This window comes from Heterodontus francisci, chromosome 29 (genome assembly GCF_036365525.1).
Source record: "Heterodontus francisci isolate sHetFra1 chromosome 29, sHetFra1.hap1, whole genome shotgun sequence".
NCBI lineage: Eukaryota > Metazoa > Chordata > Chondrichthyes > Heterodontiformes > Heterodontidae > Heterodontus > Heterodontus francisci.
This window is the reverse complement of record NC_090399.1, coordinates 5,210,984-5,282,616: the sequence shown is the minus strand read 5'-3', so window position 1 is coordinate 5,282,616 and position 71,633 is coordinate 5,210,984. Positions and strand designations below refer to the sequence as shown.

At 47.8% G+C, this 71,633-nt stretch overlaps 1 protein-coding gene and 1 pseudogene across 1 annotated transcript in view; one reads left to right on the top strand and one right to left on the bottom strand.

Annotated features, from left to right (window-relative positions):
• Positions 1 to 12,796: 12,796 nt before the first annotated feature.
• On the bottom strand, positions 12,797 to 45,081 carry LOC137346086 (nuclear factor 7, brain-like; annotated as a pseudogene).
• Positions 45,082 to 68,643: 23,562 nt separating this feature from the next.
• Positions 68,644 to 71,633, top strand: part of LOC137345658 (zinc-binding protein A33-like) — a 366,777-nt gene continuing 363,787 nt past the window's right edge. The window contains 4 exon segments of the mRNA XM_068008903.1: positions 68,644 to 68,752; positions 69,504 to 69,775; positions 69,778 to 70,005; positions 70,098 to 70,193. Of these exon segments, the coding sequence (XP_067865004.1) occupies positions 68,644 to 68,752; positions 69,504 to 69,775; positions 69,778 to 70,005; positions 70,098 to 70,193 (705 nt within the window).

The following is a 71,633-nucleotide window of genomic DNA, read 5'->3' as shown; positions in this document are numbered from 1 at the left end:
CTTTACACACGCTGCACTTGTCCTTCTAGGTGGTAGAGGTCGTGGGGTTGGAAGGTGCTGTCAAAGGAGTCTTGGTGAGTTTTTGCAATGCATCTTGTAGATGGTACACATTTGACAAATAAAGCACCAATAGGTTAAACCCAAATAACAAAACACACTTGCTGTGGTCAGGTGGGGAGTTGAACAGTGGGAACCACCCACACCTCCCCATGTGGCCAGAACAAATTGGGGGTTCATTCGGGATCTGAATTGCCAGACAAGCAAGAGATTTGGAAATCGGGAGGAATATTGTTTGTTTTGCCACAATTTTAGAGGCCAAACATGATTTCTTGGACACTGATTTTTCTCTACATTGCCAGAAACAAAAAGACATGAGCACATTTAATACTAAGGGGTTTGTAGAGCAGGGAGAGATATCCCATGATAAGTTAACCAAATTCAGTACTGAGGATTTTAAAAGCTCAGCTACAGAGATAGGAATCATTTATGAACAAAAAGAAAAGAACCCTGAACTGGTGAAAAGACTCACTAACCATTTTAAACTTACTGCTGAAGCAGAAGAGACAGCATAGAATCAGAGTCTGAAAAGATAATTCCAGCTAGAATCAAGTTGCAGATGAAAACGGAAGAAATACAGTTACAATTGAAAAGGAAGGAGATGTAGTTACAGTTGAAAAGGAAGGTGATGTAGTTACACTTGAAAAGGGGGAAGATGTAGTTACAGCAGGAAAAAGGGAGAGTTTCAAAAGGAAATAATTGAAAGAATTGCAAAGAGAGGCAAGCAACAAAGTTTGAGTTAGCAAGATGACAAACCCATAATGAAAATGCCACCAGCCACTCAAATCTTATCCCCAATTCAGAGCAAAATGTTGATGTGCTAGGACACTCAAGACTAATACCAAAATTTAATGAGGAGAGGTTCAGTCATATTTTATCTCATTTGAGAAAATAGATACCAGGTTAAAATGGCTGAAGGAATTTTGGACTCCCCTTTTACAAGGTGGGTAGAGCTCGTGAAGCTTTTTCCCTGTTATCAGAACAAAGTTCCTCTGAATATGAACAAACTAAAACTGCAGTTCTAAATGTATATGAGCTGGTACCAAAAGCATACAGAGACTCCGACAAACCTGGAAAAGAGCCACACACACTTACATTGAATTCAAAGAATTATACATATGACTTTTGATCACTGGATAGGGTCGCTCAAGCTGGAACCGTCATATGAGTAGTATAAGAACCCACATTGAAGAACAAAGAGTCACAAGAGAAAGGGAAGCAGCAAAAACGGCCGATGATTATGAATTAATACACAAATCCCTAACTCAGAATAAATTTGGGTTTTGTAACTCTTACAAACTAGGGAGAGATAGCAGGGATGCAGATGAAGCAGAAATGGGCTCGATAAAAAGGAGAGAGGGGAAGGAAAACCAGACCACTCTCCAACTTTTGAAAGAAGGAAGCCAGTTGATAAATCTTTAGGGAAATGCCCAGCGTGTTTCCAGTGTGGTAAATCTGGGCATATCCAGGCCAATTGTTCGTATACAAAAAAAAACAGTAGGAGGTGCTGCAGTCAAGCTTATGTCCATGTCTTTGAAAGTGGTCAGCCTGTGTACTGAAATAATTCAAGTGCATTCCACATATCCATTAATATTGGCGACCACGCTCTGGAAGTGGTTCAAGAGTTTACCTACCTAGGCTCAACTATCACCAGTAACCTGTCTCTCAATGCAGAAATCAACAAGCGCATGGGACAGGCTTCCACTGCTATGTCCAGACTGGCCTAGAGAGTGTGGGAAAATGGCGCACTGACACGGAACACAAAAGTCCGAGTGTATCAAGCCTGTGTCCTCAGTACCTTGCTCTACAACTGCATTGGCTGGACAACGTATATCAGCCAAGAGCGACATCTCAATTCATTCCATCTTCGCTGCCTTCTTGGCATCAGTTGGCAGGACCATATCTCCAACACAGAAGTCCACGAGGCGGCCAACATCCCCAGCTTATACACACTACTGAGCCAGTGGCACTTGAAATGGCTTGGCCATGTGAGCCGCATGGAAGATGGCAGGATCCCCAAGGACACATTGTACTGCGAGCTCACCACTGGTATCAGCCCCACCGGCCATCCATGTCTCCGCTTTAAAGAATCGTGCAAATGTGACATGAAGTCCTGTAACATTGATCACAAGTCGTGGGAGTCAGTTGCCAGCGATCGCCAGAGCTGGCGGGCAGCCATAAAGACAGGGCTAAAGTGTGGCGAGTCAGAGACTTAGCAGTTGGCAGGAAAAAAGACAGAGGCGCAAGGGGAGAGCCAACTGTGTGACAATCTTATCTGTAGCACCTTTGGAAGAGTCTGTCCACCTAGAATTGGCCTTTATAGCCACTTCAGGCGCTGCTTCACAAACCACTGACCATCTCCAGACGCTTACCATTGTCTCTCGAGACAGGGAGGCCAAAGAAGATTGCACATGCCAGAACTTTTTACACCAAAAAAAAAGACTTCTTTTGTGTCCCAGGCACCAGAAAAGGAGATAACCATTCTCAGGGATACCAGTTGTTTTCAAACGCCACAGGAAGACAAATTTACAGAAAAGCCACCAGAAAGCAGAGCAAATGCCAAGGTTTTTAAAATTCATTGATGGGATGTGGGTGTTGTTGGCTTGGCCAGCATTTATTGCCCATCCCTCATTGCCCTTGAGAAGGTGGTGGTCAGCTGCCCTCTTGAACCCCTGATGGATAACCAGAATAACAAGATAACAGATAAACAGAATGATATCTGAGAGTCCTCCAGTATATTCACATCAGCCTGGACACAGAAATAAAAGTATTTGCTTCATCTGTCTGCAGTGTCTGTGTCTAAATCAGAAGGTGGTGTCAGAATTGCTGAGCACTGCTTGGTGTGTTTACTGAGATACACAGACCAGGGAGGTTCCAGGCTGGAGCAAGGTGATAATAGAATAAACAAGACATTTTCTTTGTGTTTGTGGTGTTTAATGAAGCAGTGAATTGCCTTTTGAAGAAAGTGCTGCTTCTATTGTCTAGTTTAATAACAGCGCTTGTCAGCAGAGGTGTTTCACTGATTCATCTCAAACACGGCCATGTAGCGCCACCTTCCGCCTGTGGAGCAACATTACAGGCAGGAAGGTCACCGGGTTCCTGCAGTTCACAGCTCATTCTACCCACTCAGTTCCTCTCTACAATTCAGCTTCTATTTGTTTCTTCACTCCCCCTCCTTCTTTCCCCAGCCCTACACTAGGTCCTTGCTGATTTTTCAGTTCCCAGTTCCGATACAGGATTTAGACCCGGAATGTTAACCTGTCTTCTCTCTTCACCTGTGACTGAGACCGACTTTTCTAATATTTGTCAGTTCCGATGAAGGGTCACTGACCCGAAACGTTAACTCTGCTTCTCTTTCCACAGATGCTGCCAGACCTGCTGAGTGGTTCCAGCATTTCTTGTTTTTATAACAAAGATTCCCAGCTTCTGTAGACTCTCCTCTTGATTAAGGTGCCTTATCATCTCACCTACTAGATGTTCTAAAAGATGTTTGCCAATGGCGGCAGACATTCCTGATAATATATTGTTTGAAATATTACCCAGAACTCCAGACGGGACAGACCAGTGCAGACCAGTCTCCTCTACATATTTTCTATCACCTCTGAGATTGGTGCTCTATTCCTCCTGTTATCCAGATCCCTTTACTGTTTTGACACACAGTGCTGATGGCTTCAGCCACTTACCCAGAGGTACCCACAATGAAGCCGGGTGCTCCGGTTTCCTCCCACCACCAAAAGACTTGCAGGTTGATCGGTAAATTGGCCATTATAAATTGCCCCTAGTCTTGGTAGGTGGTAGGGAAATATAGGGACAGGTGAGGATTAGAATTAGAACATTACAGCGCAGTACAGGCCCTTCGGCCCTCGATGTTGCGCCAACCTGTGAAACCATCTGACCTACACTATTCCATTTTCATCCATATGTCTATCCAATGACCACTTAAATGCCCTTAAAGTTGGCGAGTCTACTGCTGTTGCAGGCAGGGCATTCCACGCCCCTACTACTCTCTGAGTAAAGAATGTGGTAGGAATATGGGATAGTGTAGGATTAGTACAAATGGGTGGTTGATGGTCGGCACAGACTCGGTGGGCCGAAGGGCCTGTTTCAGTGCTGTATCTCTAAATAAAATAAATAAAAGTAACGGGGGAAGAGGAGAGACCAATGTTGATTTTGGGAAAAAGCATTGGGGTCTGTACTGTCTGTTAAGCAGCGCCTGTGTGGAGCACATGGAACTGATGGTAAATTATTGACCTTATTGTTCTAACAGAATGATTCATTTATTTATTTAGAGATACAGCACTGAAACAGGCCCACCGAATATGTGCCGACCAACAACCACCCATTTATACTAACCTTACAGTAATCCCATATTCCCTACCACCTACCAACACTAGGGGCAATTTACAACAGCCAATTTACTTATCAACCTGCAAGTCTTTGGCTGTGGGAAGAAACCGGAGCACCCGGTGGAAACCCACATGGTCACAGGGAGAACCTGCAAACTCCGCACAGGCAGTACCCAGAATCGAACCCGGGTCGCTGGAGCTGTGAGGCTGCGCCACTGCACCACTGTGCAGCCAAGTAAGTACAGTAATGATGCAGAACAAGTGATTGGAGAACTCAGGAACTGAACAGGATCGCTGTCAGTCTTGGTAGCAAGACTCTGCCTTGGGCAAGTCAACTTCAATCTGCTGAACTCCAGGTTTGTCGGCTTTTCTGGCGAATTACACAATGGAATTTGCTCAGCGGGAGAAATTCTGTGATGCTCAACTCTCTCTCCGGACCTCGTTACACACAATAAAATCTATTACAGAGACACATAATCCAATAAAATCAAGGGAGAGGGTGAGATGAGAGTGACTACCATTGACATCAAGGCAGCATTTGACCGAGTACAGCAAAACAGATGTCAATGGGAATCGAGGTAAGACTCCCCGCTGGTTGGAGTTGTACCGAGCGCAAAGGAAAATGATTGTGGTTGTTGGAGGTCAATCATCTCAGCTCCAGGACATCACTGCAGGAGTTTCTCAGGGTAGTGCCCGAGGCCCAACCATCTTCAGCTGCCTCATCAATGACCTTCTTTCAATCATAAGGTCAGAAGTGGGGATGTTCGCTGATGATTGCACAATGTTCAGCACCATTTGCGACTCCTCAGATACTGAAGCAGTCTGTGCAGAAATGCAGCAAGGCCTGGACAATATTCATGGGCTGATGAGTGGCAAGTAATATTCGCGCCACACAAGTGCCAGGCAATGACCATCTCCAACAAGAGAGAATCTAATCATCTCCCCTTGACATTCAATATCCAGGGAGTTACCATTGACCAGAAACTGGAGTATCCATATAACTACCGTGGCTACAAGAATAGGTCAGAGGCTGGGAATCCTGCGGCGAGTAACTCACCTCCTGACTCCACCATCTACAAGGCACAAGTCACAAGTGTGATGCAATACTCTTCACTTGCTAGGATGGGTGCAGCTCCAGTAACACTCAAGAAGTTCAACACCATCCAGGACAAAGCAGCTCGCTTGATTGTCACCTGGTCCTCAAACATTCACTCCCCCTGCCACCGACGCACAGTGGCAGCAGTGTGTACCATCTACAAGGTGCACTGCAGAAACACACCAAGGCTACTCAGACAGCACCTTCCAAACCCATTGTCTCTACCACCTAGAAGGACAAGGACAGCAGATGCATGGGAAGACCACCACCTGCAAGTTCCCCTCCAAGCCACACCCCGTACTGATTTAGAACTTTATCACCGTTCCTTCACTGTTGCTGGGTCAAAATCCTGGAACTCCCTTCTGAACAGCACTGCAGGTGTACCTACCCCACATGGACTGCAGTGGTTCAAGAAGACAGCTCGGCACCACCTTCTCAAGGGCAATTATGGATGGACAATAAATGCGGGCCTAGCCAGCGACACCCACATCCCAGGAATGAATTTTAAAAATAGCCTCACCGACTGAATCTTCAGGCTTCAGTGCTTTCTAACTAGTTTACAGGCATGAAGTAAGAGGTCCTCTAAAACTCATAAAAGACAGATTCTTAGAACAAAAGAATGAATCTTCGATACTGGACTATGTATCTGTGTTCTAGGAAAGGCTCACAAAAGCTTGTAGTGGGCTCGGGAACACCTTGAAACATCCCAGGCCAATATGAATAAATGGGCAGAGAAGAATGCAAAAAAACGCAATTTTCAACCAGGGGATGAAGTATTGGTGTTGTTACCATTACAGGGTGAACTGTTAAAAACACGGTTCAGTGGCCAATATAGAGTGATCAAAAGAATGGATAAAGGTAGATTACTTGATTGACACCCCTGATCACCAGAAGAAGAACCGGTTGTGTCACATTAATATGTTAAAGCAATATTATCGCAAGGAGGAGGATAAGCCAGTACAGAGTACAGGTATGTCAGGTAATCGGGACTGATGAGAAGGAAAAGGATAGTGAGGAAGAGGCCTGGACAATTCTCAGATTGAACCTCCAACTATCAGGTTAGCGAAGACTAGAAAGGCTTGGAAAATTGGACAACATGTTGTTGCACTTAGAAGCAAAACATCGGGAAGAACTAACTATGATTTTTCACAACATTTAGAAGAGTCTGTAGAGATAGGCCAGGATGTACAATCTTAGACACACATGATGTAGACAAGGGGGTGAAATGTTATCGGGGGTAAGGTGGAAATGTGGAGTAATCAGTTCAGTCATGAACTTATTGAATGGCGGAGCAGGCTCAAAGGGCCGAGTGGTCTATGCCTGCTCCTAATTCATATGTACGTATATTCATATGTACATATATAAGGGAATCACATCCCATAAACAACATCCTTACCACTTAATCAGGACAAACAGGCCCAAGTAAAAGCAGAAATCCAATACATACTGGAAAACAACTTGATCGAACCTAGTGAAAGCAGTTGGAGTTAACCAATATTTCTAGGACCTAAACCTGATGGGTCAACCAGATTTTGTATAGACTACAGAAAAGTCAATGCAGTAATGAAGGCAGACTCCTACCCAATTTCCTGTAAAGAAGATTGCATCGATGCATGGGCAATGCGAGGTTTCTTACCAAGATCAACTTGTTAAAGGGATAATGGTAAGTTCCTTTGACTCCTCGACCCAAAGAGATATCAGCTTTTGTACACCTCATGGTCTTTATCAGTGCTGGGAGATGCTATTTGAGCTAAGAAAATGCCCCAGACACCTTTCAAAGATTAATGAATCCTGAGCACTCCCTTCCATGCCAGGCTGTCACGGCCCACTCTGATGTTGAAATCGCCAAGGATGACAATTTTGCCCTTGCGAGGGGCATTTTGGATGAGTTCTCTGAGACCTGTTTAGAACTTACCTTTGTCAGCTGGGTTAGCCATCAGGTTTGGAGCAGAAACACTGATGAGGGTTGCATGCTGCTGGTCTTGGAGCGGCAGGTGCAGAGACATGATGGGTTCAGAGTGGTCAGCTGGCAGGCTTGACAGTTTAGTAGTGATAGTCTTCTTCAGCATGAAGCTGACACCTTAGAGGCGTTGTTCACCTTGAGGTCTACCTGACCAATACAGGGTTAACCGGTATTGTGTTCTCTTAGGTTGCCTTGTTCTGAGAAGCTGACCTCAGTCAGCCGCTATATCAATTTCTAGTCTGGCTAGCTCATAGGCTACCAGGGCTGAGCGTCGTTGGGGGCAGCTGTTGTCACCAGAGTCGAGCATTGTTCTCACTTCCAGCAGGCAAGTTTCAGAATTTTTCTTCCTTTTCTACCTTTTGAAGCGAGGTTAGGAGTTTGCGTTTCCTTCTCTGTCATAGTTTGACCGCATTAAGAGATGCCCATTGACGCGGCAAGCCAACTGGGTGGTAGGGAGAGGAGCATTTGTTTAGACCACCTTTTCTAGGCCCCTCTCCAATTCAGGAGCAAGCAGTGCTGTCCTTTAAAAAGGCTGCTTGGTCACTCAGGGTGCTACCTGGTGATAATGCCGTCTCCAGGTCATCATCAAAATGAACAATATCCTGAGCCACCTGTAGGCAGGATTGGAACTGCGGCTGCCAGTGCCATCTTACACCTGCCATTTTCATCCCTTTCCCGTTGCTACAGGACTGACTTGTTGAGTTATAGTTGGGGTGGATGGATTTTCTTCCTGCCTACGCAGTGGTGCTTTAAGGAGGAGAGTTTGTGCTGAATGACCCCACCCTTTCAGCCTGGAGATCATCTGTCATGGCCCAGTGAACTGGGATGGCGGCAGCGAGGTCTCCAAGCCATAGGTTTGGATTCAGAGTTTCCCTCTCCTAGGTGGGTTGCCGACTAAGGTTTGAAGGGAACCTCCTTCCCTTGCTATTTTATCCATAGCTGCTTTACCAACAATCATAGTCCATGCAATATGATGTGGTATGCCTTTGGTCCAGAACGTGATGGTCACTTGAGCCACTTGGACTCCTTCTGCCCTGGCAGTTACCCATCCGCCCTCCTCACCCCCGAACCCCTCCTCGTCTTTACCCCAGGCCTCGCTGCTCAACAGATTTTCGGGGAAGAAGCGACTCTCCAGCTCGCTCACCAAATCCTCGCTTCCACCCAGAGAATAATAACGAGCCAAAATTTTAAATAATAAAAAAAGCCGAAGTATCAAATCAGGTCGCGGCCGTCATCAGTCACTCCCACCGGCTGCAACTCGCCGACGCATTAATCCAGCACGGTTTCGCTCCCGCTCGGCCCAAACTCACTGCCTGAGGTCCGAGTCCCGAGTCCCAGGCCCTGGAAACCCGCCTCCCTCACTCTGACTGACAGGCGCTCCGACCAGTCTGCCTCCAGAAACCCGCCCTTAGTCTGAGTGACGGGAACTTTGACTAATCCGCATCCCCAATCCCGCATCCCTCACTCTGACTGACAGGCGCTCCGACCAGTCTGCCTCCAGAAACCCGCCCTTAGTCTGAGTGACGGGAACTTTGACTAATCCGCATCCCCAATCCCGCATCCCTCACTCTGAGTGACATGTGCTATTGACAATCTGCTTGCCCGAGTCCCGGCCCCGAAGCCCCGCCTCCCTGCCATTTGGAAACAGCCTTTCACCCCCTCAGACTGCGCAAAGCGCTTGAGTGATAATGAAGGACTTTTATCGAAGTGTAGTCATTGTTGCAAGGTAGCTAATTTGTGCACAGCAAGATCCCACAGGCAGTAATATGATAATGGACAGAATTGCAGGTCCAGTGTTGTGTAGTAGGAACAGGAGAATGTTGCTGGTTTTCCTTGTGGATTCTACATTGTATTGATGTTGAATGCAGTGCATTGGAGTTCAGACGGGTAAATAGAGTTTAGGTACAGATCAGACATGATCTAATCAAAAGATGGAGAAGCCGCGAGGGGCTGAATGGCCCACTCCTGTTCCGAGCATCCCATGACTTGTTCAGTTTGCTAAGGATGGTGCTCTAAAATTTCTCATGGTATACCAAAGTGAATACATTGATTTGAATGAGTGATTGAATTAACATGGAAAAAACGGTGTGACAATTTCAATCGCTAATTAATCTCCAAACCACAAGAATGTAAATGACCAATAGTGATGAGAAATATCAGTCATGGTGACCGATTCTGACAACTAACTTTCTCAAGTATTATTACCTGGTGGCTCACAGGATGAATGGATCCAGGAGTTAATGTTCTTCAGGTATGTAGCAGCCTTGGAGTTGATGGTACCAGTGGAGGGATTTGAATGTTTAACGTGGAAATTAACTCTGTGCTTGTGGATGATGCAGTCGAAATTGGAACTTGTTTTACCTGCTTTATTTGGTCAAACAGGTACAACGAGGACCAACATTCTGCACCCAATTGGGTCTTGTCATTTTTAGACATCCTGGAGTCCTGGTCAATATTTATCCCAGAACCAGCATCACTAAAACAGATTTGGTCCTTACCACATTGCTGTTCGTGAGATTGTACTATGCACAAATTGGTTGTTGTGTTTTCTACATTTCAACAGTTCGTCAAAGTATTTCATTTGCTGTAAAGTGCTTTAGGAAGTCCTGAGGCTGTGAAGAGTGCTAGGTATTAATACAAGTTATTTTTCCCATATTCATTTATATTCAGATTAACATAATATTTTAAAATTGTAATTGTCTTTCAGAGTTTGGCTTTAAATGTTATTCCCTGAGGAGTTCAATAGGAAATAAAGTACATCATTGTAACTAAATTTTGAAACGGTTTGATAAATTTTGAGGTGTTGTCCCCTTGTACCCTTGCTTGGTTATTAGGTTTTCTCTTTAATAAAGGTCATGATTCGACGTTGATCTGTATTGGTGGCAGTGATAAAATTTATTCAGTACAAATGAGACTTGATGTATTACAGTATGTGAGCAGTAATTTACATTGTATAATTGAGAATTATATTACACAGTTTATGCCTTATGAGGAACAGTCACAGCAACACGTGCTTCTAGCCCTGGCCTGAACGGCTAGCTCATCCTCCGAACGTCTCTTGAAGTCTCTACACTTCCGTACGAAGGAGCCCTGGTCTTATTTTGCCTCTTTCTATAATTCAAAACAACTCAATTTTGCGAGACTAATCATTGATTTACAGCTACCACCTTATTGTCCAATATAAGGATAGCACGTACACAAGACTCCCGTTTTTGCTCATTTTACTCTTTTAATTTTCCCGCTTCTCTTACTACCCCCACTTTGTTACTGTTATCCACTCCTGCAAGGCATAATTGTCTCTTAGGTTAATACAAAGATAAAACAAAACAACTTAGATTTATATAGCGCCTTGAATGTAATAAAATGTCACAGGTGCTTATCGCAGTAGCATCATAGAATAAAAAATGGCATTGTGCCACACATGAAGATATTAGGTCAATACATATATATATGTACAGATAGTCTTTGGGATTATATGGTAACCTACCTTAACAGGTACATTTTCTAATCAAGCACTTATCCGAATGAGCAACTATAGTGAATATACTGCAGAACACCCAGACACTGTACACAGAAATAAAAGTATTTGCTTCATCTGTCTGCAGCGTCTGTGTCAAAATCAGGAGGTGGTGTCAGAATTGCTGAGCACTGCTTGGTGTGTTTACTGAGACATGGAAGTTTGAAGAGAGACTGCGTTTGCTGAGAACGCAACCACTCGGTGGCGCTGCAATGGCACATGCGCAAATGCAGCCAACGTGATGCATTTTGCTTTTATCTGCCGCCTTGCCAGGACGAACCAACGCATGCACCGAAAAACATTCACCAATCCCATCGGCCACTCACTCCCCGCTTCCCCACCCCACCCTCCGCTCGTCCCATTCCCTACTGCTCTCCGACCGCTTCTCCCACTCGCCCCCCCCCCCATCCCCCCACTTCTCCATCCCCCCACTTCTCCAACCACTTCTATCCCCCCCCTCCACCTCTCACCACTCACAACTCTCCGGCCGTTTCTCCCAATCCCCCCCATCCCCCACACTTCTCCCGGCCTCCCCCCCTCCCTCTTCACCCGGCCCGAACCCCTCCCCTCCTTTCCCTCTTCTCCCGCCCCCCTCCCCTCCCCTCCCCACCCACCCCTCCCCCTCACTGCCACCCCTCCCCCTTCTCCTGCCCGCCCTCTCCACCCCTCTCCCCTCCCCTCTCCCCTCCCTCTTCTCTCGCCCCGCCCCCCTCCCCTCCCTCTTCTCTCGCCCTCCCCTCCCTCTTCTCCCGCCCTCCCCTCCCTCTTCTCCCGGCACACCCCCCCCCCCTCCCTGCCCGCTGCCCCTCCCTCCTCCCGGCACAACCTCCCTCTTCTCCCGGCCCGCCCCCCTCCCCTCCTTTCCCTCTTCTCCTGGCCCGCCCCCCTCCCCTCCTTTCCCTCTTCTCTCGCCCTCCCCTCCCCTCCCTCTTCTCCCACCCTCCCCCCCTCCTTTCCCTCTTCTCCCACCCCGCCCCCCTCCCCTCCCTCTTCTCTCACCCTCCCCTCCCTCCCTCCCACTCCTCCCCCCTCCCTCCCACTCCCGCCCCTCCCCCCACTCCCACCCCTCCCCTCCCCCCCACTCCCACCCCTCCCCTCTCCCTGCCCGCCCCCCTCCCCTCCTTTCCCTCTTCTCCCGGACTGCCCCCCTCCCCTCCCCCTTCTCTCGCCCTCCCCTCCCCCTTCTCTCGCCCTCCCCTCCCCCTTCTCTCGCCCTCCCCTCCCCCTTCTCTCGCCCTCCCCTCCCCTCCCCCTTCTCTCGCCCTCCCCCTCCCCTCCCCCTTCTCCCGCCCTCCCCTCCCCCTTCTCCCGCCCTCCCCTCCCCTCTTCTCCCGCCCTCCCCTCCCCTCCCCTCCTCTCCCGCCCTCCCCTCCCCTCCCCTCCCCTCCCCTCCTCTCCCGCCCTCCCCTCCCCTCCCTCTTCTCCCCTCCCCTCCCCTCCCCTCCCTCTTCTCCCGGCACGCCCCCCGCCCCTCCCTCTTCTCCCGGCACCCCCCTCCCTCTTCTCCCGGCCCCCGCTCCCCTCCCCTCCCTCTTCTCCCGGCCTGCCCCCCTCCCCTCCTTCCCCTCTTCTCCCGGCCCCCCAGTCCCCACCCCTCCCTCTTCTCCCGGCCCCCCACTCCCCACCCCTCCCTCTTCTCCCGGCCCCCCACTCCCCACCCCTCCCTCTTCTCCCGGCTCCCCACTCCCCACCCCTCCCTCTTCTCCCGGCTCCCCACTCTCCACCCCTCCCTTTTCTCCCGGCTCCATTCTTTTCCCGCCTGCCCCCTTCTTCTCTCCCCCTCCCCCCTTTATCTCCCGCCCGCCCCCCTTCGGCCACTTCTCTCCCCGCCCGATGACATCAACCCGTGCATGTGCCACCTCGTCCTGGCAAGGTGCCGGCTGTGCATGTGCGCAGCTTGCAGCACTCTAATAACATCCGCGGGCTGTTGCCTTGTCAGGAGTGACGTTAAAAAGAGTTCGAGTGATAGGCCTAATAATTATAGGCCGGTCAGTCTGACCTCAGTGGCCAGGAAATTGTTAGAATCTATTCTGAGGGACAGGTGCCACTTAGAAAGGCACAGATTAATCAGGGATAGTCAACATGGATTTGTTCGGGGAAGGGCATATTTTACTAAATTAATTGAGTTTTTCGAGGAAATAACAAGGAAGATTGATGAAGGTAGTGCAGTGCAATGTGGTCGACATGGACTTTAGTAAGGCATTTGACAAGGTTCCGCATGGCAGACTGGTCAGTAAAACAAAAGCCCATGGGATACAGGGGAATGCAGCAGGTTGGATTCATAATTGGCTCAGTGACAGGGAACAAAGGGTAGTAACGACGAAAATTTTTGTGAATGGAAAGCTGTTTCCACTGGTGTTCCACAGGGCTCAGTGTTGGGTCTCTTGCTTTTTGTGGCACATAAATGATTTGGACATAAATGTGGGATGCATGACTGGGAAATTTGCTGAAGACACAAAATCTCGGCCATGTAGTAGAAAGTGAAGAGGATAGCCGTGGACTCCAGAATGATATCAATGGTTTGGTTGACGGGGTAGAAAAATGGCAAATGGAATTCAATCCAGAGAACTGTGAGGTAATGCATTTGGGGAAGGCTAATAAAGTGAGGGAATCAACAAGAAACGGGAGGATATTGAGAGGGGTAGAAGAAGTGGGAGACCTTGGAGTGCATGTACACAGGTCCCTGAAGGTGGCAGGACTGGTGGTGAAGAAGGCAGATGGAATGCTTTCCTTTATTGGCCGAGGTAGAGAGTACAAAAGCAGGGATGTAATGCTGGAACTGTATAGAATGCTCATTAGGCAACAGTTGGAGTATTGTGTACAGTTCTGATCACCACATTACAGAAAGGACAGAATTGCTCAGGAGAGAGTATAGAGGAGATTTACAAGAATGTTGCCAGGGCTTGAAAGTTGTAACTATGTGGAAAGATTCGATAGGCTAGGGTTGTTTTCCTTAGAACAGAGGAGGCTGAGGGGTGCCTTAAATGAGGTGTACAAAATTATGAAGGGCCTAGAAAGAGCAGACAGGAAGGATCTGTTTCCCCTAGCAGAAAGGTTAATTAGTAGGGGGCACAGATTTAAGGTGATTGGTAGAAGATTAGAGGGGACATGAGGAAAAATGTTTTCACCCAGAGGGTGTTAGGTGTCTGGAATTCACTGCCCATATTGGTGGTGGAGGTAGAAACCTTCAATTCTTTCAAAAGGTACCTGGACATGCAGCTGAAGTACTCTAACCAGCAAGGCTATGGGCCAGGTGTTGGAAGGTGGGATTAGACTGAGCGGCTGGTTTCTTTTTTCTTCGGCTGGTATGGACAAGATGGGCTGAATGGCCTCCTTCTGTGCCGTAATTTTTCTGTGGTTCTATGGGGGCGGGGAGAGAATCAGTGACTTTTAACCGCACAAATCTCAGTGGTGCTGAGTTTTTCCCGCTGCCAATATTCACTCCCGGATTGAAGAAGGGAAAGATTCTCTCAGTGAAAGTGTGGGTGAAAGTGTGGAGATGGACATGTTGTCTGCATTGTAAATGACACCTGTCCACCCTCATAGTCCAGGTAAACCCCGATCTTCCGGGGATTCACACTCGGGGTGAGGCGGGTTCGTGTGGGGGAGGTTGAGGCAAAATAAACATTTCCAGGAATCAGCCACACAATCCAATATCCGCTCTCAGGTTTTGGGTCGTTTCCCTCTTTCCTCTGTACAGACTCTAGGGTCACTCCCAGCCACCACCGAGTCTTGTTCTCCACCTCCACCTCCCAGTAATGTCTCCCTGATGTGAATCCCTCCGATCCCAGGACACATTCCCACCAATCAAACCTCTCCGGGGTGTCAGGGAGTGGCTGCCGTTTGTCTCCGAGTCTCACACTGGTCCGTCCTCAGACAGGATGAGCCAGGGATTCGCTGTGTTCGTATCCAGAGTCAGAGAGGCTGGAGCTGGGGGAAAGTTAAAATAACACAGTCAGTGATTTACAGAGGAGGGGAGTGCGGGATTGAGGATACAGGCAAGTGGAAGGAGGCAGCGTGAGAGGGAGGGAAAAGAAAGGGAAGTGCAGGGGCAGAGAGATAGAGGGGAGGAGAGAGAGAGAGGGTGCAGGAGGGGGAGACTGAGAGTGAGGGGGAGGGGAGAGTGAGGGGGAGGGCAAAGAGAGGGATGTGTTTGGGCAGAGAGGAAGGGGAGAGTGGGTGCAGCAGGGGAATGTTGAGAGTGAGGGAGCTGGGAGGGAGGAGAGAGTGTAGGGCAGTGAGAAAGGGTGCAGGAGGTGGAGTATGAGAGTAAGGGGCAGGGGAAGAGGGAGAGGGGAAAGAGGACAGCAGCAGGTAATGAAAATGAGTGGAACGAGAGCTTGAGAGTGAGGGGGAGGGAAGAGAGAGAGGGCCAAGGAGGGGAGAGAGGCCAGGGAATGAAGAGAGGCCAGGGAGAATGCAAGAGGGTGGAAAGAGCGAGTGGGAGATGAGAGAAAGGAAGGAGGAGAAAATGAAAGAGGGAGGGGAAGAGAGTGGGAGGAGGCACAGAGGGGAAGAGAGTGGGAGGAGGTGCGGAGGGGAGAGAGCACATGGGGAGGGGGAGAAAGAGCAGAAGGGGAGAGACATAGAGTGGAAGGGGGCAGGGCAGGGTTAGGAGAGAGAGTGTGTGTGCAGGAATGGAGGGAGGAGAGAATGTAGGACGGGGAGGGGAGAGATAGCAAGTCGCTGGAGGAGGGGACAGAGAGCTGAAGGGGCCAGGGATGGGAGAGAGTGGATGGGCCATGGATGGGAGAAAGCACAGGGGATGGAGGTGAGGGAAGAGAGAATGTGAGGGGGGAAGGGGAGAGCGCGGGGGCCCGGGAAGGAAGAGAGCAATGGGGAGGGGGGAAATGCAAGGGGGAGAGGAGAGAGGGGGGAAAGAAAGACGTGCATTTATAAAGCGCCTTTCATGACCACCAAACGTCTAAAAGTGCTTTACAGCCCATGCAATTTTACTGAGTATAGTCACTGTTGTAGGAAACACAGCAGCTGGTTTGCGCCCAGCAATTTCCACAAATAGCAATGTGATAATGACAAGATCATCTGTTTTTGTGATGTCGATTGAAGGATAAATATTGGTCAGGACACGGGGGAGAACTCTCCTGCTCGTTTTTGAAATCGTCATATAGTCATAAAGTCATACAGCATAGAAACAGGCCCTTTAGCCCACCGCGTCCATGCCGATCATAATCCCTATCGATACTAATCCCACCTATCTGCATTAATTCCATATCCCTCTACGCCTTGGTCATTCAAGTACCTGTCCAGATGCCTCTTAAATGTTGCTATTGTTCCTGCCTCCACCACCTCTCAGGCAGCTCATTCCAGATACCCACTATTCTTTGTGTGAAAAATTTACCCCTTTGATCCCCTTTAAACCTCCTCCCTCTCACCTTAAATCTATGCCCTCTAGTTTTAGTAACCCCTACCATGGGAAACAAACTCTGGCTATCTACCCTAGCTATGCCTCTCTTAATTTTATATACCTCTATCGTGTCCCCTCTCAGCCTCCTTCACTTCAGGGAAAACAGTCCCAGCCTATCCAATCTCTCTTTATAACTCAAGCCCTCCAAAGCAGGCAACAGCCTTGTGAATCTTTTCTGCACCCTCTCTAGCTTAATCACATCTTTCCTGTAGTGCGGCGACCAGAACTGCACACAGTACTCCAAATGCGGCCTAACCAACGTTATGTACAACTGTGACAAGACGTCCCAACTCTTGTACTCAATGTCTCGGCCGATGAAGGCAAGCATGCCATTCGCCTTCTTCACCACCCTGCCTACCTGTGTTGCCACTTTCAGGGAACTGTGTAAGCGCACCCCAAGGTCTCTCTGCTCAACAACTCTCCCCAGGGCCCTGCCATTCACTGTATATGCCCTACCCTGGTTTAACTTCCCAAAATGCATCACTTTGCACTTGTCTGTGTTAAATTCCATTTTCCAATCCCTTGTCCAATTTCCCAGTTGATTTATATCCTGTTGTAACCTTAGACAACCTTCTTCACTGTCCACTATACCACCAACTTTGGTGTCATCTGCAAACTGACCAATCATGCCCCCTACATTCACATCCAAGTCATTAATATATATGACAAACAACAGAGGGCCCAGCACCAATCCCTGAGGCACACCACTGGTCATCAGCCTCCAATCTGAAAAACAACCCTCCACTACCACCCTCTGCCTCCTATCACCAAGCCAATTTTGTATCCAATTTGCTAGCTCACCCTGGATCGCATGTGTTCAAACCTTGTGGACCAGCCTACCATGCGGGACCTTGTTAAAGGCCTTGCTACAGTCCATGTAGACAACGTCCACCGCCCTGCCCTCGTCAATCCTCTTGGTCACCTCCTCAAAAGATTCGTGAGACATGATTTCCCACGCACAAAGCCATGCTGACTATCCCTAATCAGACCATACCTTTCTAAATGCATATAAATCCTGTCTCTCAGAATCCCTTCCAATAACTTTCCCACCACTGATGTAAGGCTCACCGGCCTGTAGTTCCCTGGCTTATCCCTGATGCCCTTCTTAAATAAAGGCACAACATTAGCTATCCTCCAGTCTTCTGGCACTTCACCCGTGGCTAACAATGAAAGAAAAATCTCTGCCAGGGCCTCAGCAATCTCCTCCCCTGCTTCCCATAGCATCCTAGGATACACCTGGTCAGGCCCTGGGGATTTATCCACCTTAATGTGCTTCAAAGCCTCCAACACCACCTCCTTTGGAATGTTGATATGCTCCAGGATATCACTGTTCCCTCCCTTGAACTCACTAGCTTCCATGACCTTCTCCACGGTAAATACAGACGAGAAGTATTCATTTTAGACCTCGCCCATTTCCCGTGGCTCCACACATAGATTACCACACTAATCCTTAAGGGGACCTACTCTCTCCCTAGCTACCCTTTTCCTCTTAATATACTTACAAAATCTTTCAGGATTCTCCTTTATCTTATCTACCAGGGAAATCTCTTGGCCCCTTTTCGCCCTCCTAATTTCCTTCTTAAGTGTACTCCTACATCCCTTATAGTACCATGGGATATTTTACATCCACCCGTGCAAGCAGATGGGGACTTGGTTTAACATCTCATCCAAAAGACGGCACTTCTGCCTGTGCAGAACTCCCACAGTACTTTTAGAACATTACAGCGCAGTACAGGCCCTTCGGCCCTCGATGTTGCGCCGATCATCTGACCTACACTATTCCATTTTCATCCATATGTCTATCCAATGACCACTTAAATGCCTTTAAAGTTGGCGAGTCTACTACTGTTGCAGGCAGGGCGTTCCACGCCCCTACTACTCTCTGCGTAAAGAAACTACCTCTGACATCTGTCCTATATCTTTCACCCCTCAACTTAAAGCTATGTCCCCTCGTGTTTGCCATCATCATCCGAGGAAAAAGACTCTCACTATCCACCCTATCTAACCCTCTGATTATCTTGTATGTCTCTATTAAGTCACCTCTCCTCCTCCTTCTCTCTAAAGAAAACAACCCCAAGTCCCTCAGCCTTTCCTCGTAAGACCTTCCTTCCATACCAGGCAACATCCTAGTAAATCTCATCTGCACCCTTTCCAAAGCTTCCACATCCTTCCTATAATGCGGTGACCAGAACTGCACGCAATACTCAAGGTACGGCCTCACCAGAGTTTTGTACAGCTGCATCATGACCTCGTGGCTCCGAAACTCGATCCCCCTACTAATAAAAGCTGACACACCATATGCCTTCTTAACAGCCCTATTAACCTGGGTAGCAACATTTCAGGGATTTATGTACCTGGACACCAAGATCTCTCTGCTCATCTACACTACCAAGAATCTTCCCATTAGCCCAGTACTCTGCATTGCTGTTACTCCTTCCACTGGAGTGTCAGCCTTGAGAGAGAGAGAGCACATTCGGTAAGAGTGATACAGCGAGTGTTATGGGGATGCGTGGGAGGGATAGTGTGAAGGGGAGGGTCAAGTTTAAGTAGGTGGATGATTGGTGAGAGTGCGGGGGAGGAGTAGGGTGTCAGTGAGATGGATTGGGGAAGGTGGGAGAGGGAGGGGCAAGAGCAAGCAGGAGGGTTAGCGGGAGAGAGAAAGAAAGATTGAAAGAGGGGAAGAGCAACATCGAAGTGTGAGATAGTGAAGGGGCAGTGGAGAAAGGGAGCAGTAGGTGGAGAGAAGGGGAGGCAGAGGGGAGAAAGACTGAGTGAGAGAGAGTGGGAGGATGAGGGGAGAGAGAGCGGCACAGAGAGACACGGTGAAGAATGAGAGAGAAAGAGAGCAGGGCAGGGGTAGCGGGAGATCGCAGGAGGGTGAGAGAGTGAGAGAGAGAGGGAGAGAAGGAGGACGAGAGAGTCAGCGAGAGCAGGAGGGGGAGAGAGCAAGAACAGGAGGAGAAGAGAGTGAGAGCAGGAAAGACAATGTCAGCGAAGGCGTGAGGGGGAGAGATAGAAAGATCAGAAGAGAGTGTGCGACAAAGCAGAAGGAGAAACAGTGAGCAGGATGGGGAGAGCGCGAGAGAGAGCAGCAGCGGAAGAGACCTAGATAGCAGCAGGGAGAAAGAGCAAGATAGTGCAGGAGGGGAAAAGAGTGTGAGAGAGCACGGGGAGAGAGCAGGAGGGAGATAACAGGAGAGAGTGAGAGAGAGCAGGAGGGGGATACAGTGGGAGGGTGAGGGGAGAGAGCAAGACGGAGAGAGTGGCAAGGAGAGAGAGTGACATGGAGAGAGTGCAGGACGGTGAAGGATGAGAGAGAAAGAGAGCAGGGCAGGGATAGCGAGAGAGAGCAGGAGGGCAAGAGAGAGTGAGAGAGAGAGAGAAGGAGGGCAAGAGAGTCAGAGAGAGCAGAAGGAGAAGAGAGCGAGAGCAGGAAGGACCAGAGTCAGAGAGGGCATGAGGGAGAGAAAGAGAAAGGGCAGAAGAAAACGTGAGACAAAGCAAAAGGGAAGACAGTGAGCAGGAGGGGGAGAGTGCAAGAGAGAGCAGGAAGGGGAAAGAGTGAGAGAGAGCACGGGGAGAGAGCAGGAGGGGAACAAAGTGAGGAAGACCAGGAGGGAGATAACAGGAGGGAGTGAGAGAGCAGGAGAGAGAGAGAGAGAGTAACAGAGACCAGAAGGGGGAGAGAGTCAGAGAAATTAGGAAGGGAAGAAAGTGAGAGAGCAGAAGGCGGACAGCAGGAGAGAGAGTGAGAAAAAGCACGAGGGGAGCAAGAGAGGGAGTGAGCAGGAGGGAGAGAGAGTGAGAAACAGCAGGAGGGGAGAGAAAGAAAGAGCAGGAGAGAATGAGAGAGAGCAGGAGTGGAGACCGGAAGTGAGCAGGAGGCGAGAGTCAGAGCGGGAGCGGAAGAGAGTGAGGGGGAGCAGGACAGGGAAAGATTCAGAGAGAGCAGGAGGGTGAGAGAGAGTGAGAGATAGCAGACTGGAGAGAGAGAGAGCAGGAAGGAGAGAGATTGAGAAAAAGAAGTAGTAAGTGAGTGAGAGAGAGCAAGAAGTGGAGAGAGCAGAAAGAGAGTGAGTGCGAGAGAGCAGGATGGGGACAGAGTCTGAGAGAGCGGGGGGAATAGAGCGGGAGGGGGGAGAGAGAGAGAGAGAGAGCAGGGGGAAGAGAGTGAGGAAGAGCAGGAGGTGGAGAGAGTCAGAGAGAACAGGATGGAGTAAGAGAGTGGGAGGGAGACAGAGTGAGGCAGAGCAGTAGGGGAGAGAGTGAGCAAGAGCAGGAGGGAGAGAGACTGAGGGAGAGCGGGGGAAGAGCAGAAGGGGGAGACAGTCAGAGAACAGGATGCAGTATGAGAGAGCGGGAAGGAGATAACAGGAAGGAGAGAGAGTGAAGCAAATCATGAGGGGGAGAGAGTGAGGCAGCGCAGGAGGGGGAGAGAGTGAGGCAGAACATGAGGGGGCGAGAGCGAGGCAGAACATGAGGGGGCGAGAGTGAGTCAGCGCAGGAGGGGGCGAGAGTGAGTCAGCGCAGGAGGGGGAGAGAGTCAGTCAGCGCAGGAGGGGGCAGGAGTGAGTCAGGGCAGGAGGGTGCAAGAGTGAGTCAGTGCAGGAGGGGATGAGAGTGAGTCAGGGCAGGAGGGTGCGAGAGTGAGTCAGGGCAGGAGGGGGCAAGAGTGAGTCAGGGCAGGAGGGGGCGAGAGTGAGTCAGGGCAGGAGGGGGCGAGAGTGAGTCAGGGCAGGAGGGGGCGAGAGTGAGTCAGGGCAGGAGGGGGCGAGAGTGAGTCAGGGCAGGAGGGGGCGAGAGTGAGTCAGGGCAGGAGGGGGCGAGAGTGAGTCAGCGCAGGAGGGGGCGAGAGTGAGTCAGCGCAGGAGGGGATGAGAGTGAGTCAGGGCAGGAGGGGGAGAGAGTGAGTCAGGGCAGGAAGGGGCAAGAGTGAGTCAGGGCAGGAGGGGGCAAGAGTGAGTCAGGGCAGGAGGGTGCGAGAGTGAGTCAGCACAGGAGGGGATGAGAGTGAGTCAGGGCAGGAGGGTGCGAGAGTGAGTCAGGGCAGGAGGGGGCGAGAGTGAGTCAGGGCTGGAGGGGGCGAGAGTGAGTCAGGGCAGGAGGGGGCAAGAGTGAGTCAGGGCAGGAGGGGCAAGAGTGAGTCAGCGGAGGAGGGGGAGAGAGTCAGTCAGCGCAGGAGGGGGCAAGAGTGAGTCAGGGCAGGAGGGTGCGCGAGTGAGTCAGGGCAGGAGGGGATGAGAGTGAGTCAGGGCAAGAAGGGGCGAGAGTGAGTCAGCGCAGGAAGGGGGCGAGAGTGAGTCAGCGCAGGAAGGGGGCGAGAGTGAGTCAGCGCCGGAAGGGGCGAGAGTGAGTCAGCGCAGGAAGGGGGTGAGAGTGAGTCAGGGCAGGAGGGGGCGAGAGTGAGTCAGGGCAGGAGGGGGCGAGAGTGAGTCAGGGCTGGAGGGGGCGAGAGTGAGTCAGGGCAGGAGGGGGCAAGAGTGAGTCAGGGCAGGAGGGGCAAGAGTGAGTCAGCGGAGGAGGGGGAGAGAGTCAGTCAGCGCAGGAGGGGGCAAGAGTGAGTCAGGGCAGGAGGGTGCGCGAGTGAGTCAGGGCAGGAGGGGATGAGAGTGAGTCAGGGCAAGAAGGGGCGAGAGTGAGTCAGCGCAGGAAGGGGGCGAGAGTGAGTCAGCGCAGGAAGGGGGCGAGAGTGAGTCAGCGCCGGAAGGGGCGAGAGTGAGTCAGCGCAGGAAGGGGGTGAGAGTGAGTCAGCGCAGGAGGGGGCGAGAGTGAGTCAGCGCAGGAGGTGATGAGAGTGAGTCAGGGCAGGAGGGGGCGAGAGTGAGTCAGCGCAGGAGGGGATGAGAGTGAGTCAGCGCAGGAAGGGGGCGAGAGTGAGTCAGCGCAGGAGGGGATGAGAGTGAGTCAGCGCAGGAGGGGATGAGAGTGAGTCAGCGCAGGAAGGGGGCGAGAGTGAGTCAGGGCAGGAAGGGGGCGAGAGTGAGTCAGCGCAGGAGGGGATGAGAGTGAGTCAGTGCAGGATGGGGCGAGAGTGAGTCAGCGCTGGAAGGGGCGAGCGTGAGTCAGCGCAGGAGGGGGGCGAGCGTGAGTCAGCGCAGGAAGGGGCGAGAGTGAGTCAGCGCAGGAAGGGGCGAGAGAGAGTCAGTGCAGGAGGGGGGAGAGATTGAGTCAGCGCAGGAAGGGGCGAGAGTGAGTCAGCGCAGGAAAGGGGAGAGAGTGAGTCAGCGCAGGAAAGGGGAGAGAGTGAGTCAGCGCAGGAAAGGGGAGAGAGTGAGTCAGCGCAGGAAGGGGGATAGAGTGAGTCAGCGCAGGAAGGGGCGAGAGTGAGTCAGCGCAGGAAGGGGCGAGAGAGAGTCAGTGCAGGAGGGGGGAGAGATTGAGTCAGCGCAGAAGGGGCGAGAGTGAGTCAGCGCAGGAAGGGGGCGAGAGTGAGTCAGCGCAGGAAGGGGGCGAGAGTGAGTCAGCGCAGGAAGGGGGCGAGAGTGAGTCAGCGCAGGAAGGGGCGAGAGTGAGTCAGCGCAGGAAGGGGGTGAGAGTGAGTCAGCGCAGGAGGGGGGAGAGAGTGAGTCAGCGCAGGAAGGGGGCGAGAGTGAGTCAGTGCAGGAGGGGGGAGAGAGTGAGTCAGCGCAGGAAGGGGGCGAGAGTGAGTCAGCGCAGGAAGGGGCGAGAGTGAGTCAGCGCAGGAAGGGGCGAGAGTGAGTCAGCGCAGGAAGGGGGCGAGAGTGAGTCAGCGCAGGAAGGGGGAGAGAGTGAGTCAACGCAGCAAGGGGCGAGAGTGAGTCAGCGCAGGAGGGGATGAGAGTGAGTCAGCGCAGGAAGGGGGCGAGAGTGAGTCAGCGCAGGAAGGGGGCGAGAGTGAGTCAGCGCAGGAGGGGGCGAGAGTGAGTCAGCGCAGGAGGGGGCGAGAGTGAGTCAGGGCAGGAAGGGGGCGAGAGTGAGTCAGCGCAGGAAGGGGGCGAGAGTGAGTCAGCGCAGGAAGGGGGCGAAAGTGAGTCAGCGCAGGAAGGGGGCGAGAGTGAGTCAGGGCAGGAGGGTGCGAGAGTGAGTCAGCGCAGGATGGGGGCGAGAGTGAGTCAGCGCAGGAAGGGGGCGAGAGTGAGTCAGCGCAGGAAAGGGGAGAGAGTGAGTCAGCGCAGGAGGGGGGAGAGAGTGAGTCAGTGCAGGAGGGGGGAGAGAGCGAGTCAGCGCAGGAAGGGGGAGAGAGTGAGTCAGCGCTGGAAGGGGGCGACAGTGAGTCAGCGCAGGAGGGGGCAAGAGTGAGTCAGGGCAGGAGGGTGCGAGAGTGAGTCAGCGCAGGATGGGGGAGAGAGTGAGTCAGCGCAGGAAGGGGGCGAGAGTGAGTCAGCGCAGGAGGGGGGAGAGAGTGAGTCAGCGCAGGAGGGGGGAGATAGTGAGTCAGTGCAGGAGGGGGGAGAGAGCGAGTCAGCGCAGGAAGGGGGAGAGAGTGAGTCAGCACAGGAAGGTGGCGAGAGTGAGTCAGTGCAGGAGGGGCGAGAGAGTGAGTCAGCGCAGGAAGGGGGCGAGAGTGAGTCAGTGCAGGAGGGGGGAGAGAGTGAGTCAGCGCAGGAAGGGGGCGAGAGTGAGTCAGCGCAGGAGGGGGCAAGAGTGAGTCAGCGCAGGAGGGTGCGAGAGTGAGTCAGCGGTGGAGGGGATGAGAGCGAGTCAGGGCAGGAGGGTGCGAGAGTGAGTCAGCGCAGGAGGGGGGCGAGAGTGACCGAGCACTGGAGGGGGAGAACGCAAGAGAGAGCAGTAGTGGAGAGAGCGAGAGAGCAGTAGGGTGGAGAGAGCAAGCAGTAGTGGAGAGAGAGAGCAAGAGAGAGCGGTAGGAGAGAGTGAGAGAGCGAGAGAGAGTAGTAGGGGTGAGAGAGAGTGAGAAAGCAGTAGGGAAGAGAGAGAGAGAGATATCGTGGGGGGGGGGGGAGAGAGCAGCAGGGGAAAGAGATAATGAGAGAGAGCAGTAGGGGAGGGAGATACAGAGAGAGAGCAGTAGGGAAGGGAGATACAGAGAGAGAGCAGTAGGGGAGGGAGATACAGAGAGAGAGCAGTAGGGGAGGGAGATACAGACAGAGAGCAGTAGGGGAGGGAGATACAGACAGAGAGCAGTAGGGGAGGGAGATACAGAGAGAGGGCAGTAGGGGAGGGAGATACAGAGAGAGAGCAGTAGGGGAGGGAGATACAGAGAGAGAGCAGTAGGGGAGGGAGATACAGAGAGAGCAGTAGGGGAGGAAGACTGGGCGGCACAGTGGCGCAGTGGCTGGCACCGCAGCCTCACAGCTCCAGCGACCGGGGTTCAATTCTGGGTACTGCCTGTGTGGAGTTTGCAAGTTCTCCCTGTGTCTGCGTGGGTTTCCTTCGGGTGCTCCGGTTTCCTCCCACATGCCAAAGACTTGCAGGTTGATAGGTTAATTGGCCATTATAAATTGCCCCTAGTATAGGTAGGTGGTAGGGAAATATAGGGACAGGTGGGGGTGTGGTAAGGAATATGGGATTAGTGTAGGATTAGTATAAATGGGTGGTTGATGGTCGGCACAGACTCGGTGGGCCGAAGGGCCTGTTTCAGTGCTGTATCTGTAAACTAAAACTAAGATACAGAGAGAGAGCACTAGGGGAGGGAGATACAGAGAGAGAGCAGTAGGGGAGATCGAGAGAGAGAGATAAGCAGTAGGGGAGAGAGTGAGCAGTAGGGAGGAGAGAGAGCAGTAGGTGAGAGAGAGAAAGAAAGAAAGCAGTCGGGGAGAGAGATAATGAGAGAGAGCAAGAGGGGAGATGGAGAGAGAGAGATGAGCAGTGGGGGTGGGGGGGGGGGTGGGTGGAGAGAGAGAGCAGTAGGGGAGAGAGAGAGAGAGCAGAGTAGGGTGGAGAGAGAACAGTTGGGGGGAGAGAGCGAAAGAACAGCAGGGGAGGGAGAGAGAGAGCAGTGGGGGGGGGGGGGGGTGAGAGAGAGAGAGCAGTAGAGGACGAGAGAGAACGGGAACAGTCCGGGAGACAGAGCAGTAGGGGGGAGAGAGAGAATGAACAGTAGGGGGAGAGTAAGAGAAAGCAGTAGGGGGGAGAGAGAGAGAACAGTAGGGTGGAGAGAGAGAGAGAGTGACAACAGTCGGGGAGACAGAGCAGTAGGGGGCAGAGAGAGAGTGAGAGCAGTAGGGGAAAAGAGAGCAATGGGGGGGCAGAATGGGAGAGAGCAGTGGGGGGGGGGTGGCTAGAGAGCGGCAGGGGTGAGAGAGAGAGAGAGAGAGAGAGAGAGAGAGCAGTAGGGTGAGAGAGAGAGCAATAGGGGGAGAGAAAGCAGTTGGGGTGCGGGGGGAGAGAGAGAGAGAGCAGTAGGGGAGGGAGATACAGAGAGAGAGAGCAGTAGGGGAGGGAGATACAGAGAGAGAGCAGTAGGGGAGGGAGATACAGAGAGAGAGCAGTAGGGGAGGGAGATGAGCAGTGGGGGAGAGAGTGAGCAGTAGGGGGGAGAGTGAGCAGTAGGGGGGAGAGAGAGCAGTAGGGGAGGGAGATACAGAGAGAGAGCAGTAGGGGAGGCAGATGAGCAGTGGGGGAGAGAGTGAGCAGTAGGGGGGAGAGAGAGCAGTAGGGGAGGGAGATACAGAGAGAGAGCAGTAGGGGAGGGAGATACAGAGAGAGAGAGAGCAGTAGGGGAGGGAGATGAGCAGTAGGGGAGAGAGTGAGCAGTAGGGGAGAGAGTGAGCAGTAGGGGTGAGAGAGAGCAGTAGGGGAGGGGGATACAGAGAGAGCAGTAGGGGAGGGAGATGAGCAGCAGGGGAGAGAGTGAGCAGTAGGGGGGAGAGAGAGCAGTAGGAGAGGGAGATACAGAGAGATGAGCAGTAGGGGAGGGAGATGAGCAGTAGGGGAGGGAGATGAGCAGTAGGGGAGAGAGTGAGCAGTAGGGGAGGGAGATACAGAGAGAGAGAGCAGTAGGGGAGGTAGATACAGAGAGAGAGAGAGCAGTAGGGGAGGGAGATACAGAGAGAGAGAGAGAGAGAGAGAGAGCAGTAGGGGAGGGAGATACAGAGAGAGAGAGAGCAGTAGGGGAGGGAGATACAGAGAGAGAGAGCAGTAGGGGAGGGAGATACAGAGAGAGAGAGCAGTAGGGGAGGGAGATACAGAGAGAGAGCAGTAGGATAGGGAGATAGAGAGAGAGCGCAGTAGGGGAGGGAGATAGAGAGAGAGAGCAGTAGGGAAGGGAGATACAGAGAGAGAGCAGTAGGGGAGGGAGATACAGAGAGAGAGCAGTAGGGGAGGGAGATACAGAGAGAGCAGTAGGAGAGGGAGATACAGAGAGAGAGCAGTAAGGGAGGGAGATACAGAGAGAGCAGTGGGGGGCAGAATGAGAGAGAGCAGTGGGGGGGGGGGTGTAGAGAGCAGTAGGGGAGAGAGAGAGAGAGAGAGAGCAGTAGGGTGAGAGAGAGAGCAATAGGGGGAGAGAGAGCAGTTGGGGTGCGGGGGGAGAGAGAGAGAGAGAGCAGTGGGGGGGGGGGGGGTGGTGGGAAAGAGAGAGAGAGAGAGAGAGCAGCAGGGGAGGGAGATAGAGAGAGAGCAGTAGCAAGGGAGATACAGAGAGAGCAGTAGGGGAGGGAGATACAGACCGAGAGCAGTAGGGGAGGGAGACAGAGCAGTAGGGGGGAGAGAGAGAAAGAACAGTAGGGGGAGAGTAAGAGAAAGCAGTAGGGGGGAGAGAGAGAGAACAGTAGGGTGGAGAGAGAGAGTGACAACAGTAGGGGAGACAGAGCAGTAGGGGGCAGAGAGAGAGTGAGAGCAGTAGGGGAAAAGAGTGCAGTGGGGGGCAGAATGAGAGAGAGCAGTGGGGGGGGGGGTAGAGAGCAGTAGGGGAGAGAGAGAGAGAGAGAGAGCAATAGGGGGAGAGAGAGCAGTTGGGGTGCGGGGGCAGAGAGAGAGAGAGCAGTGGGGGGGGGGTGGGAGAGAGAGAGAGAGAGAGCAAGAGAGAGAGAGCAGTAGGGGAGCGAGAGAGAGAGAGAGAGAGAGAGCAGTAGGGGAGAATGGGAGAGAGAGTCAAAATGTAGATACTATCAGTCTAATAATGCTGAAATTCAGCCCATGCATGTAAAAGAGAAATACAGTCTCTCTGAAATAAACATCTACTTTTCCCAAGCTTAATTACTTAACAGTATAATTACCATGCAATGCAATGGCTTCACGAAAAGGTTGCAAGTCAGCCTCTACAGATGAACTAGTTTCTGTTGTGGGTGCTTGAGTGGGAGAGGTTAATACTGTCAGTCAGAGTGAGAGAGCAGTAAGGGGGAGAGAGAGAGAGAGAGAGAGAGAGAGAGAGCAGTAGGGGGTGGGGGAGCAGTAGGGGAGAGAGAGAGAGAGAGAGAGAGAGAGATACAGAGAGAGAGAGCAGTAGGGGAGGGAGATACAGAGAGAGAGCAGTAGGAGAGGGAGATACAGAGAGAGAGCAGTAGGATAGGGAGATAGAGAGAGAGCGCAGTAGGGGAGGGAGATAGAGAGAGAGAGCAGTAGGGGAGGGAGATACAGAGAGAGAGCAGTAGGGGAGGGAGATACAGAGAGAGAGCAGTAGGGGAGGGAGATACAGAGAGAGCAGTAGGAGAGGGAGATACAGAGAGAGAGCAGTAAGGGAGGGAGATACAGAGAGAGCAGTGGGGGGCAGAATGAGAGAGAGCAGTGGGGGGGGGGGGGTAGAGAGCAGTAGGGGAGAGAGAGAGAGAGATAGAGCAGTAGGGTGAGAGAGAGAGCAATAGGGGGAGAGAGAGCAGTTGGGGTGCGGGGGGAGAGAGAGAGAGAGCAGTGGGGGGGGGGGGTGGGAAAGAGAGAGAGAGAGAGAGCAGCAGGGGAGGGAGATAGAGAGAGAGCAGTAGCAAGGGAGATACAGAGAGAGCAGTAGGGGAGGGAGATACAGACCGAGAGCAGTAGGGGAGGGAGACAGAGCAGTAGGGGGGAGAGAGAGAAAGAACAGTAGGGGGAGAGTAAGAGAAAGCAGTAGGGTGGAGAGAGAGAGTGACAACAGTAGGGGAGACAGAGCAGTAGGGGGCAGAGAGAGAGTGAGAGCAGTAGGGGAAAAGAGTGCAGTGGGGGCAGAATGAGAGAGAGCAGTGGGGGGGGGGGGGTAGAGAGCAGTAGGGGAGAGAGAGAGAGAGAGAGAGAGCAATAGGGGGAGAGAGAGCAGTTGGGGTGCGGGGGCAGAGAGAGAGAGAGCAGTGGGGGGGGGGGGGGGTGGGAGAGAGAGAGAGAGAGCAAGAGAGAGAGAGCAGTAGGGGAGCGAGAGAGAGAGAGAGAGAGAGCAGTAGGGGAGAATGGGAGAGAGAGTCAAAATGTAGATACTATCAGTCTAATAATGCTGAAATTCAGCCCATGCATGTAAAAGAGAAATACAGTCTCTCTGAAATAAACATCTACTTTTCCCAAGCTTAATTACTTAACAGTATAATTACCATGCAATGCAATGGCTTCACGAAAAGGTTGCAAGTCAGCCTCTACAGATGAACTAGTTTCTGTTGTGGGTGCTTGAGTGGGAGAGGTTAATACTGTCAGTCAGAGTGAGAGAGCAGTAAGGGGGAGAGAGAGAGAGAGAGAGAGAGAGAGAGAGCAGTAGGGGGTGGGGGAGCAGTAGGGGAGAGAGAGAGAGAGAGAGCAGTGGAGGGAGAGAGCAGTAGGGGAGAGAGAGCAGTAGCGGGGAGAGGGAGGGAGAGAAAGAGAGAGAGAGCAGGAGGTGAGAGAGAGAGAGAGCAGAAATGGGGCGAGAGAGAGCAGTAGGGTGGGAGAGAGAGAGAGAGAGATCAGTGGCGGAAAGAGAGAAAGAAAAAGAACAGTGGTGAGAGAGAGCAGTAGGGGGAGAGAGAGCAGTAGGGGGAGATGGAGGGGGAGATAGAGAGAGAGAGAGAGAGCAGGAGGGGAGAGAGAGAGAAGATTAGGGGGAGAGAGAGACAGCAGTAGGGGGTGAGAGAGCAGTGGGGGGGGGGAGAGAGAGAGAGAGAGAGAGAGAATGAGCAGTGTGTGGGGGGGAGAGAGAGAGAGCAGTAGGAGAGAGAGAGCAGTAGGGGAGAGAGCAGTGGGGGGAGAGAGAGAGAGAGAGAGCTGTAGGGGAGAGAGCAGTGGGGGGAGAGAGAGCAGTAGCGGGGAGAGAGAGAGACAGCAGTAGGGGGAGAGAGAACAGTGGGGGGGGGGGGGGAGAGCAAGAGAGAGAGTGTGCAGTAGGGGGGGAGAGAGCAGTGGGGGGAGAGAGAGAGAGATAGCTGTAGGGGAGAGAGAGCAGTAGCGGGGAGAGAGAGAGACAGCAGTAGGGGGAGAGAGAGCAGTGGGGGGGGGGGGAGAGAGAGAGAGAGAGAGTGAGCAGTGGGGGAGAGAGAGATAGAGCAGAATGGAGAGACAGAGCAGTCAGGGGAGAGAGAGAGCAGTAGGGGGAGAGCAGTGGGGGGAGAAAAGAGAGAGATGTACAGGAGAGAGAGCAGTAGGGGGGAGCGAGTGAGAGAGAGAGCAGTAGGGGGAGACAGAGAGAGCAGTAGGTGAGAGAGAGTGAGAGAGAGCAATATGGGAGAGAGAGAGAGAGAGAGCAGTAGGGGAGAGAGAGAGAGCAGTAGGGGTGAGTGAGAGAGAGAGAGCAGTAGGGGTGAGTGAGAGAGAGAGCAGTAGGGGTGAGAGAGAGAGAGCAGTAGGGGAGAGAGAGAGAGCAGTAGGTGAGAGAAAGAGAGAGAGAGAGAGCAGTAGGGGGGAGAGAGCAGTAGGGTGGTGAGAGAGAGAGAGCAGTAGGGGAGCGAGAGAGAGAGACAGAGCTGTTGGAAGAGAGAGCAAGAGCAGTAGGGGCAGCACAGTGGTGCAGTGGTTAGCACAGCAGCCTCACAGCTCCAGGGACCCGGGTTTAATTCTGGGTACTGCCTGTGTGGAGTTTGCAAGTTCTCCCTGTGACTGTGTGAGTTTTCGTTGGGTGCTCCGGTTTCCTCCCACCACCAAAAGACTTGCAGGTGATCAGTAAATTGGCCATTGTAAATTACCCCTAGTGTAGGTAGGTGGTAAGGAATATGGGATTACTGTAGGGTTAGTACTGTAGAGAGAGAGACATAGCAGTGGGTGTGAGAAACAGAAAGAGAGCAGCAGTAAGGGGGCAGAGAGCAATAGGAGAGACAGAGAGAGAGCAGTGGGGAGAGAGAGGGAGAGGGACAGAGCAGTGGGGCGAGAGACAGCAAGCAGTAGGAGAGAGAGCAGTAGTGGGGAGAGCGAGAGAGCAGCAGAGAGAGCAGTAGTGGCGAGAGGGAGAAAGAGCAGTCAGGGAGAGAACAGATCTAGCACTCCAAAATGGGCATCCATGAGGTGCTGTGGTCCATCAGCAGAAATGTAACCACATATCCCAGCATATTTCCCACGCTATCATTAACATCATGCCAGGGGATCGACCCTGGTACAATGAGGAGTTTAGGACAGCATATCAGGAGCAGCATCAGGCATACATAGAAATGAGGGGCCAACCTAGTGAAGCTACAGTATAATACTACATGCATGCTAAACAGCAGAAGCAGCATGCATAGACAAAGTTAATATCAACGCTCTGCAATCCTGCCACGCCCAGTCGTGAATGATAATGAACAATCAAACAACTAACTGAAGAAGGATGCTCCACAAACATTCCCATACTTAGTGATGGGGAGCACAGCACCTCAGTGCAAAAGACAAGGCTGAAGCATTTGTAACAATCTTCAGCCAGAAGTGTTTAATGGATGGTCCATCTCGACCTTTTCCTGAGGTCCCCAGCATCACAGATGCCTGTCTTCATTCAATTCGATTCACTCCACGTGATATAAGGAACTGACTGAAGGCATTGGTATTCCGAAAAGGCTGTGGCCCTGACAGCATCCCGCCTGTGCACTGAAAACTTGAGATTTAGAACTAGCCATGCCCCTAAGCCAGTACAGCAACAACACTGGCAGGCTCACTGTTACCTTCTCAAGGATAATTATAGATGGACAATAAACGTTGACCTTGTCATCGACCCCCATATCCCATGAATGAAAAAAAATTCCAAAAGAGTATGGGTGTCCAATTTCGACTTCCCCTCTCCTCAGCCCTCACAATTCCACTCTCCAAAACCAGGCAAGTCAATCAGCTTTGGGTTTTTAATTTTTGGCAGCTCTTTATCATACTCTCTCTTGAAGTCGCTGGCATGCTCAGTCCAAATACACCTCTCCTACTTTCCATAACCTCTGCATAAAGCAGTTGGAGTGACTTATATCGCACTATCAGTATCCTAAATGGCACAGTAACAAAACTAAAATCACATGCAATATTTATTACCTGGTTCCCACCACCTGGCAATCATATAGCAGCTGTGAAATTGTTATCCCGAGTTCCCACAGTAAACATGAGGAAGCCTCATTAGTATATGCAAACCAGAGACCTTTTACATACATGGGGACTCAATGCAATTGTGGTGTTCCTTAAATGGTGGGACTAGCTGGCTGTGGTGGGGAAGAGACGGTCGCACACCTCCTCCTGGAATGTGCCTTTGCAAAGCAGGTGTGGAAAGAGACGCAGTGGTTTTTGTCAAGGTTCATCCCAAGCAGCTCTGTAACACAGGAGTCTGTGCTCTACGGGCTGTTCCCAGGGACGCACACCGAGACAAACATCAACTGCTGCTGGAGGACTATCAATTCGGTGAAAGATGCCCTTTGGTCTGCCCGAAACTTGCTGGTCTTCCAGCGCAAAGAGTTGTCCACCACCGAATGTTGCAGACTGGCACATTCCAAGGTCCAGGACTACGTGCTGAGGGACGCACTAAAGCTTGGGGCAGCCGCAGCAAAGGCTCAATGGGAAAAGACCAGTGTAAGGTTCCCCCACCAAGCTGGACTGAGGGGCTGGATCCATGGAAACCCCTCGAACTGTATCGTTAATATTCTGAATTGCTGTAAATGTAAAACTGTAATTGACATGACAATTGTGAAACGGAAGGGTTGGGAAGAAACTCATGACAGTATTGAAGGAAACTGATCTCCCTTGCAATGTGTGTATTTTTTGGTGCTGTTTGGAAACTGTTTGGCAATGTAATTTTTACAGATTTTTATGAATAAAGTATATTTTGGAAATAAAAAAAACAACTAGCTGCTGTGTGGGGAAAGACCACAGTGTAAGGTCCCCCCCCACCCCCCCCCAAGCTGGACTGAGGGGCTGGATCCATGGGAAACCCCTCGAACTGTATCGGGAACATTTCTGTAAAAATGTATCTGGCAGGACAAATGTGAAATGGAAGGGTTGTGAGGCAACTCATAATTGTATAGCAGGAAACTGATCACCTTTGCACTGTTTGTATTTTTTGACTTGATGCTGTTTTAAACTGTTTGGGAATGTAATTTTTACAGATTTTTATGAATAAAGTATATTTTGGGGAAAAAAAACTAGCTGTGCAAGCCCCACCAGTGGAATAGTCTGCAGAATGGCCGAACCACTGGTCTTAAAGGTATCGCTGGAAATCCCATAGGAAATGATGCAAGGAGTTAGCTCTCTCGGTATCCTGCCCAATATTTATTCCACAACCAATAGCACTAAAACAAATGACGTCATCATTATTAGACTGTTTTTGTACTGTTTCCAAATTGGTTGTCTCGTTTCTTAAATTACAACAGTGACTAATCTCCAAAAAGATTTCATTGGTTGTGAAGCGCTTTGCTATTTAAATGCAAAGTCTTTAAAAAAATCTTTTGTAACATTTGTTCTGTGGCCAGGAAATGCATGATTTTTTCTTACTGCTGCTCGCTGCTGATTTGCTTTCCCTCTCACCATTCCCCCCATTGTATATTCATGTCTCCCCCCCACCCCCACCTTAATGTGCTGTCTCCAGCCTCCATCCCCAAGGACCATTAAGCACCTTCTCATTGTACAAATCCTTGGAAAACTGGTTAGCAACATTGTACTGAATTCCAATCCTCAGAAAGGATTTTTTGCCATCGACTAAATTCACGGAGTGAGCGGTGGGCGCACTGACTCCCGATCAATGGGGTCAGTCAAAAATATACTTCGTTACATCTAAACTAACCTTTCACCTTTCCTTTTCTCTGTTTGAGAACAAAGTGCGGAAGACGAGGAGGGAGATAACAGGAGGGAGTAAGAGAGCAGGAGAGAGAGAGAGAGAGTAACGGAGACCAGAAGGGGACGAGAGTCAGAGAAATTAGTGGGATACATTACGCTTCCAGGGAAATTTGAGCACAGAATGGAGCCGAAATTAATGCATGTAGCTACGGATTCAAATAAAGCAAACGTATCATCTATATGTCGGAAATATGCAAGAGGTAGGAGGTTACATGTTATTCCATCAAAGACCCATTTCTCATGGAACCCATACGAGAGCTGGGCCGAGAGGAATCCATGGCAACACCATCTATTTGGGCATACATGGTGTCATTAAAACTGAACTGAACTGTGCATGTTGCTGAGTTCATAAGTTCAATGAATACTGATTCACGCAATGGTGGTGAGTCTAGATCGCCATGATATAACGCCGCAGCAGAAACGTCTATGGCTTCCATAAGTGGTACATTGGTGAATAGGCCTGTAATGTAAAATGAGCACATGGGCAGTGCATTTCTATCAATAAGCAAGTCCTGTATGGTCTTCACAAATGTGAAGGAATCCTTCACTGTTTATGTGGCGAACTTGCTCAAAACTGGTGCAGCCCATACATACGCAGATGCAGCGAGCCATGAGGACGACCCCTGTCATATATATATCACCTGGCAGCTCATTGCTCTTACACAAGTCCAGCAAGCTTTTATTTAGCTTACTTTCGAGTAAGGCTGACCGGTCATGTTGAGCAACAGGTCCAATGGATACGAATTTGGACCCGTCAATAAGAATGGCGTGCATTTTGTTGCATTTAAGATTGTCAGTAGGGCTCGAAATGTGGTGCATTTGCATGTACTGGAAGCTACATATATTAATACACAGAGCCCTGTTCTTTGCAGACAGAACAAATATGTACATATATTGCACTTGTTTCAGCTGAACAAAATAAGTGACAGCCATCGCTGATTTATTCTTCCAGGCCTTGACCAATCAGAGTCAAGCTGCCTGGTTTAAAATTCAAACAAAGCCTGGCAGTTCATTGGCAGTCATTGTAAACTGGTGCATTCTCCATGGCAACGCCTCTACCCATCAGAGTTCACTTTCCAACCAATCAGCACTCTTTTCTCATGCAGCATAAATTGTTGTTTTCCCTTACATTGGTTATTCTTGCAGATTGTCCTGATGAGTGCAAGATGGAAAAACTTTGGGACAACATGTCTCTATTTTCAGCAATGTTAAAAGGTCCTGTATACAAGGTGTTCAGGAAAGATAGGAAAGGGGAAAAGGGCAGTATGGATTAAGGAAAGCATTGCAATGCTGGAGAAAAAGGATGGCTAGAACTCAGGACCAAAAAAGATGCAGTTACATGGTTCGGTGTTGTCTATAAGCCACCAACTAGTGGGAAGGACATAAAGGAACAAATTCACAAGGAAATTACAGAGAAGAGCAAAAATTATAGGGTAGTTATAATGGGGGACATTAATTATTCAAACATAGAATGGGATAAAAGTACTGGAAAAGGCAGTGAGGGGCAAAAGTGTCTGGAGTGTGTTCAGGATTTTTTTTTCTACAGCAGTATGTTTCTAGTCCAATGAAAAAGGAGACACTGCTGGACCTGGTTCTTGGGAATGAGGTGAGTCAAGTAGATCAAGTATCAATAGGAGATTATTTAGGAGACAGTGATCATTGTATCATAAGATTTAGGCTGACCATGGAAAAGGACAAATAAAAATCCAGAGTTAGAATAATTAACTGGGGGAAGGCCAACTTAAATGAGGCAAGAATGGAGCTGGGGAGAACAAATTGGAGTCAAAGGTTGGCAGGAAAATGGTAGCCGAACAATGGGCTACCTTCAAAGAAGAGATAGCTCGGGCACAGTCAAGGTATGTTCCCTCGAAGGGGAAAGGTAGGTTAAACAATACCAGAGCTCCCTGAATGACAATAGAGATGGAGATTAAGGTAAAGAAGAAAATGCGTGCTGATGACAGATGCCAGGTAGGAAATACTATTCAAAACCAGGCTGAATATAGAAGATCCAGAGGGAAATGAAAAAGCAAATAAGAGAAGGAAAGAGAGAGCATGAAAAGAGAATGGCAGCTAACATAAAAAAGAATCCCAAAGTTTTCTCTTGGCATATAAATAGTGAAATTATGATAAAAAGGAGTTGACCGATTAAGGACCAAAAGGGATTAAAAGAATACTTTGCATCTGTCTTTACCAAGGAAGAAGATTCAACCCAGGCAATGGTGAAAGAGGAGGTAATTCAGACACTAGAAGGATTGAAAATTGATAAGGAAGAGGTATAAGATAAGTTCTCTGTATTTCAAGTGGATAAAGCACGAGGACTGAATAAGATGCATCCAATGATATGGAGGGAAGTGAGGGCGAAAATTGATGAGGCACTAGTCATAATTTTTCAGTCTTCCGTAGACTCAGGGGTGGTGCCAGAGAACTGGAGATTTGCAAACGTTACTCCCTTGTTCGAAAAAGGGTGTAAAGATAAGCCCAGCAACTACAGGCCAGTCAGTTTAACTTTGGTGGTGGGGGAACTTCTAAAAAGAATTCAGGACAAAATTAATAGTCACAAGGATAAATGCGGGTTAGATAAAGAAGACCAGCATGGATTTCGTAAGGGAAAATCATGTTTAACTCACTTGCTGGAGTTTTCTTTTTGAATAGGTAACAGAGAGAGTTGATGAGGGCAATGCTTTTGATGTGGTGCACATGGACTTTCAAAGGCATTTGATACAGTGCCACAAAACAGACCTGTGAGCAAAGTTATAGTTCAGAGAAGCAACATGGATACGAAATTGACAGAATTGACTGAGTGACAGAAAACAATGAGTAGTGGTGAATGGATGTTTTTTTCGGGCTGGAATAAGGCTTGCAGTGGAGTTCCCCAGTGTCAGTTTTGGAACTCTTGCTGTTCCTGATATAGATTAATGACCTAGACCTTGGCGTACAGGGCACAATTTTAATGTTTGCAGATGATACAAAACTTGGAAGCATTGTGAACTGTGAGGAAGATAGTATAGAACTTCAAAAGGACGTAGACAAGTTGGTGGAATGGACAGACAGGTGGCAGATGAAGCTCAATGCAGAGAAGTGTGAAGTGATTAATTTTGGTAGGAAGAACATGGAAAGACAATATAAAATACAGGGTACAATTCTAAAGGGGATACAGCAGCACAGGGACCTAAGTGTAAATGTTTATAAGTCATTGAAGGTGTTAGGACAGGTTGAGGGAACGGTTAATAAAGTATACAGTATATTGGGCTTTATTAATAGGGGCAGAGAGTACAAGGGCAAGGAAGTTATGTTGAACTTGTATAAGACACTAGTTCGGCCTCAGCTGGAGAATTGCATCCAGTTCTGGGCGCTGCAATTTAGGAAAGATGTGAGGGCATTGGAGAGAGTATAGAAAAGATTCCCGAGAATGATTCCAGGGATGAGGAACTTCAGTTATGAAAATAGGTTGGAGAAGTTAGGAATGTTCTCCTTTGAGAAGAGAAAGCTGAGAAATGATTTGATGGAGGTATTCAAAATATTGAGGTGTCTGGACAGAGTAGATGGGGAGAAACTGTTCCCACTCACGAAAAGATCGAGAACGAGAGGGCACCGATTTAAAATAATTGGTAAAAGAAGCAAAAGTGACATGAGGAAAAACGTCTTCACACAGCGAGTGGTTAAGGTCTGGAATGCACTGCCTGGGAGTGTGATGGAGGCAGGTTCAGTTGAAGCATTCAAAAGGGAATTAGACAATTATGAGAAGGAAGAATGTGCAGAGTTACGAGGAGAAGGCGGGGGAATGGGACTGAGTGAATTGCACTTTCAGAGAGCTCGTGCAGACACGATGGGCCGAATGGTCTCCTTCAGTACTGTAAAGGTTCTGTGATTCTGTAATATCCTGAGATTCGTGTTCTATTCCTGTGGTGATACAGATCCCTTTACTGCTTTGACACACTGTGCTGATGGTTTCATCCACTTCCCCAGAGGTAGCCACCTGAAAGGAAAACATGTAAATGGAGAGGCTCCCAGAATTAACAATCGGCAATGTGATCATTTAATCTGGGGTCTTTTGGTTGCTTCACCACAGGATTTATAACCAGAAATTAATGTCAGAGTTTTACCGGGATTAATGACGTCTATCATTTCTCTCCACGTCATGTATTGCAGAGGGCCGTTGAACTTTCCGAAAGGCAAAGCGCCATCTGCTACTGAGAGTTTGTTACGGTCGTCACTAACCCTGTAAGTATTAAACAACTGATGTTATAAAATCATCTCTGTTGGAATGTTTAAGAAATGGAAATGGTCAAACTATCCTAACATTCCTATCTTTCAGCATTTTTTTTTGTGTTGGAACAAACGTAGTAGAAAGTGAAATGTTAATTTTATTTCTATAAAGGAGCAAAAAGTAGCTTGGCAACACAAGGGCCGAGTTACGTCAAGAAAATGGCTCATAGCCTGGTAACCAATTAACTGCCAAGATATCACATACTACAGGAGCAGATGAGCGTTTAGACAATGCACTTGTTGTATTATAAACAAAGCTTGTAGAACAAAGACAAAGTCTTAAATTATTAGAAGCTGTGTAAACATCCAAAAATTGTCCAGCAGCTTAATGTCCAACTATGTAATACGTGGGCCCCACAACCCTCCGAGACACCTGCTCTCCTCTACTTCTGGCCTCTTGAACATCCCTGCTCACTATTGGTGGCTGGGCCTTCAGCTGCCGCGGACCTATGCTCTGGAAATCCACCCCCCTCCCCCAACCCCTCCCTCCCAATCTCTCCGCCCTTCTCCCTCTGTTTCCTCCTTCAAGGTTCTTTCAAAAACCTACCTCCATCATCTGTGTTAATATCTCCTTATGTGGCTCGGTATCTAATTTTGATTAAAAATGCTCTGTGAAGCTCCTTGGGATGTTGTACTATGTTAAAGGCGCCAAATAAATACTAATTGTTGCTGTTGTGGCTGTTGTGGGCACAGAGTAAGTTTGTATTATAGTATAACAATAGAACTCATTCCCCCTTTAAGGTTTTGCTTTCTCGGGTTGGTCAGGAGCCATGCAGACACATGGATGACCCACTCCTTGGAAACATGCGCCCTGTGGCTCTCTCAGGGTCAGTCAGAAGGTCACAGTCTCGCTGACAGCCGACAACCTGCAAGTGATCACCTAGGTTCCAGGTTGTCTTATTTTGCATGTCATCTTGTCATTTATTACAATATTGTAGAGCAGTTATATAAAATCTAATACTGTTTAATCACTGCAATAAAGCTTGTTATTATGAAAAAGAACAGTCGTGTGTGATCCATAAATGGAGTTATTGTCACCTGACCAACCACCCTTTGGCCCGATTTTAACTCTGGAGGTGAATGGGTTTTGTTCGATGTTACAGCAGGTGAGGAGAGGGTTACAGTTGCCCCTCTTGTCTCTCCTCTTACTGGACTGAAACAGGGTTTATTCCTTTTTAAACAATGGTTGTGCTTACCACTTCCGTGAGTGTTTTACCTTTTACCTTTACTGTGATCGTGAAAGAACTAATCGGACAAGTTTTCTTGAGCTTTAACAAGAGGTAAGTTTATTATATTTAACCGTCTAACCCAATTTTTAATGACTAAAAAGTAGTACACTACACGGTCATGCACACATTTACATGATAATCATACACGCACAAATAGATTACAGAGGGAAAAATAGATTTGGTGGTTGGATGAAAGTCAAGAATAAATGGAACTCAAATCCACATTCTGTGAAGTGCATGATCTGGTAGCCCCAGGCTGCAGGTGTATTCTTGGAACCCTCTCTGGTCAAAGTGCCTGTTGGTTGGCTCCTTTGGTCAGGTTTCCTGAAGGCATGTAGTTGGCTCTCTTCCCCTATCTCTCGCTGTGGCAATCTGTAGGCTTGGAGGGTCCCTCAGTCGCAGATTGTTTTCAAACTTGATGTTTTCTGGCGTGCGAGAAAGGGAGAGAGAAAAGGAGAAGCACACGGCTTCTTCTGCTACTGCAGTCTCCGTTATCCCTGTCTTCTCATCTCTGTAACAACTCCAAGTTTCTTCAGAGATGAACAGATGGTCACATGGTTCTGTCAATCCCCTTTATTTCTAATGATGTTTTCTGGAAACTTCCACCAGAGGATGCAGCACAGTGGTATACAGTAGGGAGGGAGATGCCCTGCGAGTCCTCAACATTGACTCTGGACCCCATGAAGTCTCAAAGCATCACATCAAACATGGACAAGGAAACCTCCTGCTGATTACTACCTATCGCCCTCCCTCAGCTGATAAGTCAGTACTCTTCCATGTTGAACAGCACTTGGAGGAAGCACTGAGGATGGCGAGGGCACAGAATGTACTCTGGGTGGGGGACTTCAATATCCATCACCAAGAGTGGCTCGGTAGCACCACTACTGACCGAGCTGGCCGAGTCCTGAATGACATATCAGCTAGACTGGGTGTGCCGCAGGTGGTGAGGGAACCAACAAGAGGGGAAAACATACTTGACCTCGGCCTCACCAATCTGCCTGCCACAGATGCATCTGTCCATGACAGTATTGGTAGGAGTGACCACAGCACAGTCATTGTGGAGACAAAGTCCCTCCTTCACATTGATACCCTCCATCGTGTTGTGTGGCACTACCACTGTGCTAAATGGGATAGATTTCAAACAGATCTAGCAAGGCAAAACTGGGCATCCATGAGGCGCTGTGGGCCATCAGCAGCAGCAGAATTGTACTCAACCACAAGCTGTAATCTCATGGCCCGGCATATCCCCCACTCTACCACTACCATCAAGCCAGGAAACCAACCCTGGTTCAATGAAGAGTGCAGGAGGGCATGCCAGGAGCAGCACCAGGCATACCTCAAAATGAGGTGTCAACCTGGTGAAGTTACAACACAGGACTATCTGCGTAAGCAGCATGTTATAGACAGAGCAAAGTGATCCTAAGCGATCCCATAACCAACGGATCAGATCAAAGCTCTGCAGTTCTGCCACATCCAGCCGTGAATGGTGGTGGACAATTAAACAATTAACTGGAGGAGGTGGCTCCAAAAATATCCCCATCCTCAATGACGGGGGAGCCCAGCACATCAGTGCGAAAGATAAGGCTGAAGCATTTGCAACAATCTTCAGCCAGAAGTGCCGAGTTGATGATCCATCTCGGCCTCCTCCTGAAGTCCCCAGCATCACAGATGCCAGACATCAGCCAATTCGATTCACTCCGCGTGATATCAAGAAATGACTGAAGGCACTGGATACTGCAAAGGCTATGGGCCCTAACAATATTACGGCAATAGTGCTGAAGACCTGTGCTTCAGAACTTGCCGCACCCCTAGCCAAGCTGTTCCAATACAGCTACAACACTGGCATTTACCCTGCAATGTGGAAAATTGCCCAGCTATGTCCTGTACACAAAAAGCAGGACAAGTCCAACCCGGCCAATTACTGCCCCATTAGTCTTCTCTTAATCATCAGTAAAGTGATGGAAGGTGTCATCAACAGTGCCATCAAGTGACACCTGCTTAGCAATAACCTGCTCAGTGACGCTCAGTTTGGGTTCCGCCAGGGCCACTCAGCTCCAGACCTCATTACAGCCTTGGTTCAAACATGGACAAAAGGGCTGAACTCAAGAGGAGAGGTGAGAGTGACTGCCCTTGAAATCAAGGCAGCATTTGACCGAGTATGGCATCAAGGAGCCCTAGCAAAACTGAGGTCAATGGGAATCACAGGGAAAAGCCTCTGCTGGCTGGAGTCATACTGAGCGCAAAGGAAGATGGTTGTGGTTGTTGGAGGTCAATCATCTGAGCTCCAGGCCATCACTGCAGGAATTCCTCAGGGTAGTGACCTAGGCCCAACCATCTTCAGCTGCTTCATCAATGACCTTCCTGCTATCATAAGGTCAGAACTTGGGATGTTCGCTGATGATTGCACAATGTTCAGCAGCATTCGTTACTCCTCAGATACTGAAGCAGTTTGTGTAGAAATGCAGCAAGAATTGGACAATATCCAGGCTTGGGCTGATAAGTGGCAAGTAACATGCACGCCACACAAGTGCCAGGCAATGACCATCTCCAACAAGAGAGAATCTGACCATCTCCCCATGACATTCAATGGCATTACCATCCCTGAATCTCCCACTATCAACATCCTAAGGGTTACCACTGACCAGAAACTGAACTGGAGTAGTCATATAAATACCATGGCTGCAAGAGCAGGCCAGAGGCTAGGAATCCTGCAGCGAGTAACTCACCTCCTGACTCCCCAAAGCCTGTCCAAATCTACAAGGCACAAGTCAGGAGTGTGATGGAATACTTTCCACTTGCCTGGATGGGTGCAGCTCCAACAACACTCAAGAAGCTCGACACCATCCAGGACAAAGCAGCCCACTTGATTAGCACCCCATCTACAAACATTCACTCCCTCCACCACTGACGCACAGTGGCAGCAGTGTTTACCATCTACAAGATGCACTGCAACAATGCATCAAGGTTCCTTCGACAGCACCTTCCAAACCCTCGACCTCTACCAACTAGAAGGACAAGGGCAGCAAATGCATGGGAACACCATCACTTGCAAGTTCCCCTCCAAGTCACACACCATCCTGACTTGGAACTATATCACCGTTCCTTCACTGTCGCTGGGTCAAAATCCTGGAACTCCCTTCCTAAAAGCACAGTGGGTGTACATACCCCACATAGACAGCAACGGTTTAAGAAGGCAGCTCACCACCACCTTCTCAAGTGCAATTAGGGATGGACAATAAATGCTGGCCTAGCCAGTGACGCCCACATCCAATGAATGAATTAAAAAAAAATAAGCATTTAGACAATGCACTTGCTGTATTAGAAACAAAGCTTGTAGAACAAAGACAAAGACTGAAATTATTGGAAGCTGTGTAATCATCAAAAATTGGGCAGCAGCTTCATGTTCAACTATGTAATACATGGGCCCCACAACCCTCCGAGACACCTGCTCTCCTTTACTTCTGGTCTCCTGAACATCCCTTATTTTGTCTCTCCACCATTGGTGTCTGGGCCTTCAGATGCCGAGGCCCTAAGCTCTGGAATTCCTTCCCTGAACCTCTCCACCTCTCTCACTCTTTTTCCTCCTTTATGACGCTCTCTAAAACCTACCTCCATCATCTGTGTTAATGTCTCCTTATGTGGCTCAGTGTCTAATTTTGATTTATAATGCTCCGGTGAAGCAACATAGGATGTTGTATTCTGTTAATTGTGCTATATAAATACAAGTTGTTGTTCTTGTGGTTGTTGTGGGCACAGAGTAAGGGTGTATTATAGTATAAAATAGAACTCATTGCCCCTTTAAGGTGTGTCTTTCTCGGGTTGGTCAGGAGCCATGCAGACACATGGATGAGCCACTCCTTGGAAACATGGGCTGTGTGGCTCTCTCAGGGTCAGTCAGAAGGTCACAGCCTCGCTGGCAGCCGACAACCTGCAAGTGATCACCTCGGGCCTGGGAAGCAGGTTGTATTAATTTACATGGTACCTTTTTATTGAATACAATATTGTAGAGAAGTTATATAAAATCTAATACTGTTTAATCACTGTAATAAAACTTATTATTAAAAAAAAACTCTCGTGTGTGAGACATAATTGGAGTTATTGTTGCCTGACTAACAACCCTTTAATGTTGTGACAAGACTAGGAAATAAATCCGTTAACATCCATAATAACACTTTCCTGAGTTATTTGATCAAACTGTGCAGAGTTTCAGTAAAGAGCATGTCCTACCTTCTCTTCCGACAAGCTTCCTCCTGAAATAAATAAATCACAAACAGTGAGGATGATAGTAACAGACTTCAGGAGGATACAGATAGGCTGGTGAACTGAGCAGACACAGGGCAGTGAGATTTAACATGGAACTGTAAAATGGTGCATTTTCGAAGGAAGAATGGGGAGAGGCAAAATAAACTAAATGGTCCAATTTTAAAGGGGGTGCAGGAACAGAGAGACCTGGAGGATTACATACACAAATCTTCAAGATCATTGACAAAAAAGATGGAGACTTTTCTTTTAACAATAACTTGTGATGATCTGGAATGCACTGACTGACATGGTGGAGGAAGCAGATTCCATAGTAATTTCCAGAGGGATTTGGATATATATTTGTAAAGGGAACAATTGCAGGGCTCTGGGGAAAGAGCAGGGGGATTGGGAATAATTGTATAGCTCTTTCAATGAGCCAGCACAGGCAGGATGGGCCGAATTGTCTTCCTCTGTGCTGTAGGATCCATGATAGTATGAAGTTGAAAAGTCTGATCTTTGTGTCAGATACTGGAACTCAACATCAGTCCCTCTCACAGACACAGTGACTCTCACACCCACCGTACCACACACACCCACACACTCACAACATGGAACTGTAACTGGATTACAATGTGAGTTCCAGCAGAAAATTAAACTGGTACAACACGGAAATAATTACAAACCAAGTATCAAGATCACAACAACTCATTCCCGGGAGGTTGCCGGTATTCCCGGGATTCTGCAGACAGTGTGGGAGTCGGTTAGTTCAGTGACAACAGCAGAACCGCCCCAGAATGGACAAAATTCAGTTTAATTTTGTTTCTAATTTTTTCATTAAATGCTCCATTTATTTCACAATTATCATCAGTTATTTGTGACTGTGTGAAGTTTCACTGAACTGACCCACAATATATTCCCTCACCTTCAGAAATATCAGCTCGTCTCTTTGCTCCATCTGTTTCTGCAACTTTGAAAGCTTTTCCTCAATAGAATTTAAATTCTCCTGAATATCTCGAAGATTTTTCTCCATTGTTTCTAGAATCCTCTCCTCTTCTTCCCTGAGATCTCTGAGTAAACTCTGCTCTTTCTCCATGAGAATCTGGTGCATTTTAGTGAACTCGGATGTGATGTGGGTCTGCAGACTGCTCGACTGTTCCTACAGAATGAAATGTGAAACAGAATTAATGTCCCGCGATAAAGGGAACAAAACTAACCGAGATCCCAGAAAATCAGCACAGGGAGACCTTACCCTAACTTCAGAAATCAGCCGTTTCTGTTTCTGTTCCGTTTCTAGAACCTCCGATTTCTTCCCTGTGAGAGAATCTAAGGAAGATTTCAGCCGTTCCTGGGATTGGGAGAGAAAATCACAGAATCAAAATGTCAGACCATGAAAACCTGATAAAATTATCAATTTTTAAAATGTTTATCCCTTTTACCTTGTAGATTTGAACAGCTTCATTAACGGGCAGGAAATGGTGGTCTCTGTGTTCCCGCGAATCTTTACAAATCAGACAGATCAATTTCTTGTCAGTTTCACAAAACAGCTTCAGTTCTTCCTGATGTTCCTCACAGTGAAGTTTACTTTCCTTCTCTTCCGGATTCAGCTTTAATTTTGGAGCTTTCTCGGCCAGACTCGCTAAAGCCCGATTTACCCTGAGGTTTCTGTCCGGAAATTCCTCTCTACATTCCGGGCAGAAGTTTATCTCCTTCTTTTCCCAACACTGTGTGATACAGGAGCGGCAAAAGTTGTGTCCACAGTCCAGTGTAACCGGATCGGTGAAGAAATCAAGACAAATGGGACAAATTAAATCCTCGGCCAAACTCTCAGCCTTCAGTCTGGAAGCCATGTTCACACTCGGCACTTCCTGATTCAAACCGCTTTCAGTTTCGATGTTACTGCGCTGTCGAAAACATTCAGTTCAGAGATTTCCCGATGATGTTCACTGGCAGACTCAGGGAATTACTATATAGCCGTATGTCCCATCAACCTTTAGACAAGGAGATAAAACCCAGAGCAGTTTGAAGGATAAACAGGGAGGGGAATAATTGACCTCAGGGGAGGGTGAAGCTCCATGGAGGGTTGGTGAAGGGGAGGGGGCGAGAGAGAGAGGGAGATGGTGAGGATCGAGATTCCATTGCATTTTGCTCGAGACTGGAATCATCGCCGATTACAAGGCCTCTGGTGAACACCGTGTAAGATCTAAATTCATAAACTGGTGTTAATGATTGCAGCTGCTCACCAGAAAACACAAATGTCAAGGAGACATTCGAGATGATGGGTATAGAGAAAATCTTTAGAAGAACTGGACCTGTGGGGTTCGATTTTATCTGCTAGAAAGACTTGCATTTATTTAGCGCCTATCGCAACCTCAGGACTTCCCAACGCGCTTTTGAAGTACAGTTATATTTGTGCTCCAGTGATACACAGCAGCCAATCTGAGAACCGCACGGACTCTTCAGCTTATGTATTGGGATTTGATTTTGTGATTTTCTCACTCAGTGGGAGGAGCGCTCCCAATACTCCACAGCTGACAACTACCACTAGAGGCGCCGCGGTTATCCAGCTGCTTCTGGAATGCTTGTTTGCAGAGGAAGTCTGGAGAGATGATGCAGTGGATTTTCTGTCAAGGCCGGGTCCTCCCAGACAACTCCATAACACAGGTCTCTGTGCTCACTAGTTCCTTCTCAGGGACGCTAGTCCAGTAAACGAAAACATCAGCTAATGTTGTAAGGCCTTGGAAAATCATCGTTCCTAAATATTAGGAGGAATTTCTTTACGCAGAGAATGGTGAAATGTGGAACTCGCTGCCACATGGAGTGGTTGCGATAGAGAGCATTGATACATTGACAGGGAGGCTGGAATTCCAAGATGATTTTATACCACACAGAATGTATTTGGAACTTGTTTTCTATATGTTTGAGCAAATGAAGATTATTTTCGGATGTAAATAAAATCGTGAGAAACTCACTCTGTCTCGGGGATTTTGGAGTTTGTGGATTCACATCTCAGGCAGTGCTGCCCTCCCAGAACCTGATAAAGAGGAAGCAGATCACAGGGTGTGGGGGTAGGACTGTGGGACAGACCAGTGAAAAATAGGAGGTGAAACGAAATGCTATTGGGATTGACCTTGAAACGCTACCCCCTACAGGAAGGACAGTCGCCAATCCAGCAGGGAAAAAAACACAGGCTGTGACGTTTTGGGATGCAACTTTCATCGGATTGAGAGGAAGACAGGCATTTTAATAAATCATCATAAAAGACAGCTTAACTCATCTCATTTTCTCTCCATGGGACCGCCAAGAAGAAAAAGAGAGAAAGAGCAGCTTCCTCTGGCATTAAAAGTTGTTTAAAAACAGAAACAAATCTGCGAAAAAAAATTAAACACTGTTTGGGGCTGATTTTAATGGGCTTGAAATTTAATATTGAAGTCAATGGAAGTGAAAATAGGGCGGAGTGCAATAACGGGCGGTCATTAAACTAGTACTTTCACTTGAAGGGGGAAGTTTTTAATGGTATTTCTAGTATAGCTTCATTCGGGGGCCTTGTGTGTGTTTTTGAGGTTAATTTAAATTTTGGTAATGGTGTAAACGGGTGAGCACGAATTTTGAAGTCAATACAAAGAACAAAGAACAGTACAGCACAGGAACAGGCCATTCGGCCCTCCAAGCCTGCGCCGATCTTGATGCCTGCCTAAACTAACACCTTCTGCGCTTCCGGGATCCGTATCCCTCAATTCCTTTCCTATTCATATATTTGTCAAGATGCCTCTTAAACGTCTCTTTGGTACCTGCTTCCACCAACTCCCCCAGCAACAAGTTCCAGGCACTCACCATCCTCTGTGTAAGGAACATGCCTCGCACATCCCCACTAAACTTTGCCCCTCTCACCTTAAACTTATGTCCCCTAGTAAATGACTCTTCCACCCTGGGAAAAAGCTTCTGACTATCCACTCTGTCCATGCCACTTATAACTTTGAAAACCTCTATCATGTTCTCCCTCCACCTCCGTCGTTCCAGTGAAAACAATCCGAATTTATCCAACCTCTCCTCATAGCTAATGCCGTCCAGACCAGGCAACATCCTGGTAAACCTCTTCTGTACCTTTTCCAAAGCCTCCACGTCCTTCTGGTAGTGCGGTGACCAGAATTGCACGCAATATTCTAAGTGTGGCCTCACTAAAGTTCTATACAGCTGCAGCATGACTTGCCAATTTTTATACTCTATGCCCCAACCGATGAAGGCAAGCATGCCGTATGCCTTCTTGACTACCATATCCACCTGCGTTGCCACTTTCAGTGACCTGTGGACCTGTATGCCCAGATCTCTCTGCCTGTCAATACTCCTCAGGGTTCTGCCATTTACTGTATACTTCCCACCTGCATTAGACCTTCCAAAATGCATTACCTCACATTTGTCCGGATTAAACTCCATCCAAGTCTCCAACCCATCTATATCCTGCTGTATCCTCTGACAATCCTCATCACCGTCCGGAACTCCACCAACCTTTGTGTCGTCTGCAAATGTACTAATCAGACCAGCTACATTTTCCTCCAAATCATTTATATATACTACAAACAGTAAAGATCCCAGCATTGATCCCTGCGGAACACCACTAGTCACATCCCTCCATTTAGAAAAGCACCCATCCATTACTACCCTCTGTCTTCCATGACCGAGCCTGTTCTGTATCCATCTTGACAGTTCCGCTCTGATTCCATGTGACTTCACCTTTTGTATCAGTCTGCCATGAGGGACCTTGTCAAAGGCTTTACTGAAGTCCATATAGATAACATCCACTGCCCTTCCTTCATCAATCATCTTCGTCACTTCCTCAAAAAGCCAATCAAATTAGTGAGACACGACCTCCCCTTCACAAAACCATGCTGCCTCTCGCTAATAAGTCAATTTGTTTCCAAATGGGAGTAAATCCTGTCCCAAATAATCCTCTCTAATAGTTTCCCTACCACTGATCCAAGGCTCACCGGCCTATAATTTCTGGATTATCCTTGCCACCCTTCTTAAACAAAGGCACAACATTGGCTATTCTACAGTCCTCTGGGACCTCACCTGTAGCCAATGAGGATGCAAAGATTTCTGTCAAGGCCCCAGCAATTTCTTCCCTTGCCTCCCTCAGTATTCTAGGTTATATCCCATCATGCCCTGGGGACTTATCTACCTTAATGCTTTGCAAGACACCCAACACCTCCTCCTTTTTGATAATGAGATGACTGAGACTATCTACACTCCCTTCCCTAGGCTCATCATCCACCAATTCCTTCTCTTTGGTGAATACTGATGCAAAGTACTCATTTAGTACATCGCCCATTTCCTCTGGCTCCACACATAGATTCCCTTCTCTGTCCTTGAGTGGGCCAACCCTGTCCCTAGTTACTCTCTTGCTCTTTATATACGTATAAAAAGCATTGGGACTTTCCTTAATCCTGTTTGTCAATGACTTCTCATAACCCCTTTTAGCCCTCCTGACTCCTTGCTTAAGTTCCTTCCTACTTTCTTTATATTCCTCAAGGGATTCGTCTGTTCCTAGCCTTCCAGCCCTTACGAATGCTTCCTTTTTCTTTTTGACGAGGCTCACAATATCCCGTGTTATCCAAGGTTCCCGAAACTTGCCAACTTATCCTTCTTCGTCACAGGAACATGCTGGTCCTGGATTCTAATCAACTGACGTTTGAAAGACTCCCACATGTCAGATGTTGATTTATCATCAAACAGCCGCCCCCAATCTAAATTCTTCAGTTCCTGCCTAATATTGTTATAATTAGCCTTCCCCCAATTTCGAACCTTCACCCGAGGACTACTCTTATCCTTATCCACAAGTACCTTAAAACTTATGGAATTATGGTCACTGTTCCCGAAATGCTCCCCTACTGAAACTTCGACCACCTGGCCGGGCTCATTCCTCAATACCAGGTCCAGAATGGCCCCAGCCCTCGTTGGACTATCTGCATATTGTTTCAAGAAGTCCTCCTGGATGCTCCTTACAAAGTCTGCCCCATCCATGCCCTAGCACTAAGTGAGTGCCAGTCAATATAGGGGAAGTTAAAATCACCCACCACTACAACCCTGTTACCTTTACATCTTTCCAAAATCTGTCTACATATCTGCTCCTCTGCTTCTCGCTGGCTGTTGGGAGGCCTGTAGCAAACCCCCAACATCGTGACTGCACCCTTCCTATTCCTGAGCTCCACCCATATTGCCTCGCTGCACGACCCCGCCGAGGTGTCCTCCCGCAGTACAGCTGCGATATTCTCCTTAACCAGTAATGCAACTCCCCCACCCCTTTTACATCCCCCTCTATCCCGTCTGAAGCTTCTAAATCCTGGAACATTTAGCTGCCAATCCTGTCCTTCCCTCAACAAGTCTCTGTAATAGCAGTGGAAATCGGGGGGTGCAGTCATTATAGATCATCAACCAAATTTCATTTTACACAATTGATTGAACCAGACTAGGATGAGAAGGTGGTGACAGAAAACAGACTCTGAGGCCAATTCCAGGGAGAAATTAAATCGAGAAACTAAATCCAGGGACCACCAACACAGAGAGACCAAATCCAGGGATCACATACACCAATAGAGCAATCCACGGATCACATACACCGCGGGACAAAATCCAGGGATCACTTGCACTGAGAGACCAGATCCAGGATCACAGACACCGAGCCACATATCCAGGACTACATTGTTAAGCCACTTCAGAGGGCAGTTAAAAGTCAACCAGACCACGCCATGGCAGCAAATTTCCTAAAGAGGATTAGGGAAACTTAAGGGTTTCTGAAAAAATCAGTTTCATAGAATTAATACTGGGACTAGTTTTCAATTCCAGACTCCATGGTGCGATTTGAACTCATACCCCCAAAGAATGGGGACATTAGCCTGCACATTTGATTTATTAGTCGAGTGACATTAGCATTCCCCTTTGGGGAAGCATGTTAAATTCTAATGTGCCTGATGTCTTTTCTTCTATGAGGACTGTAGTGATGTGGAAGAAGGGATAAATTCTGTCTCGGGCCAGAAGAAGTTTCCTTGAATGAACAATTCAACAGCCTGTTCGATGACTTGTCTGTATAAGATAAAAATATGAAATGGAAAACGGGTGAGAAATCAGCTGAATAAAACTTGGAAATAACTGAATGGAGATGATTTATCTGAATGGTAAACGTTTAAAACCAGCAGATTGCCATTACAAGGTGTCACGAGAGATGGTTTTGAAAACTGAGGTCTGTGTGCCTTAAAGACTGAAAAAAGAAGATTTTCTGTGAACAGTGACTGCCGGGACTTTGTGTTTGAAGTGAAGACTGTAAAATTTGTATCCATGCAAACATAATGATTTATGATTGTCTTGTGACTTGGTTTTGGAAAGCTTTTAGTGTTCATTTTGGTAGAGTGAAACAGACCAGGGAGCTCTGAGCAGCTAGCAGTGATTTCGTGTTGGAGACCTGGGTTTGCAGTCCAGAAAAAGAACTCTTCCTGAAAGGAAGACTTGTCTCTCTCATTTAAAAAAGGAATCTTACATTTGAGTTATGGCTGTGTTCTGCCTGAAGAGAAATGAAGACACAGAGAAAGAAGAGTTGTTGCAGTCTGTGGAGAAAGGCTCCTTGCTGAGAGTAAGCCCTGCATTTTAAATGGTAGAAAATTTCCATGACCTCCAGTCTCTGAAAATCCCTACCTCAAGAGTGATTAATTTTGCCTTTTGTGCTTTTAGAAGATCTTGAAACCACAACAAAGTTTCTAATGTAAAGACTGCTACTTAAAGATTTAAATGGACCTATTGCTAAACCTTTTGCTGAAAGGTCTGTATGATGCCTGCTGCAGACGAATTAACTTGAGTACCTACCCATCACAGACTGTTCATTTATTTTACCTGGAGAGACTTAGAGTCGCATCCAACTATTCAGCTCTGGGACACCTCATCGAAATATCCTACCAGGCTATGGCAACTAATTGATTTATTATTCCGAAGAAACCGTTGCAAATTAAAACAACCTTTTAAAAACTGGTTAACCGTTAATTTTTGAATGTATGTGTGTGTGTATGAGGGTTAGGAAGAATAAGAAGTTATAACATCTTTTCATACATATTGATTTATCTCATTATCGTTTAACATTTGGTTGATTAATAAATCATTATTTTATTGTTTAAAGAAACCTGGTTTTGTGTGGTTATTTTGGGGATAAATAACTTGTTTAATTTGGCTAATTTTCGATAGGTGGGAAACTTTATTTGTATGCTGTAACCTGTGGTGTAGTGGGACTGAATTGGCAGTGCATTCCTCCTGCCTTGGTCGTAATATATTACTTTGGGGGCTGTTGTGAGATTGAAAATCCAATGCTGTTTGCATTAATTATAAGGAGAATATTAATTTGAAAGAGAAAAACAAATAATAGAACCAGGGTAAAGGTTATATTATCAGAATGGCATGACCAGTTGCAGTAGAGGGAAAGGAGGGAAAGGAGACTGTGTCCTTCAGTGACTTGTCAACTTTAACCAGGATTAAATTAATAGTCTTGGCAGTGCAATTGAGCAGTAACAAGAAATTTAAAAAGAAAAACTTGAAGCTGGAAAAGAACAGGTTGATGGGCAAAGTTCATGAAATTTATGCCACGTTTCCTGAAGAGGATTCTCCAGATTATGAGATGGCAAAAAAGTCTATTCTCGATGCGTATGATTTAGTCCCTGATGTTTACCGACAGAAGTTTCGGAACTTACAGTGATTGGCTGGGCAGACTTATGTAGAATTTGAGAGGGTAAAGCAAATTAATTTTGATCGTTGGATATGGCAATTAAAGATGGAAGCAACGTGTGAGAACCTTAGAGAATTGATTCCTTTAAAAGTTCAATCCCTCGAGTAGTGAGAACTCATGTAGAGAACTGGAAAGTTTTAAAAGCCAGGCAAGCAGTGGAAATTGCTGAAGATTTGAGTTTGTGAGCTTTTGTCCGTCACCCCCACAAAGCCAAGAAGGATAGATGGTGGGAGATTGAAAGGAAGGCAAGTTGCCGGGGACAAGAAGGAATAGCAGGACATGCCCCAGGATCACCTCCTCAGGTCTGAAAGGAAGATGCTGAGGGTAGAAGTGAGGTCCACAAACCGAAGTGTTATCATTAACAAAAGTTGGGACATCTTCATTCAGAATACTGGAAATTGTGAGGTAAAACAATGGGACTTGTTGGGGTACACAAAGCTAATGTAGAGAAAAGACTCTGACTGAGAGTATAGCAGACCAGGCTATAGCTTTAACGGCAGCTGTAAAACCAGATACAAAAACTAAAATGAGTTTAGTGGTGAAGGGAGAGAGAACTGAAAATTAGAATGAATTCTTGTCAAAAGGAAAAATAACTCCATAGCCCTCAAGTGAGGCAGATAAACCTATCATTATACTTAGGGATACAGGAACAACCCAAACTCCTTTGCTGGGGAGGGGTATAACATTTCTACCAGAGAGAGAATTACACGCTAAAAGGTTTAGTTAATGGTATCAGCAGGGAGTATATAACTGTACTTTTGTATTGTGTAAACCTAGACAGTGACCTGATATCTGGGATGATAACTTGCCAAAAACAAATGCACGAGATCAATATATACTTACTATCATGTATATGGCTACTCAATTTCCAGAGGCTATTCCTTTGAGGACAATAACTGCTAAAGTAGTAGCAGAGAAGTTAACCCAATTCTTTCAAAAGATATGGATTACCACTTGAAGTTCAATCGAAGCAATGTTCTCCATTCATATCTAAGATATTTCAAGAAGTCATGGGTAATTTGGGTATCAAATAGTTGAAATCTTCAGTATATCACCCACAGACACGGAGCTTTTGAAAGGTACCATCAAACTCTCAAAATAATGATTCGAGCATACTCTAATGGGTGAGGTGCGAAATGAGTACTTTGCATCAGTATTCACCAAAGAGAAGGACTTGGTGGATGATGAGCCGAGGGAAGGGAGTGTAGATAGTCTCAGTCATCTCATTATCAAAAAGGAGGAGGTGTTGGGTGTCTTGCAAAGCATTAAGGTAGATAAGTCCCCAGGGCCTGATGGGATCTAACCTAGAATACTGAGGGAGGCAAGGGAAGAAATTGCTGGGGCCTTGACAGAAATCTTTGCATCCTCATTGGCTACAGGTGAGGTCCCAGAGGACTGTAGAATAGCCAATGTTGTGCCTTTGTTTAAGAAGGGTGGCAAGGATAATCCCGGAAATTATAGGCCGGTGAGCCTTGGATCAGTGGTAGGGAAACTATTAGAGAGGATTATTCGGGACAGGATTTACTCCCATTTGGAAACAAACGAACTTATTAGCGAGAGACAGCATGGTTTTGTGAAGGGGAGGTCGTGTCTTACTAATTTGATTGAGTTTTTTGAGGAAGTGATGAAGATGATTGATGAAGGAAGGGCAGTGGATGTTATCTATATGGACTTTAGTGAAACCTTTGACAAGGTCCCGCATGGCAGACTGGTACAAAAGGTGAAGTCACACGGGATCAGAGGTGAGCTGGCAAGATGGATACAGAACTGGCTCGGTCATAGAAGACAGAGGGTATCACTGGATGGGTGTTTTTCTGAATGGAGGGCTGTGACTAGTGGTGTTCCGCAGGGATCAGTGCTGGGACCTTTTCTGTTTGTAGTATATATAAATGATTTGGAGGAAAATGTAGCTGGTCTGATTAGTAAGTTTGCGGACGACACAAAGGTTGGTGGAGTTGCGGATAATGATCAGGATTGTCAGAGGATACAGCAGGAGAAAGATCGGTTGGAGACTTGGGCGGAGAAATGTCAGATGGAGTTTAATCCAGACAAATGTGAGGTAATGCATTTTGGAAGGTCTAATGCAGGTGGGGGGTATATAGTAAATGGCAGAACCCTTAGGAGTATTGACAGGCAGAGAGATCAGGGCGTGCAGGTCCACAGGTGGATAAGGTAGTCAAGAAGGCATACGGCATGCTTGCCTTCATTGGTCGGGCATGGAGTATAAAAATTGGCAAGTCATGTTGCAGCTGTACAGAACCTTAGTTAGGCCACACTTGGAATATTGCGTGCAATTCTGGTCGCCACACTACCAGAAGGACGTGGAGATTTTGGAGAGGGTACAGAGGAGGTTTACCAGGATGTTGCCTGGACTGGAGGGCATTAGCTATGAGGAGAAGTTGGAAAAACTCGGATTGTTTTCACTCGAATGACGGAGGTGGAGGGCCCACATGATAGAGGTTTACAAAGTTATGAGCGGCATGGACAGAGTGGATCGTCAGAAGATTTTTCCCAGGGTGGAAGAGTCAGTTACTAGGGGACATAGGTTTAAGGTGCGAGAGGCAAAGTTTAGATGGGGATGTGCGAGGCAAGCTTTTTACACAGAGGGTGGTGAGTGCCGGGAACTTGCTGGACACAGATACGACAGCGACATTTAAGAGACATCTTGACAAATATATGAATAGGAAGGGAATAGAGGATATGGGACCCAGAAGTGCAGAAGGTGTTAGTTTAGGCAGGCATTAAGAGCGGCGCAGGCTTGGAGGGCCGAATGGCCTGTTCCTGTGTTGTACTGTTCTTTGTTCTTTGTTCTGTCACAAATATCTGCACGACTGGGATAAAGGGCCACGAGAGAGACACTGAATGAGTCTACAGGTTCAATCCTTTTGAATTGGTTCACGGGTATGAAATGAAAGGCCCTCTAAGACTCATCAAAGACCGATTCGTAGAACAAAGGAATGAATCTTCGATACTAGACTATGTACCTGTGTTCCGGGAAAGGCTTATGAAAGCTTTCAATGTGGCTCAGGTACATCTTAAAGAATCCAAAGCTAATATGAAAAATGGGGAGACAAGAATGCAAAAACCTGAATTTTCAATCAGAGGATGAAGTATTGGTTTATTACCGTTACAGGATGAACCATTAAAAGCAAGGTTGAGTGGTCCATATAAAGTGGTCCAAAGACTAGGTAAGGTAAATTACTTGATTGACACCCCTGATCACTGGAAAAAGAATCGGTTGTGACATATCAATGTGTTAAAGCAATATTATCACAGGGAGGAGGATAAGCCAGTACAGGTATGTCAGGTAATGGGGAATGTTAAGAAGGAAAAGAATAGTGAAGGTGAGGCAGAAGGAGGCCTAAACAATTCTCAGATAGAACTTCCATTTATCCAGTTAGTGATTAGAGAATGACTAGGAAAAGTGGACAACATGCTTGCGTACTTAGATGCAGCACAACAAGGCTTTGCACAGAATTTAAAAGAGTTTGTAGGGATAAGCCAGGATGTACAACCTGAGCCACACATGATTTGGATATAGGGGTATCAGTTCCTTTAAAACAGTGTCCATATGGCTTAAGTCCAGACAAACAGGCCCAATTAAAAGCATAAATTCAATACATGCCGGAAACAACTTAATTGAACCTAGTCAAAGTAGCTGGAGTTCACCAATAGTCTTAGTGCCTAAACCTGACGGGTCAGTTCGACTTTGCAGAGAGTACAGAAAGGTCAATGCAGTTATGAAGGCAGACTCCTACCCAATTCCTTGCTTAGAAGATTGTATTGACAGAGTGGGCATTGCCATTTTTCTTATCACACTAGATTTGTTAAAGGGATCCTGGCAAGTTCCTTTGACACCTTGAGCTGAAGGGATATCAGCTTTTGTCACAGCAGATGGTCTTTATCAGTGTCAAGTGATACCACACACGTTAATGGGTACTCAAGAAACTTCTCAGAGACTAGTGAACCCAGGAGTGGCCAGTGTTGCTAACTGTGCAGTTCACATTGCTGAGGTGATGGTCCATAGGGACACTTGGAAGGAAAACATGGGTCAACTGGGGGACAATGTTTGGAAAGTTGTGATTGCCCGTTTGGGACAGCCTTTGTGGAAAAGAAAAATTTGAAAATCGAAATGCCAAAATGTGTTGATGAAGTTTATTGTTACAGCCTCATCATTTGACGATTATACACATTTTGAGAAAAAAACAGTATTATTGCCGATGCTTTGTCGTGTTGAGTTATATGAGTAACAATGGTACAAAGAAAAATTGTGTTAACTACCATTAGAATGAATGTAATGAAACACATTCAAGAATGGTGTTTCATTTCACCAAGGGCGGAGGTGTCACAAGAGTGCGTTTTTTTTAAACTAAGAGGTCTGTGTACCTTTAAGACTGAAAAAAAAGGACTTTCTGTCAACAGTGACTGCTGAGACTTGATGTTTGACGTGCAGGCTGTAAAATTTGTTTCCCAGCAACCAGAAAGATTTATGACTACATTGTGACTTGGCTGTGGGAAGCTTTAAGTTTGCATTTTGGAAGACTGAAACAGACCAGGGAGATGTGAGTAGCTAGCAATGAGTTGCTGTTGGAGAGCAGGGTTTGCAGATCAGAAAAAGAATTTCCTGAAAGGAGTACTTGTCTCTCTTGTAAAAAGGAATCATACATTTGAGTTGGGGCTGTGTTCTGTCGGCAGAGAGAGGAAAAGACACACAGAAAAAAGGAGTTGCTGCTCTCCGTGGGGAAAGGCTCCTTTGCTGAGAGCAAGCCCTGCATTTGAAAAGGTAGAAAGTTTCTATGGCCTCCGGTCTTTGAAAATCCCTGCCTCAAGTGTGTTTCCGGTTTCCCTTTGCATTTTTGGGAGATCCTGAATCTGCAAGAAAGTTTGTCATGTTAAGATTGCTACTTAAAAATGTAATTGGACCTGTTGCTACACTTTTTGCTGAAAGATCGGAGTGCCACCTGCTGCAGACGAATTGTCTGTGTGTATCAGGGTTAGGAAGAATAAGAAGTTATAAAATCTTTTCATACATATTGATTTATCTCATTATCGTTTAACATTTGGTTTATTCATAAATAATTATTTTATTGTTGTTTAAAGAAACCTGCTTTGGTGTGCTTTATTCTGAGGGATAAATAACTTGTTTAATTTGGCTAATTTCCAGTAGGTGGGAAACTTTGCTAATATGCTGTGACCTTTGGAGTAGTGGGACAGAATTAACAGTGCATTACACCCGCCTTGGTCGTAACAAAGAAGCAGCTCCTCTTTTCGCATCTTGCACTTTTCCTCCCCACTGTGGTGGCTCCAAAAACATTTCTTCCTGGGATGTGCAGCAAAGTGTTTGTGTTTGTGGTTTTTGTACAATAATTACTAAGGCAGCCAGGAAATCAAAGCAGATATGCATTCCTGACCAGAAAGATGGGTGGCTGTGTCTCAGAACCACTCTCACTTTGTGTACGTCATGTTAGGAGCCCTCCTTCTCATATTTAACAGAAATTCCAGCGTAATATATAGAAATGTTTAAAATGATGAAATAATTAAATTGGGTGGGTAGAAGCAGACTGTTTCCAGTTGTTCACGGGTCAAGAATGAGGGGCGACAGATAGATGGTTATGTGTAAGAGTTTTAGAACATGAAGCAGGAGAAAGCTTTCCACAGAAAGTTGTGATTCTGTGGAATTCACTTGCAGGGTTCGTGTCTAAGGGAGAAAGTTTGTCATTATTCACGGTTTGACTGGAGGTAACTGAAAAAAAGGGTTTTAAGGGATTTAACAAGGTGGCAGTCAATTGTGAATAGAATGCTTGGTTTATGTTGATGGTAAATGATAGCATGGACTGGTTTAGCTGACTGGCTTGTGACCATGTCGTAACATGGATGTTTTTCTCTTTATACTCAGTAGAGCTCCATATCCTTGGGAATATGTATGGTCAAGGTGTGAACCAATACAAAAAGCTGAAGTGTGAAGGCTGGTGAGGACTCATTTGTGAAAAAAATCCTGTCATTCCTATCCATAAGTAACTCCTTCATGTAAATAATGGAAATGGAGAGCAAAGATTAAGGGTTCACTAACAATCCAGCACAACAAATGTCAGGAAACCGAAGTTTACAAGTCTGAACTTCATAAACACAAACTCCTTGCTCCCCCATTCGAGTCCCACTTGAGGCCTTACATCTTCCGTCTGATCCTGACAAGAACTTTTCTCCGTCTGCCCAGTAACATCTGACTTTTTACATTATTCGTTGTTGGGATGTGAGCATCGCTGGCAAGGCCAACATTCATTGCCCATTTCTAATTGCCCTTGAGAAGATGATGGTGAGCTGCCTTCTTGATCTGCCACCAATCATGTGGTGTAGGTACCCACAGTGCTGTTAGGAATGGAGTTCTTGGATTTTGATCCAGTGACAGTGAAGCAACGGTAATATAATTCCAGGTCAAGATGGTGTGTGGCATGGAGGGTAACTTTCAGGTGGTGGTGTTGCCATGCGTTTGCTATTCCTGTCTTTCTAAGATGGTAGAGATCAAAGCTTTGGAAGGAGCTGCAATGCATCTTGTATGTGGCACACACTGATGCCACTGTGTTCTTGTGGTGGAGGGAGTGAATGTTTAATGTGGTGGAGGGGTGCCATCGAGTAGGCTGCTTTGTCTTGGATTGTGTTGAGCTTCTTGAGTGTTGTTGGAGATGTACTCATCAAGACACGTGGAGAGTATTCTATTACATTCCTGACATGTGCCTTGAAGATGATGGACAGGCTTCGGAGAGTAAAGAGGTCGATTACTCATTGCTGCATTCCTAGCCTCTGACCTGCACTTATGACCACAGTATTTATATGGCTGGTCCAGTTAATTTTCTGGTCAATGGTAACCCCCAGGATGTTGATGGTGGGAGATTCAGCGATGCTGTTGAATGTCAAAAGGAGATGTTTAGATTCTCACTTGTTGGAGATCATCATTTCCTGCAACTTCAGTGGTGCCAAAGTTAATTTGGGCAGCTCAATGTGAGGCAGCCGATTTGCTGATTGGCCTTTTGAGGTTTCACTCTGTCTGCTGAAATTATCCACCTTGTTATTTAAATGAGGACTCAAACATGAAATGGTGGAGCAAGTCAAACACCAACTGCGGAGGGAACGGTTCAGCTCAATGAGCTTTCGTCAGAACTGGAAGACATTAGAAATGAACAGCTTTTGAGCAAATACAGGGCCAGGGATGGGGGGTGGGGGTGGGCGGAGGGGGGTGGAATGCTGGGGACTGTAAAAGGGAAGGTGTGTGATAGGATGGGAGGCAGGAGTGACTAAATGACAAAAGGGATGATGGTGTAAGGCAGAAAGGGTGAGGTAATGCAGCAAATCTGGGAACAAACGATGGATCCAGAGGAGGTGTCAATGGTTCCAGCAACTTAACAGAAGGAGGGAAGGGAAACATGGATTATGTGATAAAGTGGGGAGAGTTTGCCGTGGTCATGGACGGGGAATATGTCAGAAGAATGGCAGGTAACGCTCAGGGTTATGGCCCACCCCGCCAGCTGTGTACTGATAGGGGGTGTCCCATCCAAAGCAGGAGCCCACACCTGCTCCACTGCCAGTGTCTGTGCTGCTGCCATCCTCAATTACTATTATCCGCTGTTCAAGAGAGAAGGTAAACTCAATGTTAAGCTCAAAGTGGGAGTAGGATGTCAAATTGAACAGGCAAGTGTCCGGAAGCTCAGTGTTCTGCATGCGGACTGACCAAAATGTTCCGCAAAGTGATAATCCAATCTGTCTTTCATCTCTTCAGTGTAGAGGAGACAGCATTGCGAGCAGTTAATACAGTTCACTGAGCTGAAGGAAGTGTAAAGAAGTGCTGTTTGGGGCTCCCAAAGGTTGGGAAGGTGAAAGGGCAGGTGCTGCATCTCAGGCGCCTGCCTGTGAAGGTACCGGAGAAGGGGAGCAGATGTTGGGGGTGATAGAAAAGTGAAATAGGTTACCGTGGAGGGAACCATCCTTTCGCAATGCTGAGAGGGGAGAGAAAGCTGTGTTTAGTGAGGTTATCGTGATGGAGTGGTGGAAATGCTGGAGGGTGATCCATTGAATGTGGAGACTCGTGGCTGACAAGGTGATGAGAAGCGGGGATGTTTCCTGGGCCTCCAGCATCAAGCAAAAGTGACATGAGGAAAACATATTTCACGCATCGAGGTCTGGAATGGTCTGCCTGAGAGTGTGGTGGAGGCAGGTTCAATTGAAGCATTCAAAGGGAATTAGACAGTTATATGAAAAGGAAGAATGTGCAGGGTTACGGGGAGAAGGCGGGGAATGGAACTGAGTGCATTGTTCTTTTTGAGATCCAGTCCGGCACAATGGGCCGAATGGCCTCCTTACGCACTGGAACAATCCTGTGATTCTGTGACTTACACAAAAGCTTCATTTTTAATGTATTGACATTTACATCCTGTAGCAACAAACGTTACACTGGTATCGATGTTCAGTAATTTTCCATTAGAGCAAAAATCTGAGCATTGATTCTGATCCACACACGCACCCCCCCCCCCCCCCCCACCCCGCCCACTCCACTGCCCCCCACTACTCACCCCCCATCACGCGCTCCCCCAACCCCGCTCTCGTTTTTCTACATGGTTGAACATACATGCAGTAAATAAACAGGCATCGTGCGACTGAGCGAGCACATTGAAATACCCAGCAAATCTGTAAAACCTCATTCCCCATAGGTGTTTCCATGTGAAAGCAATCCCAAGATTCAAGAGTTCGCTGACACTTAATTCCTCGATTTACCGCTGATCTTCAATTTCCCATTACTGATCACTCCCTCATTGAGTGATTCTTTATTGATCAGTGCCCTCTCCCAATTACCCCATTTACTTCTGCTATCACTCTATTTAGCGGCGCCCTGCCCCTATTTCCCCCATTTACTGGTGTCCTGCCCCTATTCCTCCATTTACTGGCGTCCTGTCCCTATTTCCCCCATTTACTGGCGTCCTGCCCTATTTCCCCCATTTACTGGTGTCCTGCCCCTAGTCCTCCATTTACTGGCGTCCTGTCCCGATTTCCCCCATTTACTGGAGCCCTGCCCTTTTTCCCCCATTTACTGGTGTCCTGCTCCTAGTCCTCCATTTACTGGCGTCCTGTCCCTATTTCCCCCATTTACTGGCGTCCTGTCCCTATTCCCCCATTTACTGGTGTCCTGCCCCTATTCCTCCATTTACTGGCGTCCTGTCCCTATTTCCCCCATTTACTGGCGCCCTGCTCTATTTCCCCCATTTACTGGTGTACTGCCCTATTTCCCCTATTTACTGGTGTCCTGCCCCTAGTCCTCCATTTACTGGCGTCCTGTCCCTATTTCCCCCATTTACTGGCGTCCTGTCCCTATTCCCCCATTTACTGGTGTCCTGCCCCTATTCCTCCACTTACTGGCGTCCTGTCCCTATTTCCCCCATTTACTGGCGCCCTGCCCTATTTCCCCCATTTACTGGTGTACTGCCCTATTTCCCCTATTTACTGGTGTCCTGCCCCTAGTCCTCCATTTACTGGCGTCCTGTCCCTATTTCCCCCATTTACTGGTGTCCTGTCCCTATTTCCCCCATTTACTGGAGCCCTGCCCTATTTCCCCTATTTACTGGTGTCCTGCTCCTAGTCCTCCATTTACTGGCGTCCTGTCCTTATTTCCACCATTTACTGGCGTCCTGTCCCTATTTCCCCCATTTACTGGAGCCCTGCCCTACTTCCCCTATTTACTGGTGTCCTGCCCCTAGTCCTCCATTTACTGGCGTCCTGTCCCTATTTCCCCCATTCTCTGGCGTCCTGTCCCTATTTCCCCCATTTACTGGAGCCCTGCCCTATTTCCCCTATTTACTGGTGTCCTGCCCTATTTCCTCCATTTTTTGGCGTCCTGTCCCTATTCCCCCATTTACTGGCGTCCTGTCCCTATTTCCCCCATTTACTGCTGCCCTGCCCTATTTCCCCCACTTACTGGCGCCCTGTCTTATTTCCCCCATTTACTGGTGTCCTGCCCCTATTCCCCCATTTACTGGCGCCCTGCCCTATTTCCCCCATTTACTGGCGTCCTGCCCCTATCCCTCCATTTACTGGCGTCCTGTCCCTATTTCCCCCATTTACTGGCGCCCTGCCCTATTTCCCCCATTTACTGGTGTCCTGACCCTAGTCCTCCATTTACTGGCGTCCTGTCCCTATTTCCCCCATTTACTGGCGTCCTGCCCTATTTCCCCCATTTACTGGCGCCCTGCCCTATTCCTCCATTTACTGGCGTCCTGTCCCTATTTCCCCCATTTACTGGCGCCCGGCCCTATTTCCCCCATTTACTGGTGTCCTGCCCCTAGTCCATTTACATGCGTCCTGACCCTATTTCCCCCATTTACTGGCGTCCTGTCCCTATTTCCCCCATTTACTGGAGCCCTGCCCTATTTCCCCTATTTACTGGTGTCCTGCCACTAGTCCTCCATTTACTGGCGTCCTGTCCCTATTTACCCCATTTACTGGCGTCCTGTCCCTATTTCCCCCATTTACTGGAGCCCTGCCCTATTTCCCCTATTTACTGGTGTCCTGCCCCTAGTCCTCCATTTACATGCGTCCTGTCCCTATTTCCCCCATTTACTGGAGCCCTGCCCCTATTCCCCCATTTACTGGTGTCCTGCCCCGAGTCCTCCATTTACTGGCGTCCTGTCCCTCCTTCCCCCATTTACTGGCGTCCTGTCCCTCCTTCCCCCATTTACTGGCGTCCTGCCCCTATTCCCCCCATTTACTGGTGTCCTGCCCCTAGTCCTCTATTTACGGGGGCCCTGCCCTATTTCCCCTATTTACTGGTGTCCTGCATCAGTCCTCCATTTACTGGCGTCCTGTCTATTTCCCCCATTTACTGGCGACCTGTCCCTATTTCCCCCATTTACTGGTGTCCTGCCCCTAGTCCTCCATTTACTGGCGTCCTGTCCCTTTTTACCCCATTTACTGAAGCCCTGCCCTATTTCCCCTATTTACTGCCCCTAGTCCTCCATTTACTGGCGTCCTGTCCCTCTTTCCCCCATTTACTGGCGTCCTGCCCCTATTCCCCCATTTACTGGCGCCCTGCCCTATTTCTGCCATTTACTGGCGCCCTGCCCTATTTCCCCCACTTACTGGTGTCCTGTCCTTATTCCCCCATTTACTGGCGTCCTGCCCTATTTCCGCCATTTACTGGCGCCCTGTCTTATTTCCCCCATTTACTGGTGTCCTGCCCCTATTCCTCCATTTACTGGCGCCCTGCCCTATTTCCCCCATTTACTGGCGGCGCCTCCTGATTTAGTACTATTGTCACCCAATTTCTCTGTTTTCCATTGCTCTGCCCCCTTGTCCCAATTTCTTGGTTTCCTCAATACTCATTTATAAGTGTTCTGATGCTCTTGGTTTATCATATCATTAGTCATCGAATCAGACAGGACATTCGGCCGATTGTGCCTGTGACAACATTTTGCAAGAGCTATGCAATTAGTCTCACTCACCTGTCCTTTCCCCATAGCCCCACAAATTCCTCCTTTTTTTTAGGTATATATCCATTTCCCTTTTGTAAATTATTATTGAATCTTTTTCCATCACCCTTTCAGACAGCACTTCCCAGATCATAACAACTCGATGCATAAAAACAAATCCCTCCCTGGCTTTTTGCCAATAATTTTGAATCTGCATTCTTTGTTTACAGGCTCTTCTGCCAGTGGAAAGTGTTTCTCTCCATCTATTCCATAAAAGCCCCTCATAATGCGCCTTTATTAAATCTCCATTCAACCTTCTCTGCTCCGAGGAGCACATGCCCAGTTTCACTAGTCTCTTCACATAAAAGTCCCTCATCCCTGGAGTCATTGTTGCAAATCATCCCTGCACCGTCTGAAAAAGCCTGGAAAGTTTTTTTTAAAATACTGGTGCCCAGAACAGGGCTCAAACTATAACAGAATGATGGTAAAGAGGAACCTTCTAGTCTAATGGCAAAAGAACTTAAGGAGGTAAACTGCAATAAATAATAAACGTGCAGCTGTCCTCACCGCCCACGGTAAAAAGAGTGAAGATGAATTATTAGCTGCAACATTAGAATTCCCATGGAACCCCTTCGTGAGCACCTCCAAACCGGTAATCTCTATTACCTACAAGGACAAGGGCAGCATGCTGTGGAAACACCATCATCTCCAAGTTCCCTACCCAGTCACACACATTCTGACTTCGGTAAACATTGGCCGTTCCCTCATTGTTCAGCTACTCTCTTCAGTATTTTCTCAATAGCTGCAATTTCCCTTTTGTACTGCAATGTCTAAACCTGGATACAAGATTCCAAGTGCAATTACCAATTATGTATAAATGGTAGGATAACTTCACTTCTTCTTCTTTGGCCTCCTTATCTCGAGAGACAATGGGTAAGCACTTGGAGGTGGTCAGTGGTGTGTGGAGCAGCGACTGAAGTGGCTATAAAGACCAATTCTAGAGTGACAGGGTCTTCCACAGGTGCTGCAGAAAACTTTGTTTGTCGGGGCTGTTACACAGTTGGCTCTCTCCTTGCACCTCTGTCTTTTTTCCTGCCAACTGCTAAGTCCCTTCGACTCGCCACATTTTAGCCCCGCCTTTATGGCTGCCCACCAGCTCTGGCGAACGCTGGCAACTGACCCCCACGACTTGTGATCAATGTCACAGGACTTCATGTCATGTTTGCAGACGTCTTTAAAGCGGAGACATGGACGGCCGGTGGGTCTGATACCAGTGGCGAGCTCGCTGTACAATGTGTCTTTGGGGATCCTGCCATCTTCCATGCGGCTCACATGGCCAAGCCATCTCAAGCGCCGCTGACTCAGTCGTGTGTATAAGCTGGGGATGTTGGCCGCCTCGAGGACTTCTGTGTTGGAGATACGGTCCTGCCACCTGATGCCAAGTATTCTCCGGAGGCAGCGAAGATGGAATGAATTGAGATGTCGCTCTTGGCTGACATACGTTGTCCAGGCCTCGCTGCCATAGAGCAAGGTACTGAGGACACAGGCCTGATACACTCGGACTTTTGTGTTCCGTCTCAGTGCGCCATTATCACACACTCTCTTGGCCAGTCTGGACATAGCAGTAGAAGCCTTTCCCATGCGCTTGTTAATTTCTGCATCTAGAGCCAGGTTACTGGTGATAGTTGAGCCTAGGTAGGTGAACTCTTGAACCACTTCCAGAGCGTGGTCGCCAATATTGATGGATGGAGCATTTCTGACGTCCTGCCCCATGATGTTCGTTTTCTTGAGGCTGATGGTTAGGCCAAATTCATTGCAGGCAGCCGCAAACCTGTCGATGAGACTCTGCAGGCACTCTTCAGTGTGAGATGTTAAAGCAGCATAGTCAGCAAAGAGGAGTTCCCTGATGAGGACTTTCCGTACTTTGGACTTCGCTCTTAGACGGGCAAGGTTGAACAACCTGCCCCCTGATCTTGTGTGGAGGAAAATTCCTTCTTCAGAGGACTTGAACGCATGTGAGAGCAGCAGGGAGAAGAAAATCCCAAAAAGTGTGGGTGCGAGAACACAGCCCTTTTTCACGCCACTCAGGATAGAAAAGAGATGTTAAGAGAAGCCACCATGTTGAATTGTGCCTTTCATATTGTCATGGAATGAGGTGATGATACTTAGTAGCTTTGGTGGACATCCAATCTTTTCTAGTCGTCTGAAGAGACCATGTCTGCTGACGAGGTCAAAGCTTTGGTGAGATCAATGAAAGCAATGTAGAGGGGCATCTGTTGTTCGCGGCATTTCTCCTGTATCTGACGAAGTGAGAACAGCATGTCAATGGTCGGTCTCTCTGCTCGAAAGCCACACTGTGCCTCAGGGTAGACGCGCTCGGCCAGCTTCTGGAGCCTGTTTAAAGTGACTCGAGCAAAGACTTTCCCCACTATGCTGAGCAGGGAGATTCCACGGTAGTTGTTGCAGTCACCGCGGTCACCTTTGTTTTTATGGAGGGTGATGATATTGGCATCGCGCATGTCCTGAGGTCTGCTCCCTCGTCTCAGCACAGGCATAGCAGTTCATGTAGTGCTGAGAGTATAGCAGGCTTGGCACTCTTGATTATTTCAGGGGTAATGCTGTCCTTCCCAGGGGCTTTTCCGCTGGCTAGAGAATCAATGGCATCACTGAGTTCAGATTTTGTTGGCTGTATGTCCAGCTCATCCATGACTGGTGGAGGCTGGGCTGCGTTGAGGGCAGTCTCAGTGACAACATTCTCCTTGGAGTACAGTTCTAGGTAGTGCTATTTCACTTCAATATTGACCTTTTCATAGAGACTAACAGCTGATATCCTTTACTCACTGCCACCGAACATTATTGCCATTACATCAATTGTCCAGCAGGCCCCTTAGATCCCCTTTATTTTCCATTCACGTTATTTTCTTTCCATTTAAGTAATAGTCGATTCGAGGATTTTTTTTGTCCCCGTTTGAAGAACTTTGCATTTCTCTACATTGAATTTCACCTTCCTGTCTACACAATTCCACAGTATTTTCAAATCCTCATGTAGTTTATTCTGTTCAACGTTGAAGTCTATCCACCAGCATTATTAGTTTTGTATCATACACACATTTAGCCACTATGCTTGTGACTCCCCATCATTTATGATGATATTTTTAAAAAAGATCTCAAAAACAGACCTTTGTGGGACCCCACATACAACATTCTCCGAGGTTCATGACAGTCTCTGTGCTGCTACCCATTTGATTCTGTAAATTCGCCATGAAGCTGAACTGACTGTTCACAACTGTGATGTCATATTTGACCCTGAGCTGGGTTTCTGACCACATATCTGCACCATGATCGCTTATTTTCACCTCTGTAACATCATCTGACTCTGCTCCTGCCTCAGCTCATCTGCTGCTGCAACCCACATCCATACCTTTATTACCTCTAGACTTGACTACTCCAATGCACTCCTTGCCGGCCTCCTGTCTTCTATAAAATTAAGCTCATCCGAAGATCTGCTGCCTGGATTCGAACTCACACCAAGTTCCTTTTACCAATCAACCCTGTGCTCGCTGAGCTACATTGGCTTCAGGTTGAGCAATAACTCAATTTGAACATTCTCATCCTTGTTTTCAAATCCCTTCACCGAATTCTGTCCTTAAATGTCTCCACATCCGGACTCTCTTTCCTCCTTTAAGACAGGCTTTCACGCCTACCTCATTCAGCATATCATCTATCCTAACATCTCCTTGTGTAGCTCGGTGTCACATATTGTTTGCTAACCCTCCTGTGAAGCGTCTTGGGACGATTTTCTACAAGAAAGGCGTTGCATAAATGCAGGTTTTTGTTGTTAACCAATAACGTATCTTTGCAAAATATTCACAGTGATTTCCACTTACTTTGCTTCAGCCTTTCTAGCGGAACTATAAGAAAAGCCTTACTGAAATCCAAGTTCACCACATCCACTACCATACCCTTCTCAATCTCCTCTAATCACACTTTCAAATTAAACCAGCAAGTTAGATTGAAAAGTCCTCACCTTCATTAAACCGCATCGATTATCTTTTATAATTATATTTCTATCCAGATGCTCCATGATAATAAGGAACTCTATAACTGAAAGTCAAACTCACTCATCTTTAGTTACCCAGGACACATTCCAACTTTTCTTAAATATTGGAGTAAGATCTATTTTTTCCAGTTAACCGACACCTCTCCAGTAGTTAGTGATTTCTGGAAGATTTGTGCCAGAGTTCCTTTCATTACTCCTTCATTTCCATAAGGATTCTCGGATGCATCTTATCCAGCCCTGAGATTTGTTGATCTTCAGTTTGCACAGCTGTGGGCAACTATGCCGGTAGTAATGTGAATGTTGTCACGAGTTATCTCTGCAGCACTTTCTATTTCTATTCCCAGATTAAATCAGTTGTGAAGCCTTTCCGGAGAGTGAGGAAAATGCCTCCATTTCTTCCCACTTTCCACAATCCTAAATCCTTAGACAAGGTGAGCTGGGAATGGGCTGTTTTCGGATCAAGAGTTAGACAGGCTGGTGTTCAATTGCTTGGTCAAAGAGATAGGCTTTTAAGGAGCATCTTAAAGGACCAGAGACAGGTGGAGGGATTTAGGTAGAGGGGTATAGGGTTTGGACAGCTGAAGGCACAGTCATCAACAGTGGGTGGCACCAAATTGGAGCTGCGTAATATTCCTGAATTAGAGGAGTGCAGAGATCTAGGAGGGTTGCAAGGTTGGAAGAGAGTTCAGAGATAGGGAAGCTATGGAGGGATTTGAAAACTAGGATAAGAATTTTAAAATTGAGGTATTGAGGAACCTCCATACATAACCAGTCTCAGTCGGATTCATTATTGAAGCTCCCTGACAATGCATCAATTCTCTTTACTTCATCCACTCCATGTGACAGTGCGTTCCTCATTCTCACCACTCTCTGTGTAAATAATTTCCCCCTAATACAGGAGGGGAAAATGATACTGTAAGGATGTAGGACATCATTTGATTTTCTGGGTCAGTGTCTCTGGGAAGGATCCATTGAGCACAGCGGACTATGTTAGGAGTTAACTGGGAGGACCCGGCCTCTGCAGAATATCCACTGCATCATCTCTCCAGACTTCCTTTGCAAACTGACAAGGAACAAGTGGGAAATCTCCACTGCTTCAGTGATAGCTGTCAGCTATGGCTCAGTGGTAGAGCTCTTATTTGTCAGTCAGGATGTCGTGGGCTGGAGCCCAACTCCATAGACTGAATGACGCGACCCGGGATAACACTCCAGAGCGGTAATGAAGAAGCGCTGCACTGTCAAATGGTGCCGCCTCTCGATGAGAGGTTAAACAGTGACGTGGTCTGCCTCTCAGGTGGGTGTAAGATACGTCACTATTCGGAAGAAGAGCAGGAAGTTCTCCTGATGGCCAGAAAAATATTTATCCACAACCAGCACCTAAACATCAGGTGCCCTGTTTATTTATTTCATTGTTGTTTGTGAGAGCTGGCTGTGCTCAAATTGGCTGATGCGATTCACCGCATCACAACAGTGTCTACACTTCAAAAGTACTTCGTGTGTTCTGGAGCGCTGAGAGACGTCCTGGTCTCACGGAAGAAATATATATCTTTTTAATTTCCTTTACAGGTGATTTGTCGAATTGAACATCACAGATCCACTTCACTTATAGATCTTTTCGTAACTGGCATCGAAAATAACGGCTTTTATGACATTTGTGTTAGTTTATGTTTGTGACTGCAATCATTAACACAATTTACTTTATGGATTTAGATCTTACACCATGTTTCGCCAGAGGTTTTATAGTCGGCAGCGAGGTCAGTCTGGAGCAAAGTGCAATGGAATCTTGTTCCCCGCCCATATCCGCCTCTTCCCTCCCCCCCCCCCCCCCCCACCCCCCAATACCCCCCTCCCATCTCTCCCGCTCTCTCTCTCCATTCCCCACTGACAACCCTGCAAGAAGATTCATCTTCCCAGGCTGGGGTCAACTTTTCCCCCTCCGTGCCCTCACCCTCTTTGTCCTGTATTCTGCTTTGGCTTTTCTCTCCCCGTTAAAAGGTCGGAGCGACATAAATTAGTTTATAATAATAATTCCTTGAATATTGCAGGGAATTTCATCGCGAAATCCATGTCTGAAGGTGTTCGGCAGCGCAGTAATATCCAAACGAAAAGCGAGTGGAATCAGGAAACGCCAAGTGTGAACATAGTTTACAGACAGCAGGACAGTTGGACCGAGGAGGCAATTTGTCCCATTTGTCCTGATTTCTTCACCGATCCGGTTTCACTGGAGTGTGGACACAACTTCTGCCGCTCCTGTATCACCCAGTGTTGGGAAAAGGAGATAAATTCCTGCTTGGAATGTCGTGAGGAATTTCCGGAAAGAAACAACTCAGGGTAAATCGGACCTTAGCGAGTCTGGCCGAGAAAGTTCGAAAATTAAAGCTGAATCTGGAAGAGAAGGAAAGTAAATTTCACTGTGAGGAACATCAGGAAGAACTGAAGCTGTTTTGTGAAACTGACAAGAAATTGATCTGTTACACTTGTAGAGATTCACGGGAACACAGAGACCACCGCTTCCTCCCCGTTAAAGAAGCTGTTGATATCTACAAGGTGAAAAGGAAAAACATTTTATAAACTGATAATTTTATCACATTTGCATGGTCTAACATTTCGATTCTGTGATTTTCTCTCCCAACCCCCAGGATCGGCTGGAATCTTCCTTAGATTCTCTCACAGGGATGAAATCGGAGGTTCTCGAAACGGAGCTGAAACATAAACGGCAGGTTTCTGAAGTTAGGGTCAGGTCTCCCTGTGCTGATTTTCTGGCATAGGAACGAGGTTGAGTTTTTGAGTGACCCTTGATCGGGCAGACACTCAGCTTGGTTCATGAATTTGATCAGAGACCCAATCCATTGTGGCGGTTGCTGCTGACTTACCCACCGATTTGGAGCCTGGGAAGATGTTCCGAGTGTTTGAGAGTGGAAGCGGGAGACAGGAAATCCGCCGACACCTCCAGTCCGGCAAGTGAGCAGGAGCTATATAAAGGTGGACTGGCAGCCATGCAAAGTGGTCGGGTGACTGGGGCGGGCAAAGCCGAGGAGCAGCGAATAGCCGGCAGCGAATTCATGCAGCTCCTGCCCACAGAAACATTGTTACTGGGAAATAGAAAAGAAAGAACTTGCCTTTATCTAGCGCCCTTCATGACCTTAGGACGTCCCAAAGCGCTTTACAGCCAATGAGAGCTTTTTTAAAAGTGCCTTCACAGTTGTCATGTAGGAAACACAGCAACCAATTTGTGCACAGCAAGATCCCACAGACTAGTATGACTGTCCAGATTAATCTGTTTTCATGATATTGCTTGATGGATAAATATTGATCAGGGCACCTCCAGAACTAACTCCTTTCATCATTTCCTATTGAACATCCAACCGTCCCTTTAAATACACTGGATAGGCCATTAAACACATTGGGCAGAATTTTCCCTATCCTGGGTTGGGGAGATTGGAGGTGGGGGAAGGGGACAGGAAAATAGGGAGAGCTGCATTGGGACGGCTCCTCAACGCATTCCGGCCACCGGGTAAGTTTCCCAGGGGTGGGCCAGGGAACAGATCAAGGCGGGCAGCAAATCAGTTTATTTAAGACCCCAATTAGGGGCCATTCAGAGCATTCGCCCGCATTTTACCTACTGCAGAGAGGACCCACGCCGCGTGTGGAAGCTGCCAGATTCATTGAAGTGGGCCATTGCAGCCGGAAACTCCATCCCACAAAGAAGGGGCCAGTGGCAGGAAAGGCTCTGCGCCCTCTGCCCCAAAGACCCTTCCACAGGGGTTCCCTCCAAAGAACAGTACAGCACAGGAACAGGCCATTCGGCCCTCCAAGCCTGCGCCGATCTTGATGCCTGCCGAAACTAAAACCTTCTGCACTTCCGGGGACCGTAGATCCAAGGGGTCTTCCTACTTGGCCCTTCTGAATTTCCATTGCAAACTTACCCCTCCTGGTATGAAGGGTTTTAGTCCTATGAGTAAAGGGTGAGCCTATACTCATTAGAAGAATGAGAGGTGATGTTATTGAGACATACAAGATTCTAAGGGGTTCTGATGAAAGTTCACAGACCGTCAAGTTTCGTTAACCCGGCTTCTCTTTCCACAGATGCTGCCTGACCTGCCAACCAGTTCCAGCATTTTCTGTTTTTATTTAAGATTCTGAGGGTGCTTGACAGGCTAGATGGTGAAAGACTG